The sequence below is a fragment of the Balaenoptera borealis genome, assembly GCF_965194805.1.
Source record: "Balaenoptera borealis genome assembly, contig: HAP1_SCAFFOLD_1978, whole genome shotgun sequence".
In the NCBI taxonomy this organism is placed as follows: Eukaryota; Metazoa; Chordata; class Mammalia; order Artiodactyla; family Balaenopteridae; genus Balaenoptera; species Balaenoptera borealis.
In genome coordinates, this window is record NW_028122284.1 from 1 (window position 1) to 67621 (window position 67621).

Genomic DNA, 67621 nt, shown 5'->3' on the forward strand with positions numbered 1-67621 from the left:
ACATTTTCTCCCATCTCTTGGTGCCTGTTGGCCTGTGCTAATGAAAACCGTCCTAAACTTCCTTACGCTCGACTCTGTGCCTCCCTGTAGAGCCCAGTACTCTCCATCCTCTCTCCCTATTCTCTCTTTTCAACTAGTCGAAATCCTAGTGGAGGGAGACCATTAGAGATGAAACATCTTGGTATATATTGCTAGTTTTCTATGTCCCCTGGCTTTTCTGTGTTTCTGTTGAAACACTCTTGAGAAGTGTCTGATTTCGTTTTCTACATGGGTACCCTTTAAGGCTCAATACTGGAAAAGAAGGGGATCAGAGTGATCAACCCAATGTGGTATCCTAACGTAACAGTTAAGGAAAGCAACAGGCTTTGTGAGACAGCCAGTGATTTGTCCAAAGTCACACAGATAGTAAACGTCAAAGTCAAAAGTGAAATTAGGTCTCCAGACTTGTAGTTCAATACTTTCCCTCATTATTCCATGCTATTTTGAATCTCCTACTCAATTTAGGGGCAAAAGAAATCGAACGCAAAACTTTCCAAAGTTTCTTTTCTTACCTGACATGGTCAGAGAAGAGGAAGCATCCACTGCAGGTACAAGGGATGAGGAGACAACACTAGAGGATGTCTGAGTGGCTGCAGCTGAACGGCGCACGTGTCCAGTACAGAGGTCACTGGTTACTGGTCCAAACAGCTCCACGGAAACCCCAAGGCTCTACCAAGTGGTAGTAGGTTTGGGAGGAGAGTGATGTCACAAAGCAGGCAGTTGAAAGGTATGAGAGAGCCAATAGGGAGGTCCGATCCCCAACAGGAAGGCGGGCTTGGGTGAAGAGAGTGTAGGAGAGCTAAAACAACACCTGAGTTTCTGAGCTTTGGGGAGGAGGAAATCCTAGAAGACAGATTTACCTCCCCCAGGCTCTTCCATTAGGGAAATCATTGCCACATTTCTTACAGACGTTCATTAATACACTGAACTAAGAGTTACTTATATTCTACAGAGTATTCTATTTTATGTATCATATACTTAGAGCTATATAGATCTTCTTTAATTAATAATCCTTAGGAAGGAAAGAGCCATCTAGTTTGAACTATTACAGTTGTTCTGAAATCATATGTGTCTAATGAGTGAACTGATAGCAGCTTTTAAGGAGCCAAAGTAGGGATTAAGAAGCTCTCTTTGTAACTTGGTTCAAGAGTAAGGTGAAGTTTCTTGAGTGTACCTTGTGGAGAATGTTGTGGTCCAAGGCTCTTCTCTTTTAGTTTCTTCTCCTTGACTCCTACCTTCCTTGGGCTGGGCTAGGCTGGGGGCCAGGTTGGACTTGCGACTTAACATTTCTCTTCCGCTTTCTCTTTTTTTTTTTTCTTCCATTATGGGCATTGCTTCGAGGACAAGCCTTGATCTTGCATTGGACGTTACTTCCTGTCAACTTCCAGCAGCAGGAGTCTTCTTTTCAGTGCTTGATGCTTCACGAAATAGACTCTGCCCGTTGGCAGCAAATACCAGAGAGCTAGGAGACAGAGCTGGTTGCAGACCTTTCCTCTTCCAGCCTTTGGTTGCAATTGTTTGGCCCATAATTTGCTAGCTCTAGTTCCTTGGGCCACACAGGTATCCTGCCATCTCCAGCTCTTGTTATATGTGAGAGACATTCTGAACACTGTCCCTTTTTCTTTGCACAGAAGTATATACAGTGTGGCAGTTACTGTAATCTCCTCCGCCTTGCAAACAGCCACTCTAGAATCTTGGACCTCTAGGACTCTCTGTCTTGCATGCTTGGGGGCAAGGCCAAGCAAAATGAAGAGGAGAATAATTAGAGAAAGAGGAGGACGTTGGTGGAGAATTGGGAGCAGGTAAGGTGAAAGGGCACAGGAGAAAAGAGATGCATGTAGACTTTTTGGTTTCTGTGGGAAACAGGTTGACACACTTGGGCCTCATTTGGTATTAACAGAACAGAGAGTTAAAGATCTAAGTAGCTAGATAGTGTGCAGCAACTGCCATGAAGTCTGTACACTGAAGAGAACAGTCTCACATCTAGTTTTCATTTTGTTTTATGTCATAGTACCTTATTTATAGCATTCACTGGTGTGTTTGTAGAATACAGATGTTTTCAAATGCTCTGGTTTTGTCTACATGGTTATCTCCTTGTCCTGTTTGTAAGGAATCCAACATTGTAAGACATATTGCATGTTTTTCTCTTGACGATTGTTGACCTTGAAGCGTCATGAACTAACTTGAGCTGTTGGATTCTGTGGAGAAACGTTCAAAAGGGTCTGTGAAAAAGGCACTGTGGTGAGTCGCATTATGCACCCGAGCGTAAGGAGCAAGATATCTGCCACCAGCCCAGCTTGGCCTGGATTGCCTCTGTTTTAGTTCCCCTGGTTAGTGCTTTTCTCCCTAACCACTCTTGTGACTGTGATAATGTGAGTAAGGGCGGAGTTGCTAATGATCTATGTGTGAGGTAAGCTGGTTTGAGGGAGGAAATCTATGGACCTAGTCATTTTCCTTGGTGGTAAGCTTTCAGGGGTGCAGAGATGGATCTTCCTGGGGCCTTTTCTGGTCCCAGGAAGATATCGCATAGATGGGACCTCCCAAGACACACATTGAATCTTTAGGCCTGTTTTTCCTATTATGAGGTACGAACGAGTTTCTTCACTGATGGGGATGATGCTTATCTGAGAAGAAATTGTGAAAGGTGGTGTAGTGTAGAGGTGTGGCTTAAGCTTTTAAGTTTTCCTCCAGGTTTTTCCCCTAAGCTTCCTACTTCGGACGGCCTACTTACATGATACTAGTAGGTGATGTCCGGCTAACAACTTCCTAAATATACCTGCAAGCCAGATCAGTGTCTCTTTTCTCTGTATTCCCATGGAAATCAAGAGTCCCGCCGAATTTTCCATCGAAACAGTTGATTTGTGTTGTCTCTAGGAATTCTAAAGGGCGTACCGTTGCTTCCTAACCGGTGTCATTTGGGAGATCCGCCTCTGTACGTTCAAATGATTAATTTTGAGACTTTGCTCATGTGTGCAGTAAACCCTTGAATTCCCTAAGACCTTCCTTTCCTCCATCTCCTACCCCATTAAGCCCGCTTCAGTTCATCTCCTGAATTTCTTTGGAATCTGTCAGCCAGCTCTTCCTCAACTTCCTAATACTGAACTTGCCTGTCTGTTGCGATTAGGTCCTAACTGGTGTCCATATATCTTGTTTCCTTCCAATCCACTCTTCACACAAGAAACCTTCAAAGCAAGTTGGAACGTTGCTCATAAACATCGCTCACAAGCATTGTTTTGAGAATAGAAAACACACTGTTGGCCTTTAAGACTCTGCGTGGTCTAGAATCCTCTCTGCTTCTCTAGCCCCATCTTGTGCCACTTTTGCCCTCACTTTCTATGCTTCAGATACACTGAATTAACCTTAGTTCTCACTCATCTGACAGAAGTCAGTTCAGATACTATTTTTCACTGTGATTCCTAGCATTAAGGAATTTGATTATCAGGTTTTGTATGAGGACTATTTCATCAGGGGTACAGAAGTTCTGGCCATCTCTGGTTTTGGATATCCCTTATTTGTTGAGACCTTTGCGTTGTTTGGTTGCCTTTTGTCTGTTTTCCAGATGGGAAAACAGGAACAAGGGAAGTATAGGTTATTACTAGGTGGGGTTGAACAAGTGGAGCAGCAAACTGCAAAGCAGAAAGAAGAGGGACGTACTATAGAGGGATATGACTTCCATTCTCAAGGCGCCTGCATCCTGTGCAGGGAGACAGCCTAACATAAAATGTGCCTAACAACAAATATATTGACTTCTTACTAAAAATCTCCAGTTCATAGAACCGAGGGGTTTGTACCTTCTCCTTTAAAAGTGATAGTCCTGGGACTTCCCCGGTGGTCCCGTGGTGAAGACTCTGCGCTTCCAACGCAGCAGGCGTGGGTTCAATCCCTGGTTGGGGAGCTAAGATCCCACATGCTGCGCAGCCAAAGAAATTTTTTTCGAACGTTATACTCCTGTATTGTTGGCTTTAGTGGTTTAGATTTTGTTGTACTGTTAAGAAGATTTCAGTTTATTTACCGGGAACAAACAACACATAATGTAAAAATAGTTTCCCAGAAACGATTTCCATCATTCTCTTCCTCCCTTTCTCCCGCAGACTGGTGTTTCACCTTGACAAGTTCTCTGTCATTCCATAGGAAAGCTGTCTGGCTTGGAGGTTGCAATCCCAGGGAATTTTTCATCAGCGGGGAAGTCTCCATCACTACAGAGGAATCAAGGGAGAAGTCAGTCCCTGGTAAGTGAGATGCTCCCCCTAAACACCAACACAGCAGTCGTGTACCTTTCAAGGGGTTCAGGGGCAAGATGGGCAAGGCATTTCTACTAACTCTTCTTAAGGATCACGGACAGTGCCCTATGCTACGAGGTAAGCGGTGACTGCTGTAGTTCTTACTGGTGATCCTTTCCTGTCACTGATTCTCGGCTTTCTTTGTATTTCATAGGACTGTTGTCAGTCCAATACAAAATGAGTCTTATTTTTAAAAACCTGAAATGTTTTACAGAGCCTAGCATTCTCATATAGGGTCCTTTCCATTCTCCCCACTTTCCCGAGAGGCCAAGAACACGTCACACCATGAACTAGGAGAGGGGGTAGAGCCCTTTGTGATGAAATACATCAACAAAGACAGAGCCTTAGCCTGCTTGCTCTCTGGACAGGATCTCGGACCACAAGGTCTTCAATCCTGGTATAAATGAAGGAAGTGAGGACAGTTCAACTGGCACTCTCATAACAAGAGTTCGGAAACACCTTCCGAAGAGACTATAGCAGTAGATGAGGGAAGGGAGTGCTACAGTGTGGCAGTACAGGGGGAACGATCGGCTACAGCAGTGAAAAGTGTGGTACCGATTGGTGTGCTCTCGGGGTTCTTGTACATGTAGCATAGATGACCTCTACGGTGGCCCTCCCACCTTCCCACCTGCATTAGGTGTTCTTTTTTTTTGTAATTTATGTTTATGTATTTATTTACTGTTTGAACTTATTTATTCTACGTATTTATGTTTTTGGCTGCACTGGGTCTCTCATTGCTGTGCACGGGCTTTCTCTAGTTGGCGGCTAGCGGGGGCTACTCTCGGTTGCGGTGTGCGGGCATCTCATCGCGGTGGCTTCTCTTGTTGCGGAGCATGGGCTGTAGGCACGTGGGCTTCGGTAGTTGAGGCTCACGGGCTCTAGAATGCAGGCTCCGTCGTCGTGGCACATGCGCTTAGTTGCTGCACGGCATGTGGGATCTTCGCAGACCAGGGCTCGAACCCGTGTCCCCTGCATTGGCAGGCGCCACCAGGGAAGCCCTAGGTGTTCTCATATAGAGTCTAAAAACAGAGAGCACTGAGAGAAGGTAGTGGTTATTAAAGGCTCAGGATCTAAATTCTACCTGTCTCTACACCCCTTCCCAGCTGTCGATTTGACCCCATTTTTGAATGCTGACCTCATTGTTCAACTTTTCTCTGCCGTCTGTATACTCACCTTGAAAACTTGTTTCTGTGATGCGTTGAGCAGACACAGGGTGGCAGACTGCAGAGGTGGAAGCTGGTGGTCGGATATTTGTGGGCTGAATCTCCTTCAGTCCCATTCCCATTTCTGGTTGCCCAGAGGCCCTACTTCCTGTGTGTGACGCCGAGCCGTAGGATTGCGGGCAGGAGCCAAGTTCTCCATACAGTAAAGACCCCAGTGTGCCTTGGTTACAGTAATATACCTGGCTTCCTTCCTGGCAGGGAAGTGACAGGCGGCTATGCCCCTGCTTTGTTCGTGGGCCTCCTGATCCAGCAGTTCCCTTGGCTCTGCCCCTGTCGTCAGCTGCCCCTAGGATAACTCTGAGCCCTAGCCACTTCTCTGGTAGATTTCCCTATTCCCCCACTACAGTCACACCTGAATAAGGCAACTCAGACCTTTCAGAGATGTGTCCTGAACCTCTTGTTTTCTGAAATACCTATCTGGTGGTTGTGAGACTTAAGGCCAGCGTCCCCGAGAGACTTTTTCTATTTCTCCTAGTAAACCTAGACTCATCTTCTGTCACCTTCAACTCTACTCCAATTGTGTTCTTTCAACCCAGACCTCTGACCCTGCTTTTTACTTCTGCCGTTTCATCCTCGCTCCTGCTTCCTTTCCTAAATCCATACGTCTCTTTTGGCCTTCCTAGCCCTGGGCCAAGTTCCTTCCTCTTTGCTCAGTTTTTACCCCTTTCCTTCATTCTCCCATCCAACTTTCAGTCCTTCCTTTCTCACGCCCCAGTTAGCAGCATCTGAAAATTCGAAAGGTTTGTTACTCGTCTATTAATTGTATTCCATTTACTTATTCAGTTCTATACCTGTCTTACCTGTGTATGGAAGAACAGCTGGTAGCCAAGGTGGCACCAAGAATCCTAGCAGCTCTCACTTGACGTATCCGTAGTAGTCGGCAATTTCCATTTCGTTTTCCCTCTCGGTGAAAAATTGCAGCTTGCCCGAAGAGGTGTATCTGGCAGCATTCTCCCGTTGTTGTTGAGCCCGCCTCTTCATGGCCTCTCGCTCTGGCCTCTGCTCTTGTTCGATGGGCTTTGACATGACTGGCTCAGGCACGTTGGGTTCCCTCCATGGAACTCGTTGCTTGCTGAAGTCTTGGAGTAGAAAGTGGGTTTGGAGCTTGGGTGGGGACTGGCGCTTATTCACAGCAGGGGGAACAGGCTCCCGCTGGAGAGGAGCGCCAGATGAAGTTTTGGAGGGTGCAGGCCTAGGAGCAGCAGACTGAGGGACACGAGGCTGGGTATGGTTGGGCCAAGCCGGTTGGGTTGGGTTGGTCACAGTTGGCTGAGCTGGTTTGGCGGGGCCTGGCAAAGAGGCAGGAGCTGGCTGGGATGAATTGGCTGCAGCAGGTTGAGCTGAGTCAGTAGAACCAGGCTGGGCACGGTAAGCCCCAGCAGGCCGATGTGAGGCCAGAGACTGTGGCCTCCGAGGAGCGGGTCGAGCTTGAGGCTTGTCCCAGGCAGAAAAAGGCAGAGGTATCAACTTGACCTTCCCAGGAGGAGGCCGCTCATACTGGGCTGGAGACGGACACTCTGTTTCAGCACTGCTGTCTGGTTTCTGGGCTTGGACTTGCGTTTTCTCAGGACCCTTCCCCTCACGTGGGGTATGCCGCCATGGCTGGATAGCTGGGGGTGGCTGGGGGTCTTTGGGGTTGCTTGACTTTCCCAAGAGCCGACAGGAAGAGCGCCCAGTTTTCGTCTCATTCTTCTTCCCCAGCGCATGAAGAACCTTCACAGACTCCAGCATGCGCACGCCAAGGGAGGTTCGAGGCTTTTGAAAGCTCTGTTGGAGAAGCTCAGTTTGGTGTTCCTTTCGCTTCGTGTGGGGGATTGCTGGCTTCTCTTCTGCCTTGACTTTGTTCCCTGACTGCTTGTTCTCCTCAGCCTTGTTTCTCCCTCTGGTCCTTTTGGTCTTTTCCTGCCCGTGGCTCTTAGTTTTGCTGATCTTTCTGGATGCAGCTTTCTGAGGTTTGCCTTGAGAGTGCTTGGCCGTGTTCACAGGAGCCCTGTCACTGACTGCAGCGTGGCATATAACCACTTCTCCCCCTAACAGGCACTCTGGATTCTTTGGCTGGATTTTGGCCTTGGGAGCGCCACTGATAGGCTCAGAGGCTTTCTGTTTGTTCTTCCTGGGTTGATCAGAGGGAACCTTTATGACACTTGGCTTTTCCTGCACCTGATTCACCTTAATGGCTCTGGTGTCTTTAGCTTTGATCACGTTGGGACCTTGGGATTGATCAAGATCTTTCAAAGGATTAAAGAGCTGGGGAAGGTGAATATCCTCCGCCAGTGTAGTAATGTCTGCAAGACCACTGCTAGGTTCAATCCCATTTTCAAGTGTCCCTAGGTCCTGACGACTCCGGCTGTTCTCTCCCAGATCAGCATTTTCAGAACCAGGCTGCTCCTCTTGGCTGAGGGGATCGGTGCAGGCCAGCGGCTGGTGAATATCAGGGATTCCTAAAGGGAGTAGTGGAGGATCTTGGTTCTCTGTTGGGATCTGGTAGGCATCCAGAGGCTTTGAAAGCTTGGTTTTGATATCATCCACGTGCTTACTCTCTATTTGTCCCTGGCTTGGAGCTGGAGGCAGGGCCAGGAGACGCCTGGCACTCTGGACTGGAGCTGTCACTGAAATGTCCCCAAGTTCAGATGGTGGGTTACTCTCAAGTATGTGGCTGTTTCTGCTACTGCAGGACTTGGGGAGTTCTTGACTTTGTGTCACACAAAACGTCTGGCTTGGAGGTTGCAATCCCAGGGAATTTTTCATCACCAGGGGGGAGGTCTCCATCCCTACAAAGGGATCAAGGGAGAAGTCAGTCCCTGGTAAGTGAGATGCTCCCCCTAAACACCAACACAGCAGTCGTGTACCTTTCAAGGGGTTCAGGGGCAAGATGGGCAAGGCATTTCTACTAACTCTTCTTAAGGATCACGGACAGTGCCCTATGCTACGAGGTAAGCGGTGACTGTTGTAATTCTTACTGGTGAGCCTTTCCTGTCGCTGATTCTCGGCTCGCTTTGTATTTCATAGGACTGTTATAAGTCCAATACAAAATGAGTCTTATTTTTAAAAACCTGAAATGTTTTACAAAGCCTAGCATTCTCATATAGGGTCCTTTCCATTCTCCCCACTTTCCCGAGAGGCCAAGAACACGTCACACCATGAACTAGGAGAGGGGGTAGAGCCCTTGCTGATGAAATACATCAACAAAGACAGAGTCTTAGCCTGCTTGCTCTCTGGACAGGATCTCGGACCACAAGGTCTTCAATCCTGGTATAAATGAAGGAAGTGAGGACAGTTCAACTGGCACTCTCATAACAAGAGTTCTGAAACACCTTCCGAAGAGACTATAGCAGTAGATGAGGGAAGGGAGTGCTACAGTGTGGCAGTACAGGGGGAACGATCGGCTACAGCAGTGAAAAGTGTGGTACCGATTGGTGTGCTCTCGGGGTTCTTGTACATGTAGCATAGATGACCTCTACAGTGGCCCTCCCACCTTCCCACCTGCATTAGGTGTTCTTTTTTTTGTAATTTATGTTTATGTATTTATTTACTGTTTGAACTTATTTATTCTACGTATTTATTTTTTTGGCTGCACTGGGTCTCTCATTGCTGTGCACGGGCTTTCTCTAGTTGGCGGCTAGCGGGGGCTACTCTTGGTTGCGGTGTGCGGGCTTCTCATCGCGGTGGCTTCTCTTTGTTGCGGAGCATGGGCTGTAGGCACGTGGGCTTCGGTAGTTGAGGCTCACGGGCTCTAGAATGCAGGCTCCGTCGTTGTGGCACATGCGCTTAGTTGCTGCACGGCATGTGGGATCTTCGCAGACCAGGGCTCGAACCCGTGTCCCCCGCATTGCATTGGCAGGCGGATTCTTAACCACGGCGCCACCAGGGAAGCCCTAGGTGTTCTCATAGAGAGTCTAAAAACAGAGGGCACTGAGCGAAGGTAGTGGTTATTAAAGGCTCAGGATCTAAATTCTACCTGCCTCTACACCCCTTCCCAGCTGTCGATTTGACCCCATTTTTGAGTGCCGACCTCATTCTTCAACTTTCTCTGGCGTTTGTTATACTCACCTTGAAAACTTGTTTCTGTGATGCGTTGAGCAGACACAGGGTGGCAGACTGCAGAGGTGGAAGCTGGTGGTCGGATATTTGTGGGCTGAATCTCCTTCGGTCCCATTCCCATTTCTGGTTGCCCAGAGGCCCGACTTCCTGTGTATGACGCCGAGCCGTAGGATTGCGGGCAGGAGCCAAGTTCTCCATACAGTAAAGACCCCAGTGTGCCTTGGTTATAGTAATATACCTGGCTTCCTTCCTGGCAGGGAAGTGGCAGGCGGCTCTGCCCCTGATTTGGAATCTGAGATGGTGTTCCCTGAGCAAGGCTGGCAGAAAGCGATGGATGTAGAGGGACCATGTTCTTGGCGTCTGAAGTTTTATCATACTGGGCTGCCAGAAACATGGAGGAGGCAGCTGTGTGGCGGTCAGTGAGTGCCAGAGTAAAGTCTCCGAGTGAAGAAGAATTCTTTTCAGTGCTTGCTGTGATGTCCCACTCAAGAACACCTGGATAGGAAGCAGCTGAAGTGGAGATCTGGCTGTGGTCAGTAACTCCAGATAACATAGTCGTGCTAGAATGTTGGTAAAGGTAGGCACTACCCATGAGTGTCTGGAAAGGGGTACCGGTAGCCGATGCCGAACTGACGGCAGGGGCAGAGACTCTGGAGAAGTTGCAGACACTTCGTGTTAGGGAAGTTGCATTGCTCACCACAGGAGGAGAATGCTGCAGAGAATTTAGAGTTCCAAGTAGAGATGGATGTTGGAAATTTTCTGTAAGAACAAGAGGGTCATGAAAAACTCAGGGAGGTTGAGAAATTCTCACTACGTTTGAGGAACGGCATCATCTGAAGGTTCTTGCTATCAGGACACCTCTACTATCACTACTTCCTGAGAAACCCAAAATCAGACAGTTAATGATGGCTGTAAGGACTGAGCAGTTTTCCACTCTTCTCTATTCACTGCCTGTGCTCCCATCTTGGGCACAGACGGGCAGAAGAGCCAAGTGGTGTGGTTCAGAGATTGTTCTCTAGGCTGGAAGCAACCTTCTCCCTGCCCTGTCTTTCCCTTCAGCCTGCACTCGTATTGACTTCTATGCTATTTCCTAGACTGGAAGCATTTTAGAACTAGGAGGCCCTTAGAGAACTTCGATGTTCTCAGTCTCATTTCGTGAGTAAGGAAACTGAGGCTCAGAGAGGTCGGGTTGACTTGTTCAAGTTCTCTCATTATGTTAGTATCATTACCAGGTTTCAGAACCTAAGTATCCTGACTTCCTTGCCAGGACTCCACTCTGAGCATGATACTGCCAGAAAGCAGGAGAAATAGAACTTATAATATAGGCATTTTTTTTGTCCATTAGAAAACAGTACGGCTGTTACCATTGTCGTCTTCGGTGTCTCCCTTTGCTTGTGCAGTTCCCACGCTATTACCTAGAGGTGACGTACAGCTCAGTCCAACTGGTGAATTGAAAGAGTCATTTTTGCCCTCTTCAAGCCCGGTTTCTCATCCTACCTCAAAATGATTACCCGAAAGTGGATTTCTTAAGTGCTTTTGGAAAGGGAAAAGTTATCTGATTACTTCAGATTCCTCACCTGTAAAGTGGTTATAACACCACCACCAATAATAATAGCAGTAATAATTAATAGATGAATAAGCTGATCTGTTGCGTATGATTTATATGGAGGAAGATACAATAAGTTCTAGAAAGACAAAGAAAAATCATGACAAGCATATTACGTTAACGAAAAAGAAATCCATAGATATTAATGAAAACTGGGGTATGTGGCAAGTATCGAAGCCTAATGAATTTACTAACAAATGGCATTCTGTACCATCCATGCAATATTATGAAAGTGAATTTTGCCCACTCTATTTTAGTGAATACTATTAACCAGAAAACACGATGGAGGTGATAGAGGTGAATGAATTCCTAGCCAATGCATACAGACAGAGAAGGTATGTCAGTAAAAAATGCATAACAAGCAACAGAATGCAATAAATGTGCATGTATAGGTAGCCACAACACATATAGACAAGTATTTCAATGAAAACCGGTACGAAGCAGACAGCAAAATAATAAGTGTAAAAGAGTTTCATTATTGTGCTCCTTCATATTTTTACCCAGCAAGTAAGAGGTATTAAGCCTAGGAGAAATATATATTTCAATGAATATAGCTTATATAATAAGCAGAAAGGAAGCTTAAAATGTATCAGGAAGGTTTTTGGATTTATCCTAGAACTTAGATTAGAATCATCTTCAGCATCCAAGAAGATGGCATCCCAAAACCTCAAAAAACCATCATGCCTAGAATCCAATTAAAAAAGATTTTCGAATGTAAGAAAATCCACAGGACTCCACAATATGGTTTTCGATAAACGTGGATGTTTGTTTGTTTTGTTTCTTTGGCCGCGCCGCGTGGCCCTGGCCGTGAAAGCACCGAGTCCTAAGCACTGGACCGCCAGGGAATTCCCTAAGTGGGGGGGGGAATTAGAGATGTGGGGCTTGACTTTTTCTTCTTCTTCTTCGGTAGCTAAGCTCTACAAGCGAACGATGGCTGTTGATCAATGTGCTCTCTGTGTTAGGAAGGAAATAACTGTAAAAATGAAAAGCAGCCTTGCCTTAGAACCTACATATCACACCAAGGAAAATAGTCCTTCTGATTCAATTTAGAAGATATCACTTAAAATGTTGAATTGGTGAAATGTCTACCTAGTTTAAAAATTAGAAAGAATAAAACACTGAAAAGCAGCCCCCTAGATAACCACTGTGGTTGCTTGTTTATAGGAGGCATCATTTCTAAAACGTATTTCTAAAATGTTTATATTCAAAACTGTCAAGTGGCCAACTGTATTCAGAGAGGCAATAAAAGAAAGAAAACGGAGTATGACTTTTCTGATAAGCTGCCTTTCCTGGTGATCCCCTGTTCTGGCCTTACTTTCCTTCTTAGTCTGTTAATGTAAGGGTTTGCTACCATCAACTTGGTTTTGCCCTGCTCTGAGCAGGTTTCCCTCTGTGCTGTTTCTGCTTTAATTGAAAATCTTTGGTTCCCATCAGCATTCCATTGCAAACTCCGTTTTTCTTGAGAGCTCCTCTATGCTTTCCCTCTTCATTCTTACATTTTCTCCCATCTCTTGGTGCCTGTTGGCCTGTGCTAATGAAAACCATCCTAAACTTCCTTACGCTCGACTCTGTGCCTCCCTGTAGAGCCCAGTACTCTCCATCCTCTCTCCCTATTCTCTCTTTTCAACTAGTCGAAATCCTAGTGGAGGGAGACCATTAGAGATGAAACATCTTGGTATATATTGCTAGTTTTCTATGTCCCCTGGCTTTTCTATGTTTCTGTTGAAACACTCTTGAGAAGTGTCTGATTTCGTTTTCTACATGGGTACCCTTTAAGGCTCAATACTGGAAAAGAAGGGGATCAGAGTGATCAACCCAACGTGGTATCCTAACGTAACAGTTAAGGAAAGCAACAGGCTTTGTGAGACAGCCAGTGATTTGTCCAAAGTCACACAGATAGTAAACGTCAAAGTCAAAACTGAAATTAGGTCTCCAGACGTGTAGTTCAATACTTTCCCTCATTATTCCATGCTATTTTGAATCTCCTACTTACTCAATTTAGGGGCAAAAGAAATCGAACGCAAAACTTTCCAAAGTTTCTTTTCTTACCTGACATGGTCAGAGAAGAGGAAGCATCCACTGCAGGTACAAGGGATGAGGAGACAACACTAGAGGATGTCCGAGTGGCTGCAGCTGAACGGCGCACGTGTCCAGTACAGAGGTCACTGGTTACTGGTCCAAACAGCTCCACGGAAACCCCAAGGCTCTACCAAGTGGTAGTAGGTTTGGGAGGAGAGTGATGTCACAAAGCAGGCAGTTGAAAGGTATGAGAGAGCCAATAGGGAGGTCCGATCCCCAACAGGAAGGCGGGCTTGGGTGAAGAGAGTGTAGGAGAGCTAAAACAACACCTGAGTTTCTGAGCTTTGGGGAGGAGGAAATCCTAGAAGACAGATTTACCTCCCCCAGGCTCTTCCATTAGGGAAATCATTGCCACATTTCTTACAGACGTTCATTAATACACTGAACTAAGAGTTACTTATATTCTACAGAGTATTCTATTTTATGTATCATATACTTAGAGCTATATAGATCTTCTTTAATTAATAATCCTTAGGAAGGAAAGAGCCATCTAGTTTGAACTATTACAGTTGTTCTGAAATCATATGTGTCTAATGAGTGAACTGATAGCAGCTTTTAAGGAGCCAAAGTAGGGATTAAGAAGCTCTTTTTGTAACTTGGTTCAAGAGTAGGGTGAAGTTTGTTGAGTGTACCTTGTGGAGAATGTTGTGGTCCAAGGCTCTTCTCTTTTAGTTTCTTCTCCTTGACTCCTACCTTCCTTGGGCTGGGCTAGGCTGGGGGCCAGGTTGGACTTGCGACTTAACGTTTCTCTTCCGCTTTCTCTTTTTTTTTTTTCTTCCATTATGGGCATTGCTTCGAGGACAAGCCTTGATCTTGCATTGGACGTTACTTCCTGTCACCTTCCAGCAGCAGGAGTCTTCTTTTCAGTGCTTGATGCTTCACGAAATAGACTCTGCCCGTTGGCAGCAAATACCAGAGAGCTAGGAGACAGAGCTGGTTGCAGACCTTTCCTCTTCCAGCCTTTGGTTGCAATTGTTTGGCCCATAATTTGCTAGCTCTAGTTCCTTGGGCCACACAGGTATCCTGCCATCTCCAGCTCTTGTTATATGTGAGAGACATTCTGAACACTGTCCCTTTTTCTTTGCACAGAAGTATATACAGTGTGGCAGTTACTGTAATCTCCTCCGCCTTGCAAACAGCCACTCTAGAATCTTGGACCTCTAGGACTCTCTGTCTTGCATGCTTGGGGGCAAGGCCAAGCAAAATGAAGAGGAGAATAATTAGAGAAAGAGGAGGACGTTGGTGGAGAATTGGGAGCAGGTAAGGTGAAAGGGCACAGGAGAAAAGAGATGCATGTAGACTTTTTGGTTTCTGTGGGAAACAGGTTGACACACTTGGGCCTCCTTTGGTATTAACAGAACAGAGAGTTAAAGATCTAAGTAGCTAGATAGTGTGCAGCAACTGCCATGAAGTCTGTACACTGAAGAGAACAGTCTCACATCTAGTTTTCATTTTGTTTTATGTCATAGTACCTTATTTATAGCATTCACTGGTGTGTTTGTAGAATACAGATGTTTTCAAATGCTCTGGTTTTGTCTACATGGTTATCTCCTTGTCCTGTTTGTAAGGAATCCAACATTGTAAGACATATTGCATGTTTTTCTCTTGACGATTGTTGACCTTGAAGCGTCATGAACTAACTTGAGCTGTTGGATTCTGTGGAGAAACGTTCAAAAGGGTCTGTGAAAAAGGCACTGTGGTGAGTCGCATTATGCACCCGAGCGTAAGGAGCAGATATCTGCCACTAGCCCAGCTTGGCCTGGATTGCCTCTGTTTTAGTTCCCCTGGTTAGTGCTTTTCTCCCTAACCACTCTTGTGACTGTGATAATGTGAGTAAGGGCGGAGTTGCTAATGATCTATGTGTGAGGTAAGCTGGTTTGAGGGAGGAAATCTATGGACCTAGTCATTTTCCTTGGTGGTAAGCTTTCAGGGGTGCAGAGATGGATCTTCCTGGGGCCTTTTCTGGTCCCAGGAAGATATCGCATAGATGGGACCTCCCAAGACACACATTGAATCTTTAGGCCTGTTTTTCCTATTATGAGGTACGAACGAGTTTCTTCACTGATGGGGATGATGCTTATCTGAGAAGAAATTGTGAAAGGTGGTGTAGTGTAGAGGTGTGGCTTAAGCTTTTAAGTTTTCCTCCAGGTTTTTCCCCTAAGCTTCCTACTTCGGACGGCCTACTTACATGATACTAGTAGGTGATGTCCGGCTAACAGCTTCCTAAATATACCTGCAAGCCAGATCAGTGTCTCTTTTCTCTGTATTCCCATGGAAATCAAGAGTCCCGCCGAATTTTCCATCGAAACAGTTGATTTGTGTTGTCTCTAGGAATTCTAAAGGGCGTACCGTTGCTTCCTAACCGGTGTCATTTGGGAGATCCGCCTCTGTACGTTCAAATGATTAATTTTGAGACTTTGCTCATGTGTGCAGTAAACCCTTGAATTCCCTAAGACCTTCCTTTCCTCCATCTCCTACCCCATTAAGCCCGCTTCAGTTCATCTCCTGAATTTCTTTGGAATCTGTCAGCCAGCTCTTCCTCAACTTCCTAATACTGAACTTGCCTGTCTGTTGCGATTAGGTCCTAACTGGTGTCCATATATCTTGTTTCCTTCCAATCCACTCTTCACACAAGAAACCTTCAAAGCAAGTTGGAACGTTGCTCATAAACATCGCTCACAAGCATTGTTTTGAGAATAGAAAACACACTGTTGGCCTTTAAGACTCTGCGTGGTCTAGAATCCTCTCTGCTTCTCTAGCCCCATCTTGTGCCACTTTTGCCCTCACTTTCTATGCTTCAGATACACTGAATTAACCTTAGTTCTCACTCATCTGACAGAAGTCAGTTCAGATACTATTTTTCACTGTGATTCCTAGCATTAAGGAATTTGATTATCAGGTTTTGTATGAGGACTATTTCATCAGGGGTACAGAAGTTCTGGCCATCTCTGGTTTTGGATATCCCTTATTTGTTGAGACCTTTGCGTTGTTTGGTTGCCTTTTGTCTGTTTTCCAGATGGGAAAACAGGAACAAGGGAAGTATAGGTTATTACTAGGTGGGGTTGAACAAGTGGAGCAGCAAACTGCAAAGCAGAAAGAAGAGGGACGTACTATAGAGGGATATGACTTCCATTCTCAAGGCGCCTGCATCCTGTGCAGGGAGACAGCCTAACATAAAATGTGCCTAACAACAAATATATTGACTTCTTACTAAAAATCTCCAGTTCATAGAACCGAGGGGTTTGTACCTTCTCCTTTAAAAGTGATAGTCCTGGGACTTCCCCGGTGGTCCCGTGGTGAAGACTCTGCGCTTCCAATGCAGCAGGCGTGGGTTCAATCCCTGGTTGGGGAGCTAAGATCCCACATGCTGCGCAGCCAAAGAAATTTTTTTCGAACGTTATACTCCTGTATTGTTGGCTTTAGTGGTTTAGATTTTGTTGTACTGTTAAGAAGATTTCAGTTTATTTACCGGGAACAAACAACACATAATGTAAAAATAGTTTCCCAGAAACGATTTCCATCATTCTCTTCCTCCCTTTCTCCCGCAGACTGGTGTTTCACCTTGACAAGTTCTCTGTCATTCCATAGGAAAGCTGTCTGGCTTGGAGGTTGCAATCCCAGGGAATTTTTCATCAGCGGGGAAGTCTCCATCACTACAGAGGAATCAAGGGAGAAGTCAGTCCCTGGTAAGTGAGATGCTCCCCCTAAACACCAACACAGCAGTCGTGTACCTTTCAAGGGGTTCAGGGGCAAGATGGGCAAGGCATTTCTACTAACTCTTCTTAAGGATCACGGACAGTGCCCTATGCTACGAGGTAAGCGGTGACTGCTGTAGTTCTTACTGGTGATCCTTTCCTGTCACTGATTCTCGGCTTTCTTTGTATTTCATAGGACTGTTGTCAGTCCAATACAAAATGAGTCTTATTTTTAAAAACCTGAAATGTTTTACAGAGCCTAGCATTCTCATATAGGGTCCTTTCCATTCTCCCCACTTTCCCGAGAGGCCAAGAACACTTCACACCATGAACTAGGAGAGGGGGTAGAGCCCTTTCTGATGAAATACATCAACAAAGACAGAGCCTTAGCCTGCTTGCTCTCTGGACAGGATCTCGGACCACAAGGTCTTCAATCCTGGTATAAATGAAGGAAGTGAGGACAGTTCAACTGGCACTCTCATAACAAGAGTTCGGAAACACCTTCCGAAGAGACTATAGCAGTAGATGAGGGAAGGGAGTGCTACAGTGTGGCAGTACAGGGGGAACGATCGGCTACAGCAGTGAAAAGTGTGGTACCGATTGGTGTGCTCTCGGGGTTCTTGTACATGTAGCATAGATGACCTCTACGGTGGCCCTCCCACCTTCCCACCTGCATTAGGTGTTCTTTTTTTTGTAATTTATGTTTATGTATTTATTTATTGTTTGAACTTATTTATTCTACGTATTTATTTTTTTGGCTGCACTGCGTCTCTCATTGCTGTGCACGGGCTTTCTCTAGTTGGCGGCTAGCGGGGTCTACTCTTGGTTGTGGTGTGCGGGCTTCTCCTCGCGGTGGCGTCTCTTGTTGCGGAGCATGCGCTCTAGGCGCGTGGGCTTCGGTAGTTGCGGCTCACGGGCTCTAGGATGCAGGGTCAGTCGTTGTGGCACATGGGCTTAGTTGCTCCACGGCATGTGGGATCTTCCCAGACCAGGGCTCGAACCCGTGTCCCCCGCATTGCATTGGCAGGCGGATTCTTAACCACGGCGCCACCAGGGAAGCCCTAGGTGTTCTTACATAGAGTCTAAAAACAGAGAGCACTGAGAGAAGGTAGTGGTTATTAAAGGCTCAGGATCTAAATTCTACCTGTCTCTACACCCCTTCCCAGCTGTCGATTTGACCCCATTTTTGAATGCCGACCTCATTCTTCAACTTTCTCTGCCGTTTGTGTACTCACCTTGAAAACTTGTTTCTGTGATGCGTTGAGCAGACACAGGGTGGCAGATTGCAGAGGTGGAAGCTGGTGGTCGGATATTTGTGGGCTGAATCTCCTTCAGTCCCATTCCCATTTCTGGTTGCACAGAGGCCCTACTTCCTGTGTATGACACAGAGCCATAGGATTGCGGGCAGGAGCCAAGTTCTCCATACAGTAAAGACCCCAGTGTGCCTTGGTTATAGTAATATACCTGGCTTCCTTCCTGGTAGGTAAGTGACAGGTGGCTCTGCCCCTGATTTGGAATCTGAGATGGTGTTCCCTGAGCAAGGCTGGCAGAAAGCGATGGATGTAGAGGGACCATGTTCTTGGCGTCTGAAGTTTTATCATACTGGGCTGCCAGAAACATGGAGGAAGCAGCTGTATGCCGGTCAGTGAGTGCCAGAGTAAAGTCTCCGAGTGAAGAAGAATTCTTTTCAGTGCTTGCTGTGATGTCCCACTCAAGAACACCTGGATAGGAAGCAGCTGAAGTGGAGATCTGGCTGTGGTCAGTAACTCCAGATAACATAGTCGTGCTAGAATGTTGGTAAAGGTAGGCACTACCCATGAGTGTCTGGAAAGGGGTACCAGTAGCCGATGCCGAACTGACGGCAGGGGCAGAGACTCTGGAGAAGTTGCAGACGCTTCGTGTTAGGGAAGTTGCATTGCTACAACAGATTTTTAAGCAACAGAGCAATCCAGCCAAGTTTATATTTTAGAGAGAGAACATCTTCCATGTGGAGGATCAGTTGAAATAGAAGAGATTGTTAGAATTGTAGGGCGGTAGTATTCCAGGCAGGAGATGACGAATGCCAGACACCACCTAGTCACAGACATAGCTTTTGCAGAGATCAGCTACATGTTGTTGTTTTTTATTTACTCTCTCATATAATTTTTTTTAAGTCCTGGACCACAAAATACTGTGGCATCGTTGGAAAAATCTGAGACTCGATTCTAGTCTTTTTTCTGTTTGCCTGCTCTGCAGCTTGGGCTTACGTTCTCAAGCCTTACTTTTTCATTGTGAAATAAGAACGGTGCTACTTAACCCGAGAACTCCCCAGGCACATAGACCCGTGGCGTGTGAGGAGCAGTGAAGGAGAGAAGGAATGGAAGTGCTTTGGGGACCCCAAGAGCCCTTCAGAAACCGTTTGTTCTTTTTAATATTGAGCATTAAAAGTGAAGGCATTCCATTTGTTTCACTCAAAAACAAATTCTGTTCTTCTGATAGCCTGTTTTTTTTTTCCACTCCCTTTTTCTATAGTCAGATCAGTTCCTGATGGGCATTCTCCAGTCCACACTATTGCATCTGATTGGAGGCTATGCAAAATTTCCCAGAGACAATGAATTTTGACTGTATAGTAGTTAATTCTTTATAGTACGTTCCTGCAAAAACACTCTTTTCTTCAGAGTTTTTCCTTTTCAGGATAGTGGTAGTGTTGTGGTAACTAATAAAGGCTACTCTTCAGAAAATTGTATAACTCGTTTTTAGTGTATCTACTTCGCTTACTTAATTCCATATTCCCTGTTTTCTAGACAGACTTCTTGGTGTCCACTGTACCCATGGTTTCAACAGGACTGGCTACCTCATGTGCAGGTGAGTTGCCAACCCCAAGAGGCAGAGCATGTTTAAATTGTTCTGTTTACAATAGTAATGTAAGCTAATGTAAGCTGAATGCAAAAAATGCAGTCAGAGAAGTGTATGAAGTGGAAGGCAATTTTGCCCCCTACTCAGATGTTACCACCAGTAATAATTTAGCACATATTTTTTCAGACGTAAAAAATGCAGATATAAGCATATACAATGGTCCCTTGGTATCTGCAGGGGGATTGGTTTTAGGACTCCCCATGGATCCGAAAATCCTCGGATGCTCAAGTCCCGTATGTAAAATGGTGTAGTACAGTCGGGCTTCCATATCTGCAGGTTATGGAACCGTTGGATATACAGAACTGACTGTACCTGTGATTTAATGGTATAGTGTTTTAGACATTCTGGTTTATAATTTAATATATGGAGGACATCTTCGTCTGACAATATTTGGAGACCTCATTCTTATTTATTTATTATTCTTTTTTTTCCTCCAAATTTGCTTTATGTAGTTGGATATAAATAAATGAGCACAAACTTAAGCAAGATACATGTAACAATTTAATAGAACCTGATACTCTTAATTCTTTCAGTGTTTCTCCAACTCATCATGGGGCTCGTAAGAAAAGTAACCAACATGGATACTACTACAGTTGAATGTCAAATCTTTAAGTGCTTAGGACATACTAAATCCTTGTATAATGCACTTATGAGGAACCCTTCAAGAGACTTGTGTTTTGTATGTAGCAAAAAGTGTTAAGAGTCAAATATTCAACTCAGTATAAAATAATAAGAAACACTTCTGATTTGTTAGGTTGAGATTGCTTCTCCTTTTACTAATGAATGATTGTTTTAGCTGTAATATCACTGAGCTGAACAAATATGTCACCTTGGAGTACATAAGGAAAAATAAACACATGCTAAATGGGTAAAACATTACAACTACATCTTTACTAGACCATCTCTACTAACGCTTCAGAAACTTAGAGATTTAGAGTGTTCTTACGTTAATTGCAAGAAAAATAGAAAGAGAGAAATTCCTTCTTTTTTGAGATCACAGCTGTGAAGTCGTGATTATACAAATTCTTCATTTGTGTGCAAAACATGAAACACATTTCTCTTAATTCTCCCTGCTTAGAATTGTCAGTCAACTAGCAGGACTTTCCTTCCAAGAAACAAGAGACTGAGATGTGTTTTATATAACTTCAATAACCTCAGCACTACAGTAAGAAGACATGCAGTATCCTTTTGCTGTGCTTCAAGACAACAGGGAAGGAGGTCACAGGAAAGAAGAAATCAAAATGGTTACAACTGAGAAACTTTTCTCAGTGTAACCATGGTGCCACTTTCATTTTTACATAAGCATGGTGGCATAATTCAAGCTCAATACATCAGAATTCTTAATATTTAAAATTTACCTTGACTTTTAATTATCACCATGTTAACAACCAAAATAATTTGACGAAACTCATAAGAAAGGGTAATGTTAATAAACCCCACTTTACTAGAGTTAGTTTCTGGACACATTAGCTCATTTTTTTTATAGAAGAGGGACAGTGAATCTCAGTTGGCTTACAAGCTAGGAGATCACTTTGAATTCTGCATTTCTTAACTGCAAACAGATATAGCACTTGTAACAGGTTATAACTGGTTTTCAGCTGGTTTTCAAGCACAGAGCCAGCCCCAACAGTAATAGTACACTATTGAAAAAGACCTAAGGCAATGAATTCCATTTCCAGTGGAAAGAAAGAATCGTATGGTCTTGGACAAACAATTCTGATGGTTTACTTAACAGTCACTTAGTAGTTCTTCCTTGCTCATAGAGCTTTATGACTTTTTTGAGGAGTGAAGCATTCAGCTTGAGTGGATAAATCCTTGTTAGGCTAAGACAATCATTATCATATCCCTCTTTGCCATGAATTGTCTTACGAATGGTCATATCAGTCTGTTTTGGCAAATGAGTAATTAAGGGAAGGCTGTTATTGTGCTTATGAGAATGATATTTTTCTCTGAGAAAAGATAAATAGGCATTAGGAAAATGACCATTTGGGCTCTTTTTCTGCTTCCTCCTTGTTTTGTGAGAATATGATATTTGGTTTTACAGCAGCCATCTTGTGACCCTGAGATGATCATATGCCAATAATGACAAATGGTAGATTAGAAAGAACCAGCAAAGACAGAAAACAGCAACATCAATAGTAACAACAATCACAGCAAAAGAACAATGGGACCTTAACTTGTGGAGTTCCTATAAAGTAAAAAATATAAGTGCTCTATGTTTATTCTAAAACAAAAAAAGAACTATGCAAACCAGCTTAAAACTCCTTTTTTTGTGCCAGTGTTCTAAAATGTGGCTTTTCATAAAACCTTGACCCAAATGCCAGCAACTTCAGAAAAGAATTTGGGTAGGGGGAAGAAGAAAGTTATCTCACTTAGGAAAAACAACCACTATCTTTATCCTAATCTTTGGCACACAGTTGAAACATATATAGCTGCTGTAACACTTTACACAATTCCTATGTACTGGAGGAATAACAAGATCTAAATAACAATTATATTTTTCAACACTGGGTGAAGGCTTTACATAAAAATACCATCCTCCTTTTTCCCCCTAAATTTCTAAAATATCACGTGCTTTTCCCCAACATCTGCAGCCGTTCAGGAATTTTTAGGAAACTTTCATGCATGATCTTAATTCCTAATCCCTGGCTCTTTGGGCTCAACCACAAAAGATCAAAACCACCAAAAATGATGGTTCACTTGAAGTCAGGTGAGAGACACTGGCTCAGTTAGTCTCGTAGGACAAAAGCAGTGCTGCATCAACTGTCTCCATGCAGGAGGGGCACGTGAAGGATCTCATCAGCCAGTCATCTGTACAGCCCAGGTGATCTGCATACACAGCAGAAATCAAATTGGGTTCTCATAAACAAAGTGCATCATACAGATCACACACTCCCCGATCTTTTTTTTAAATATTTGTTTTATTTTATTTATTCATTTATTTGGTTGCGCCGGGTCTTAATTGCAGTCGGTGGGCTCCTTAGTTGTGGCATGCAAACTCTTAGTTGCGGCATGCATGTGGGATCTAGTTCCCTGACCGGGGAACGAACCCGGGCCCCCTGCGTTGGGAGTGTGGAGTCTTTAGCCGCTGCACCACCAGGGAAGTCCCCCGGATCCTTTTTTCTGATCCATTTCTTCCAGGGTCATAAACTCCTTCAGGCTGATGCTGTATGAGGCCTATTCTTTGAGCTATCCTAATTTGCTCCTCTCAGCTGAGGTGCTAGGCGAGTCTGACTAGGTGTTGGATGAGAGACCAAAACTGGAACTTGATCCAGATATGGCAGCAGCAGCTCCTGATCCAGCTCCGTCCCCTTGCCAAAGCTAGCCCAGTCGGATTGAGACTTGTGAGGCAGGGAGATGTCATCCGAAGTGGGGGACTTAAGGCAGTTCCCCATCTTCCGGGGCTTGAGTGTGTGATCTGTGTGCTGTTTTGACAGTCTCCCAACCTCATTCTTTTTTTTTTTTTTTTTTTTTTTTAATTAGTTTATTTATTTATTTATTTTTGAATTTAAAAAATTTATTTATTTTTTATACAGCAGGTTCTTATTAGTTATCTATTTTATACATATTAGTGTATATATGTCAATCCCAATCTCCCAATTCATCTCACCACCACCGACCCCCGCCCTGCCCCGCTTTCCCCCCTTGATGTCCATACGTTTGTTCTCTACATCTGTGTCTCTATTTCTGCCTTGCAAACCGGTTCTTCTGTACCACTTTTCTAGATTCCACATATATGCATTAATATATAATATTTGTTTTTCTCTTTCTGACTGACTTCACTCTGTATGACAGTCTCGAGGTCCATCCACGTCTCTACAAATGACCCAAGTTCGTTCTTTTTTATCGCTGAGTAATATTCCATTGTATATGCGTACCACATCTTCTTTGTCCGTGCACCTGTCGATGGGCGTTTAGGTTGCTTCCGTGACCTAGCTATTGTGAATAGTGCTGCAGTGAACATTGGGGTGCATATGTCTTTTTGAATTATGGTTTTCTCTGGGTATATGCCCAGTAGTGGGATTACTGGGTCATATGGTAATTCTATTTTTAGTTTTTAAGGAACCTGCATACTGTTCTCCATAGTGGCTGTATCAGTTTACATTCCCACCAGCAGTGCAAGAGGGTTCCCTTTCCTCACATCCTCTCCAGCATTTGCTGTTTGTAGATTTTCTGATGATGCCCATTCTAAGCGGTGTGAGGTGATACCTCATTGTAGTTTTGATTTGCATTTCTTTAATAATTAGTGATGTTGAGCAGCTTTTCGTGTGCTTCTTGGCCATCTGTATGTCTTCTTTGGAGAAATGTCTATTTAGGTCTTCAGCCCATTTTTTGATTGGGTTGTTTGTGTTTTTAATAGTGAGCTGCATGACCTATTGATATATTTTGGAGATTAATCCTTTGTTGATCGGTTTATTTTTTTTTTTAAGGCTGCATTGTTCCTTTGCTTACTGATGAACATGTACAAGTCAGAAGTTTTTGATATTATAAAACATCAAAGTAATGAACATTCCTGTGTGAACATCTTTGAATATATATGCTTTGTCTCAGTTAACTTCACTCAGAATGGGACTTCTGCATCAAGGAGTTTATGCCCTTATGCTTTTTGTGGGTGTTGCTACACTGTACCAATGTATGGTTGTTCATGCAGGAAATACGTATTGAGCATCTGTTATGTTTAAGCACTGTGCTGGGTGCTAGCAAAAAGACTTGAGAAATTTTGTGAGTGAGGAGACTTGACCTGCCTGCCCTTTGTGAATTCTAGCAGTCCAGAGAGGGAATAGCTATTCAAGAATCACACTCTGCATGTAGAATTACAACTCTGACAGGTGCCAAGGAGAGGGACATGGTACCATGAGAGCATATTTTAGGGAGGATTTGATCTCATCATGGAGATTAGAGAAGGTTTAGGGATGTTTCAGCTGATATCTGAAGGATGAGTAGGTATTAACCAGATAGGGACGTTGGGGAGAGATTTCTGAGCATAAGGAATAGCAAAAGACCCTCTAAGAGGAAAGCATATGCTGTGTTGGAGGAACTGGCCAGGAAGGTGGGGCCGTTGGGGGAGCATGTCATTATAATGGAGCTGCAAGTGTGGGTAGGAGCTCGATCGTGCAGGCTTATGTTTAAGGTTTCAGACTTGAAGAGTAATAGAAAACCATTGAACTATTTTTGTTGAAGGTGAGTGTGTGGAACATACCCAATTGCATTTTCAACCTATCGTTTTGCTACCGAGTGGAGAATACACTGCAGGGAGAAAGAGTGGAAGCGAGGAAGCAAGTTAGGAGACTTGTGTAGAAATTGGGCATAATGGTGGCTTGGACCAGGGTATGGTGGTCATTTTGGTGGAAAGATGTGGACAGATTCTAGAGGTATGTAGGCAGTATCATTGTCAGCACTGGTGGTGGGTTGAGGATGAGGGTGAGGGAGAAATAGCTGTCAGTGATGGTGATTCCTAAGTTTCTGGCTCCTGTGGTTGGTTAGATAGGGTTTTTTAGATATGATGTTAATATTTGTCCTAATTTGTCTTTTGTTATTTGTTGGTTCTTGATGAATACTCTTGTCATATTAAGTCTCCTGTTTTTAGTGTACAAAGCATTTTGACCGAAACTGACCGTTGTATGTTATCAGATAACTTTTTAACATCTGCCAGTTTGGTCCTGTATTTTATTCTCTTTCATTTATTGATTAAATTGTTGTATTAATGTAAATAACTATATTAATAGATTTTCTAAAGTTGCGTTATCCTTGCATCCTTGGTCCTTGGAATAAAGCCTGTTTTTTTTTTTTTTTTTTTTTTTTTTTTGGCTGTGTTGGGTCTTTGTTTCTATGCGAGCGCTTTCCCTAGTTGCGGCAAGCGGGGGCCACTGTTCATCGCGGTGGGCGGGCCTCTCACTATCGCGGCCTCTCTTGTTGCAGAGCACGGGCTCCAGACGCGCAGGCTCAGTAGTTGTGGCTCACGGACCCAGTCGCTCCGGGGCATGTGCGATCTTCCCAGACCAGAGCTCGAATCCGTGTCCCGTGCATTGGCAGGCAGATTCTCAACACTGCGCCACCAGGGAAACTCCGGAATAAAGCCTTTTTGTAGTCATGGTATATATCATGCTTTAATAATTATTGATTAGATATGCTGATATTTTCTTAGGATTTTTCTATCTGTATTTGTAAAGCACAATTGGACCTTTTTTTGCAAAAACTTGATTTTCTTTCCTTTTTATTTACAAATGACTCGAATTTTGTTGTTTTGTAGATATTTGATTGATGTAGAAGGCATGTGGCCAGATGATGCAATTGAATGTAAGTATAAGGGTTGTCACTACTTTTCCCTTGTTATAAAATTTGAAGGGAGAAATGTAAGGGAATTTCTCAAATTTTGGAAAAATAGAAAAGTCTGTAATTCATTTGTTCTGACATACGATAACCTTTTACCAAAAGTTTATAAAGGGATGTATCTGGAAATAGCAAGATATAATAGCCTGAATAATTAGTCAGTGGATTTCAGCATTTTTTTTTTCTTTTTAAAATTTATTTAATTAATTAATTTACTTTTGATATTATATCCACTGCCCCACCAAGGAAGTCCCTTTTTCTTCCTTCCTTCTTTCCTTCCTCCCTTCCTTCCTTCCTTCCTTTAAAGCTCCAAGTCATTTAAAATACATGACTTCTTACTAAAAATCTCCAGTTCATAGAACCAAGGGGTTTATAACTTCTCCTTTAAAAGTGATATTCCTGGGACTTCCCTGGTGGTCCCGTGGTGAAGACTCTGCGCTTCCAATGCAGCAGGCGTGGGTTCAACCCCTGGTTGGGGAGCTAAGATCCCACATGCTGCGCAGCCAAAGAACTTTTTTTCAAAAGTTATATTCCTGTATTATTGACTTTAGTGGTTTAGATTTTTTTTTTAATGTTTAGAAGATTTCAGTTTCTTTACCAGGAACAAACAAAACGTAATGTAAAACTAGTTTTGCAGAAACGATTTCCATCATTCTCTTCTTCCCTTTCTCCTGCAGACTGGTGTTTTATCTTTACAAGTTCTCCGTCATTCCATAAGAAAGCTGCTCGTCTTCTGGTTTCATAAGAGATGGTGAACAGTGGTAAAATATCCAGTTGACCGAAATTTCTAGAGTACACTTCAGGGAGCGAATGATGGGGTGGAATGTTGGGGCAGAGTGAGAGATACAGATTCTGGTGAGACTGAGAGTCATGCACAAAAATTACTGGGCTGTGGTGAAGGGAGAACAAAACTAAATCAGGTTCCTGCTGGTGGACAGGAAGCCAAGATGAAGAAGAATGGTGCGTAGCTAGGCAGTGTAATTAGGCCCCTAAGTGCTGTGTCTCCTGATAGTAATTATGAACAGAAACCAAATAATAGTTACTAATAACATGGAGGTGACCAATCCTTGAGAGCTGAGGGCAGAGAGAAGGAAAGATGGCATTATGCCTTGTCTCTGGTGCCTTGAGTTTCCCAGGCTGGTTTGTGACCAATCTTGGGTGAAATCATAACTAAGTCATTTCTGCTAAGGTGATCAGCTTTCGTGGGGTCCTTTCTCTGCACTCTGTCCAATGGTAAAGCCCACTGGTTTATGCCTCCTGGAAAACAGTTATTCCAAAGCAGTATAAGTGAAGCATTGATGAAACAGCCATGAAGAACATGTTTCCACATGGCCTCGCACCACCTTTTCAAAGTGCTGTAAAACTTTTTTCATCCAAAAATCAGTAACAGAAAAGGATTGGGATCAAATCCCGTACAGAGGTAGTGTAAGAAAAAAGAGAATAAGGAGCAGAATAGCATGTCTTCAGACAATAAAATCAAGTTGGAAAAGACAGGTCCACAAAACAGATCAAAACTGTAACCTATTATTTCAAAGTGGGCTAAAAGATGTTAGGAAAAACAATGCGAAAGATGAAAGAACATGGATCGAGGAGGGAATGGGAAGTTATTGTTTAGTGGCTATAGAGTCTCTGTTTGGGATGGTGGAAAAGTTCTGGAAATGGTAAATGCTGATAAATGCCACCTATGGGTGTTTGGTTTTAGTTGATCTTCTTCCATGAAAGGGTTTGGAGAGATTCAGAAGCTATGCTGCTGCCTCCATCTTTCTGATGTCCTGCTCAATCTTTTGACATAATTATTTTGAATTTGCACAGTGGTGATGGTTGCACAGCATTGTGAATGTATTTAATGTCACTGAATTGTATACTTGAAAATGGTTGAAATAATAAATTTTGTTTTATGTATATTTTACCATAATAAAAAAAAGATGAAAGAACAGCATAAACCAGAATTAGGTAAGATGATAGAACTCAAGACAGAATTCAAAATAAAAGAAAAAAGTTTCAGAAATGAGGACTAAATTTAAAATAATACAAGAGTGGGGACTTCCCTGGTTGTCCAGTGGTTAAGAATCCACCTTGCAGTGCAGGGGATGCAGGTTCGGTCCCTGGTTGGGGAACTGAGATCCCACATGCTGCAGGGCAACTAAGCCCGCACGCCGCAACTACTGAGCCCACGTGCTCTGGAGCCCACGCGCCACAACTGGAGAGCCCACGAGCCGCAAGGAAGAGCCCACGCACTGCAACAAAGAGCCCACGTGCTGCAACTAATACCCGACACCTCCAAAAATAAATAAGTTAATTAATTAAATAAATTAAATAAAATAATACGAGTGAATGAACATAATGGATAATGCCTTAAGAGAAACAAACAAGAAGAGGAAAAAATTTTTTTAAATCAAAAAGAAGATAAAAAGAATTTTAGAGAAATGGCAAACATAACAGATAGGCAAGAAAGAGTCAGGACAGCTCTGAAAAGAGAAATATAAATACGTATAAGGGGCTTTCCTGGTGGTGCAGTGGTTAAAAATCCTCCTGCCAATGCAGGGGATATGGGTTCGATCCCTGGCCCAGGAAGATCCCACATGCCATGGAGAAGCTAAGCCCGTGAGACACAACTACTGAGCCTGTGTGCCACAACTACTGAAGCCCACGCGCCTAGAGCCCGTGCTCGGCAACACGAGGAGCCACCGCAATGAGAAGCCCGCTTGCCGCAACTAGAGAAAGCCTGCGCACAGCAACAAAGACCCAAAGCAGCCAAAAATAAATAAATAAATACATTAAAATATATATATACGTATAAGAATCTGTTATACCATAAAAGTGACATTTCAAATCAGTGGGACAGATTAGTCAATAAGTTGTGATACATAATTGTTGGGGTATAAATATTTCTCTGGAAGGATCCACAGCACGGCCAAAGCAGATGTCTCTGAGGAGGGAAATGTGTGGCTGGGGAACGTGGGGAAAAGGGTCACTTTTCATTGAATACCCTTGTGTACCTTTTCTAGTGTTCTGTCATGTGAATCTATTACCTCTGAAGTTTGCCTGAGTTCAAACCCCAGTTCCCCCAATTGCTAGCTCTTAATCTAGGGCAAACTCTTCACACTCTCCAAGCCTCTTAATCTGTGAAGTAAGGTCAGTAACTCAGCCTGGTGCTGCCTGGCACAGAATAAACTCTCAAAAAATGGACATTATTAGTGAAAAAAACCCAAATGCCCATCAGTGGATGAATGGATTTTTTTAAATGTGGTGGATATGTGAAATATTATACAGCCATAAAAAGGAATGAAGTACTAACACATGCTACAACATGGACGAACTTGAAAACATTATGCTAAGTGAAAGAAGCCAGAGACAGCGGTCACATTTGTATTATTTCATGAAATGTCCAGAAAAGGCAAAACCATAGCAACAGAAAGCAAATTAATGGTTGCCAGGGCTGAAGGAAGAGGGGATGAAGAGTGCCTGCTGATGCTTAAGGGGGCTTCTTTTTGGGGTGATGAAAACGTGATGGGTTAGATGCCGGTGATGGTTGCATAGGCTTGTGGATGTACTAAATGACACTGAATTTGCAGTTTCAGAAGGTGAATTTTATGGCATGTGAATGACATCTCAAAAAAATAATTTTGAAAATGAAAATTGCCCATTTTCCCATAGTCACTATCCACTGTCTCCATCTCTCCCTTCTCCCCACTGCATTCCTTTTCACGCCCAGCCCTGCCGCTCTCTCCCATCGTCACTCCCTCGAGCTGCCCCACGAGGCCTCCCAGGGAGCCTCTGAACCCCTGGGCGCCTGCGTCCTGTGGCTGTTGGAGCTGCTGCCCAGTGCGCGTGCCCCCACCACTCTCACCCGTGAGAGTGGACGCTTCCGTCGGATTTTTTCTCATGCGTTTCAGTAGATGGTGATGTTTACAAAAGGCGGCACGTGCCCTGCTCAATGGAGGAAGCCCCTCAAGTTAATATTTAGGCGCGTGCAGAAGTTTGATCTCGTCCACCAGTAACCTCAGGATGCTGTGCTCTGAAAGCCAGGTTGGCCGCCTACGGGCATCTGCAAATACAGAGGACTTCAGAGGCATTTGGGCCTCAAATTGAGTCCTTGTACCTCCACATGGGATGTGACCTCAGCCCTTTGCTGCACCTCTGTAAGTGAAGTGGCACAGGAATACCGGCCTTGCCTGTCTTTGCCAAGGTTAACTGAAGAGCGCATTCGCTCCCCTCGTGCTTAGGTGTTGAGTACATCGTGATTTACATACCAGGCCCTATTCGTGGGCCTCCTGATGCAGCAGTTCCCTTGGCTCTGCCCCTGTCGTCAGCTGCCCCTAGGATAACTCTGAGCCCTAGCCACTTCTCTGGTAGATTTCCCTATTCCCCCACTATAGTCACACCTGAATAAGGCAACTCAGACCTTTCAGAGATGTGTCCTGAACCTCTTGTTTTCTGAAATACCTATCTGGTGGTTGTGAGACTTAAGGCCAGCGTCCCCGAGAGACTTTTTCTATTTCTCCTAGTAAACCTAGACTCATCTTCTGTCACCTTCAACTCTACTCCAATTGTGTTCTTTCAACCCAGACCTCTGACCCTGCTTTTTACTTCTGCCATTTCATCCTCACTCCTGCTTCCTTTCCTAAATCCATACGTCTCTTTTGGCCTTCCTAGCCCTGGGCCAAGTTCCTTCCTCTTTGCTCAGTTTTTACCCCTTTCCTTCATTCTCCCATCCAACTTTCAGTCCTTCCTTTCTCACGCCCCAGTTAGCAGCATCTCAAAATTCTTAAGGTTTATTACTCATCTATTAATTGTATTCCATTTACTTATTCAGTTCTATACCTATCTTACCTATGTATGGAAGAACAGCTGGTAGCCAAGGTGGCACCAAGAATCCTAGCAGCTCTCACTTGACGTATCCGTAGTAGACAGCAATTTCCATTTCTTTTTCCCTCTCAGTGAAAAATTGCAGCTTCCCCGAAGAGGTGTATCTGGCAGCATTCTCACGTTGTTGAGCCCGCCTCTTCATGGCCTCTCGCTCTGGCCTCTGCTCTTGTTCGATGGGCTTTGACATGACTGGCTCAGGCACGTTGGGTTCCCTCCATGGAACTCGTTGCTTGCTGAAGTCTTGGCATAGAAGTTGGGTTTGGAGCTTGGATGGGGACTGGCGCTTAGTCACAGCAGGGGGAACAGGCTTCCCGCTGGAGAGAAGCGCCAGATGAAGTTTTGTAGGGTGCAGGCCTAAGAGCAGCAGACTGAGGGGACACGAGGCTGGGTATGGTTGGTCCAAGCCGGTTGGGTTGGGTTGGTCACAGTTGGCTGAGCTGGTTTGGCGGGACCTGGCAGAGAGGCAGGAACTGGCTGGGATGAATTGACTGCAGCAGGTTGAGCTGAGTCAGTAGAACCAGGCTGGGCACGGTAAGCCCCAGCAGGCCGATGTGAGGCCAGAGACTGTGGCCTCCGAGGAGCGGGTCGAGCTTGAGGCTTGTCCCAGGCAGAAAAAGGCAGAGGTATCAACTTGACCTTCCCAGGAGGAGGCCGCTCATACTGGGATGAGGATAGACACTCTGTTTCAGCACTGCTGACTGGTTTCTGGGCTTCGACTTGAGTTTTCTCAGCACTCTTACCCTCATGTGGGGTATGCCGCCATGGCCGGATGGCTGGGGGTCTTTGGGGTTGCTTGAATTTCCCAAGAGCCGACAGGAAGAGAGCCCAGTTTTCTTATCATCCTTCTTCCCCAGCGCATGAAGAACCTTCACAGACTCCAGCATGCGCATGCCTAGGGAGGTTCGAGGCTTTTTAAAGCTCAGTTTGGTGTTTTTTTCGCTTCGTCTCGGGAATTGTTGGCTTCTCTTCTGCCTTGACTTTGTTCCCTGACTGCTTGTTCTCTTCAGCCTTGTTTCTTCCTCTGGTCCTTTTGGTCTTTTCCTGCCCGTGGCTCTTAGTTTTGCTGATCTTTCTGGATGCAGCTTTCTGAGGTTTGCCTTGAGAGTGCTTGGCCGTGTTCACAGGAGCCCTGTCACTGACTGCAGCGTGGCATATAACCACTTCTCCCCCTAACAGGCACTCTGGATTCTTTGGCTGGATTTTGGCCTTGGGAGCGCCACTGATAGGCTCAGAGGCTTTCTGTTTGTTCTTCCTGGGTTGATCAGAGGGAACCTTTATGACACTTGGCTTTTCCTGCACCTGATTCACCTTAAAGGCTCTGGCATCTTTGGCTTTGATCCCGTTGGGACCTTGGGATTGATCAAGATCTTTCAAAGAACTAAAGAGCTGGGGAAGGTGAATATCCTCCGCCAGTGTAGTAATGTCTGCAAGACCACTGCTGGATTCGATCCCATTTTCGAGTGTCCCTAGGTCCTCACGACTCAGGCTGTTCTTTCCCAGATCAGCATTTTCAGAACCAGGCTGCTCCTCTTGGCTGAGGGGATCGGTGCAGGCCAGCGGCTGGTGAATATCAGGGATTCCTAAAGGGAGTAGTGGAGGATCTTGGTTTTCTTTTGGGATGTGTTAGGCATCCAGAATCTTTGAAAGCTTGGTTTTAATATCATCCACGTTCTTACTCTCTATTTGTCCCTGGCTTGGAGCTGGAGGCAGGGCCAGGAGACGCCTGGCACTCTGGACTGGAGCTGTCACTGAAATGTCCCCAAGTTCAGATGCTGGGTTACTCTCAAATATGTGACTGTTTCTGCTACTGCAGGACTTGGGGAGTTCTTGAGTTTGTGTCACACAAAATGTCTGGCTTGGAGGTTGCAATCCCAGGGAATTTTTCATCACCAGGGATGTCTCCGTCACTACAAAGGAATCAAGGTAAAAGTCCAGTCCCTGGTAAGTGAGATGCTCCCGCTAAACTCCAACACAGCAATCATGTACCGTTCAAGGTACATGATTGCTGTGTTGGTGTTTAGGGGCAGGATGGGCGAGGCATTTCTAGTAACTCTTCTTAAGGATCATGGACAATGCCCTGTGCTACGAGATAAGCGGTGACTGTTGTAGTTCTTACTGGTGATCATTTCATGTCACTGATTCTTGGCTTTCTTTGTATTTCATAGGATTGTTATAAGTCCAATACAAAATGAGTCTTATTTTTAAAAAACTAAAGTGTTTTACAAAGCCTAGCATTCTCATGTAGAGTCTTTCCAATTCTCCCCACTTTCCTGAGAGGCTAAGAACACTTCACACCATGAACTAGGAGAGGGGGTAGAGCCCTTGCTGATGAAATACATCAACAAAGACAGAGTCTTAGCCTGCTTGCTCTCTGGACAGGATCTCGGACCACAAGGTCTTCAATCCTGGTATAAATGAAGGAAGTGAGGACAGTTCAACTGGTACTCTCATAACAAGAGTTCTGAAACACCTTCCAAAGAGACTGTAGCAGTAGATCAGGGAAGGGAATGCTACAGTGTGGTAGTACAGGGGGAATGATCGGCTACAGCAGTGAAAAATGTGGTACCTATTGGTGTGCTCTCGGGGTTCTTGTACATGTAGCATAGATGACCTTTACAGTGTCCCTCCCACCTTCCCACCTGCATTAGGTGTTCTGTTTTTTTTTTTTAATTTGTTTATTTATTTTTTGAACTTATTTATTTTATGTATTAATTTTTTTGGCTGCACTGGGTCTTCATTGCTGTGCACGGGCTTTCTCTAGTTGCGGCTAGCGGGGGCTACTCTTGGTTGCGGTGTGCGGGTTTCTCATCGCAGTGGCTTCTCTTGTTGCGGAGTATGGGCTCTAGGCGCATGGGCTTCAGTAGTTGTGGCTCCCGGGCTCTAGAATGCAGGCTCAGTAGCTGTGGCACATGCGCTTAGTCGCTCCACTGCATCTGGGATCTTCCCTGACCAGGCCTCGAACCCGTGTCCCCTGCCTTGGCAGGCGGATTCTTAACCACGGCGCCACCAGGGAAGCCCTAGGTGTTCTCATATAGAGTCTAAAAACAGAGAGCACTGAGCGAAGGTAGTGCTTATTAAAGGCTCAGGATCTAAATTCTACCTGTCTGTACACCACTTCCCAGCTGTAGATTTGACCCCATTTTTGAATGCTGACCTCATTCTTCAACTTTCTTGCTGTTTGTGGGGCTTGCACTTTGGCATTTTCTTAAAAGCTAAACATAAACTTACCATATGACCCAGCAATTCCAGTCCTGCGTATATATGCAAAAGAAATGAAAACCTATGTCCACAGAAAAACTTTTACAAAAATGTTCATAGCAGCATGATTCACGTTATCCGGAAAAAAAAAAAAAAAATGAAACAATCCAAATGTCCAACAACTGGCAACTGGATAAACAAAATGTGGTAGAGCCATACAATGGAATACTAACCAGCAATAAAAAGGAGTACTGGTACACACTATAACAAGGATGAATCTTGAAAACATCATGCTAAGAAGCTAGATGCAAAGACTAGATATTATATAATTCTATTTACATGAAATGTGCAGAAAAGGAAAAAGGCAGATTGGAGGTTGTCTGGGGCTGGGAATGTGGATTGATTGCAAACAGGTATAAGGGACTTTTCTGGGTAACAGAAGTGTTCTAAAACTGGATTGTGGTGATGATTGCACAGCTCTGTAAATTTACTAAAAATAATTGAATTGTATACTTAAAATGGATGTATTTTATGGTATGTAAATTAAACTTCTATAAAGTGTTTTAAAAATCTCTGTAAAGATATGCCAGAACAAGTCACACTGAGTAGCTCTGGAAAGGAAAGATGGGTGCCTGGGAAACGGGAGAGGGAAGACACTGTATCAAATACTCCTTTCTATATTTTTAATTTTGTACCATGTATTGTCAGTTTAAGAAATGAGAATAAACAAAACAAAAACTTACAAGGAAGAGTGTGGCAATAAAGGTTTAATGGCTTTGGTGAGTTCAATAGGAGTAAAACATATGTTAGGCCATAGAAATGTTCTAGCTTACAGAAAGGAAGATGATAAATCCTCTGTCACCATCTGAAGCACAACATGCTTAGTTCAAAGGGACATGCTTAAAAACAGGATGTCAACAAATAGACCCAGAAGCTGTCAACTTAGGAAAGGGGAGTAGAAAGGATGACCTGTGAGAAACGGTTCAAAGAGTGAAGACCTGAGGGAAAATACTTCAGGGAAGGAAGTGGGGACCTGAGAGGTAGAAGATTAGGTCTCTTTTGTGCCTTCAGAGAGCAGAACTGGAAGCAGAGCCAGGAAATCTAGTACAGGCAGATTTTGGATCTTTTTAAGTTTTAAAACCTTTGCCAGCTGGAGCCTTAGACAAATGGAACAAGTTGCCAATGAGCGGCAAGTGAGTGGTGGAGCTGTTGAAGCAGAGGCTGGAGCACCCTGTGGAGCAGAGGCAGCGGAAGTGTTGACGGTCCCTTCCGAGAACGAGTCTGAGAACCTCTGGCACTTCCAGAGGACATGGTATGCACCGCTGGGTGTAAAGCACACACGTTTACATCTGATTAAATGAGGGAGGAGCCTTGGTGTGTGTGTTTCTGCTTCTAGTTTCAATCTTTCTGATTAAGTTCATTCCTGCCTATAAAACGGTAAACATTTAAAAATAGAAAATAGTCTAAAAATAAATTCTTTCTCAACAAAATGTATCTAGTTAGCCCTCTAGGATGGTGAAAATCAAAAGGACAGACGCCAACAAGTGTTTTCAAGGATGTGGAGAAATGGGAACCTTCATACATTGCTGCTAGGAATGCAAAATGGTAACAATACTTTGCATAACAGTCTGGTAGTTCCCCAAATGGTTAAATATAGAGTTAACTGTATTATCCAGAGTATATCCATTCATCGGCATATGCCCAAAAGAAATGTAAAATACGTCCACACAAAAACTTGTACATGGATGTTCACAGCAGCTTTGTTAATAGTAGCCAAGCAGTGGAAGAAATGCAAATGTCCAGTAACTGATGAATAGATAAGTGAAATATGTGCATTCATACAGTGGAATATGATTTGGCCATAAAAAGGAATGAATACATGCTACAGTGTAGATGAACTCTGAAAATATTAAGTGAAAGAAGCCAGTCACAAAAGATCACATGTTGTATGATTCCATTTACATGAAATGTCCAGAATAATGAAATCTATAGAGACAGAAAGCAGATTAGTAACCACAGCCGGGGCAGGGGCTGGGGCAGGGGTGGGAGATTGGGAGAAATGAGTGACTGCTAATGTACATAGGGTGTTTATGGTAGGTGTTGAAAATGTCTTAAAATTAAACTGGGGTGACGGTTGCACAGCTCGGTGAATACACTGAAACACACTTAACTGTACGCTTTAAATAGGTGACTTTTATGGTATGTTAAGGATCTCAAGAAAGCTATAACAATGTGTTTATTCATGTACGCAAACTAAAATACATGTCGATTATGAAGCCTTATTTGGAGAAAAAAGCTTCTCGGGCTCTCTGTTCTTACATCTTCTGTTACTGAATCAGGGGTACAAGAACAATGGAAGGTGACCAACAGCGTCATTTCCATTTAACAGTGGACAGTCCCAACAAAAATGTGGGCGCTGGGTATTGTACGTTTGGTGCAGTGCTACACACACTACGGCTAGCACTAAGTGCAAACCGTCAGAACCGTGCCGTCACGCTAATTTGACTTCCACAGATTCAATCAATAACCACAATTCACAGGTCTGCACTGTGTGTGACAATTTGTGCTGAGGACCCACCATGGGATAGAACATAGAACTGTTGCTGAATTCATTTACAGATGCCGTCGGTAAACCACAACAATCCACTTTCCTTAGTCCGTGGGAGAGTCTCAGGCATTTCCTCTAATGATCTCATCATCCCTTAGCGCCTGGATGTGAATCAACCCACTCTGTTCTCTGCAACTGGGCTTACGCATAAAGATTGAAGTGACTACAAGTCAACTCACATTATCAGCTACCATGATTTAAGCTTTCTGTTGCAGAGAGTCTTGAAAGGAGATACACACTGGCTGGCTTCTTCTGTTATAATTTCTATTATTGTGAGAGTAAACTCACCTGTTAATGCCTTATTACAACTGGGGAAAAAGTAACTGCCACCATCTCAGAGATGTTTCAGGCTTTTTGTAGTACTTTTTAGTTTAATTAAAATCTAGGTGAAATTCATTCCCGTGTTCATTGATCAGACAAACCATCATAGAGACCCAGGGGGGGAAAAAGAAAAGCTTTTCAATTAAATAATGACTTTTTAGGTGGAAACTGAACTTAGGAAAACATCTCTAATATAGGAAAAAGGCTGTATTTTCTTACATCACCTTATACAGCTATTCTTCATGTATGAAGATTGTTATTGCTGACCTTCTGCCGGCAAGGTGCCTGCTGAAAGATGCTTTTCTTTCAGAAAAATGGGTTTATGCTCATTTATTTATAACCACTAAAGTTTAGGACCAGAGATACACATTGATAAGACAGAGTCAAAATTAGAAATACAGTCGATGGCACCAAAAGACAGTCTTTTCTTGTGAAAAGTTTTTAGATATGCACCGTTCAAACTGGCAACTGGCGTTTCAGTACGAAAACGTACTAGCTCGTCTGCCCCCAAAATAACATTTTGACGTAGATTTAATTCTGAAAGGCAAGATTAGAACTTCTAAAAGCAGGAACTAAGGTGATAACTGTCTAGTAGTCACCATCAGAAAATCAGAACTGGTCAATTACTTCTGCAAGTATGGTAGATGATAACTCTAATATATCCTCCCCCTCAAATCAAAAATGCATTGCGCCTGCAGAATGGTCCTCAGAAAATTTCTTTTCATACATGAATGAGTAAAGATTGCAGAGACATAACGAATCTGAATAATGCCAAAATTCCAGGCCATGAGACTGTAGAGTTAAAATGTAATGGAAGTACTTGTCATTAGAACCGAGGTCAAGAAACTAACAGGATGGTAAGGTTCCCAGATAGTGGCTGGGTTTGGGGTAGAAAAGAAAGAAAATCAAGAGCTAAAGCCCTCAATATACAGGAAAAACTGGAAGGTTAGCAAATGATCATTAAAATCTTGTAGAGGGTGGTAGAGCTAGATGACTTAAGTCCCAAAGGATTTTCTATCAGGTTTGAAAAATTATGGTCTGGAAGTGACCCTCTCACTCTCTGCTTCTCTGCATTCTCTGAAATCTTTCCTCTTAGCTTTAGTATTTGTGAGGATTATGATCACCTTTTTTACATGGATGGCTCTAAAATCTTTATTCCACTCATGACATACTCATGAGGTCATACGTAGCTATGTTTTTAGATAGTTTCACTTGGATGTTTTGATCTAACTTCAACTTTAATCAATAAAACTCCTTCATATTTCAGTCAGAATTAGTTTCCTCTTCCAATCTCTCCATTTTGATAAGGTGTTTGCATAGTATTTTAGTTGCTTTGGGTAGAAATTTCAAAAGAACCACGGCTATTAATTACCAAGTCCAAGTGATGAGAGTCCAGCTTAGTTTCTTCTCATAAATTAATTGATGAATATCACTTTCTTATTTAAAAATCTCTGCTGACAATTAGCTAAACATTTGGCAATAAAATTATATCTAGACACACAAAATAAATTCCATGTGGATTAAGTGTTTAAATGCATTGCCCTCCACCCTAAATAAGTATTAAAAAAAAAAAAAAAAAAGGAGAATACTTTTTTATAATCTTGTGGTTGGGGACATCTTTCTTAGCATGGAAAAAAGAAATAAAGAAGTTGAGTACACAACAATGCTATTACACTATTAATACAATATCAATAATGCTCAAGAATTAATAAGAAAAATTCTTCAGAGAAAAATGGGCAAAGGATATAAGCAGCTAATTCTCAAAACAAGAAATGTAAAGAGCAATCTCTGAAACCTAATATTTAAAAAATGCAATTTAAAGCAATGAGTTTTTTCACACATTAGATTAGCAAATATTAAAAAGACTGATACTACCCATAGTTGGCAAAGGAATGAAGAAACACATCCTCTCATACTTTTGGTGGGCACATATATTTGTACAAAATTCCCGGAGGGCACATAGTTAGAGGTGGGGAGGTCTACAGATTACTGACAGTCTTTTAAATTTCTATTATTAATGATCTACTTAGGATTTAAAACTTCTTGGTCAACTCTGTTAATTTATATTTTCTTAGAAAATCACCCATCTAATTTCGGTTTTAAAATATATCAGCCTAGGGCTTCCCTGGTGGCGCAGTGGTTGAGAATCTGCCTGCCAATGCAGGGGACACGGGTTCGAGCCCTGGTCTGGGAGGATCCCACATGCCGCGGAGCAACTAGGCCCGTGAGCCACAACTACTGAGCCTGCGCGTCTGGAGCCTGTGCCCCGCAACAAGAGAGGCCGCGACAGTGAAAACCCCGCGCACCGCGATGAAGAGTGGCCCCCGCTTGCCACAACTAGAGAAAGCCCTCGCGTAGAAACGAAGACCCAACACAGCCAAAAAAATAAAATAAATAAATAAATAAAATCCAGCCATTCATATTAAAAAAAAAAAAAAAAAGGAAAAAAATATATATATATCAGCTTAAAGTTGCATACAGTAATCTTTTTAAAAAAAACACTTCTTTGACTGTGGTTATACCCTTCCATACTATTAGTGTTGATCCTTTTCTCATGGTCAGAATAACCAGAGATTTGGTCTATTTTTTTTTTGAAAGAACCAGATCTTGGTTATATCGATCAATTCTGGGGACTGATTTATAGAATGCTTATTTCAATTGTTTCCTAGTTGAGTTTGTTGAACTAAAATATCATTGAAGGCTATACATTTTCCTCTCAATATAGATTTAGTCACATCCCGTAAGTTTTGGATATGTGCTTTTACTGTCATTAATGAAAAAAATTCTATAATCTCAATTTTTAGTTCTCCTGTAGCCCAAAAGCTTAGACTGTTTTAAAATGTTTATTTAAGGAAAAAGTTATAGTTGTTAAATTCCAACCTTATTGTACTGTGGTTAGAGAATATAAGCTTAGTTAGAAATGTTCTACTTTGCGGATTTATCAACATTTTGCCTAAATGTACAGTTAATTTTTGTAAATATTCCGTGGGCATTTGGAACAACTGTGGCTGCTGTGTTTTGGGAATAAAGTTTTCTATAGATACTTTAAATCAAACTTCTTAATATTGCTATTAAAATCTTCCATATCTTTTATCTGTTATATGTCAAAATCTGATAAAAACAATGAAAATATCCCATTCTTGTACTTTTGTCACGTTGTATATTGTAATTATGTCTGGATGAACATATGAATGCACTCTGGTTGAAAGCACAGCAGTAATTTTGGAAGTCTCTGAAAGACTCTTTCTTCCCTTGGAAATTACAGAGTGGAGATAGGGTAGATTCTCAAGACAAGTAACATTTAATTAGAAATGACCCCAAAACGCTACCTTTCCATGGTATAGAAACTTGTATTTCTAATCCGGAAAAACTATAAATTATTGGCAGAAAGGTGGAAGTATAGGAATTTTCATGCATTGCAGGTAGGAATATAGACTGGAAATTAATTTGGTACTAATGTAGAAAATTAAGTATACATATAGCTTATGATCCAAGATTTCCACTTCTGGGTCTGTGCAACAAAGGTAGTCTCACAAGGTCCATAAGGCAATATGGACAAGGATGTGCACTGCTGGTGTTTTGCCTTGTTGGGAATTGACGGCGACCTGGGTGTCCATTACAGGGCAAGTGCATAGGTAGATTGGTAGATGCACTCCATGGAGTACTATGCAGTGATCAGAAACCTGAATTAGACGTGTGTATAGCAATGTGATGAATCTTAAAAATACAAGCTTAGTGAAAATAACAAAAGTAATGACATACCTTTTATATACATTGAAAATACATGACAACACAGAATACATATTTTGTAAGAACTCTTGTAAGCCAAAAGATATTTACATAACAAGGCCAGTTCCGACGGGAGGACAGGAATGAGGATGGGATATGGGAATGAAATTTTAAAAAGAGAGGCCATGAACCTAGGAGTATACTTAACTCAACTCTTGGCAGCTGAAGTTAAAAAAATTTTTTTAACTTTATCTTGGCATAGAAACTGCGTACTAATTCTATGCTTTCGCTCTGCTTCTAGAAGGATTTGTTATGACTAGATTGGAGGTTCAAACAGGTACTTTAGGCAGAAACTAGAACACAATGAAAAGCTTGAGAATTCTCTCTTCCAGCTCATAACTAACGTTTTATGTTTGATCAGTCTGGCTGAGGTCACTTTTTAATTAATGTCACAAAGAAATTTTTATGGTTTCATAGTAGAAAAGATGTGCTTCTTGTTTAAAAAAAAACATGAAAAATTTTTTTTAAAAAAAGTATAATCCCATAATCTTAAAATAATCTGCTAATATTTAATTTTGATCCAGTCGTATAAATACATGTAAATATTATATCTTGCTTTTTACCTCTTAGCATATAATGAAATGTATCCTTGGGTTCCAAGATACTGCTTTGGACTGTTGTTTCTCTCCATATATGTGTGATTGTGAAGAGTGATACGAAATTAGCCTGTTTTATAAAAATGTAAGAAACACTGGTAAACATTTAATTAAATATTACTAAAGCTCTCATTTTATTCTCTCATGGAGGTCTCTTTGTTTGGTAGTTAGTTTGTGTTGTTCATTTGCCCCACTGCTGAAAACGTGGGCAACTGGAAATAATGAGAGGTCAAAAATACAGAGAAATTATTCATCTTCAGCTTTTTCTCTGTAAACAAAAACTGTTAAATATGGCTTCTTTTGTACTGACAGTAGTAAACTATCCCTTTTCTTTGATCCCAGTATACACCCAGACATTGAGAGAAAAAGATGGGAAAGGGAGGGGGAAAGAAAGAAAAAACAAGAAGGAGAGAGAGAAAGAGCACAGAGACAAACACAGCAAGAACATGAGAGAAGGAGAGGAGAAAAGGAGTAAGCAGAAGAACAAGAGAGCTACACAGCAGAGACAGTGAGACAAGAGACAGCATGGGGTGGGGTGGAGGAGAGCACAAGTGCACAGAATGCGGGTGCACAGAGGCAGAGAGAAAGAACACAGAAGCAGACAGGGTGCAAAGACACTGTAATAAGAGAAAAGCATGAACTATAGAGCCTGGGGACAGCCTGCATAGACACAGCAGAGAGAGGCACAGAAAGAATGAGTCAAAGAAAGAGTAGGTGTAATCAAAGGAAGAAGGGAAGAACAAGCAGGCAGTTGCACTTATTCCCTTATATTCACTCTTAACCCCTCAAATGTACATGTCCTGGGTACACATGTTCAGGGGGAAAAAAGCATTAGCATATCTAAGGAAACCTGGGTTAAAGATAAGATAGGCAGTTCCAAAAAGAAGAAATACGGTCGATCAACACACAAAAGAAACTAAAAACTCCATGTGATTAAAGAAACGTGGATCAGGATAGATACCATATTTCTGGCCAATGTGGCAAGTATTAACAAGGATGCTGTTGGCAGGTATTGACCAAAATATTATTGCACATTACTGGTGAACAAATAATTGAATCAACATTTCAGAAGGACAATTTAGTAGTGTGGCTTAAACATTTTTAATGTGCCTACTTGGTAACCCAGAAATTCCATGTTTAGAAATGTTTCTCAAGGAAATTGAAAAATTCAGAAAGATGTAACAAGACTACCCATCGAAGTGCAGATTATGATAAAGAAAAATTCCAAAAAAACTTAAATATCTGTCATTAGGAACTAACTAAATATTATATTTATACAATGGAACCCATAAAGCTATTAACAATGACTACATAAATCTTTTTTTACTGCATAGAAAGATGTCTATGATATACTAAGTGCAGAGCTTCAAAACAATACATATATTGTATTCATACATATACATAGTATGTATTCATACATACGTATTCATACATATACATAGTATGATTTCATTTTTTTGGACTGTTGTTTCTCTCCATATATGAACATGATTTTGAAGACTGGTATGAAATCGGCCTGTTTTATAAAAGTGTAAGAAACACTGGTAAACATTTAATTAAACATTAATAAAGCTCTCATTTTATGCTCTCATGGAGTTCTTCATTTGATATTTAGCTTCATTAGATTGCAGACCTAATAAAATAGATCCAAGATAGGCAGTAGGTATGTGAATCATAAAATATAAACCTGGAAGCTTATCTGTAATGTTAATCACGACTATTTCAGGATGGTGAGAATTATGGGTGATTTCCAAGGTCTTTATATTTTATATATTATCTAAACTCTTTATATTTAGTTACCTTTTTACTTTTATACTCAAAAGTAATAAAATATCTTTTTTGACCAAAGTATTTAGTAATAAAGAGAAGAGAGAGATGTAAAGTGGTAGAAGCATCAACCACAGGCAAGCCCTCCACTCCCCAGTCTATGATAAGGAGAGACATAAGCATGGTTCTAGCTGAGAGGAAGGAGCCTACAGAAAAGGAAGAAATGGAATATAAAAGAGAGAGCGAAAACAAAACTGAGAAAACAGATAATGGATTTTAGAAAATATGACAGCACAGAGACCTTAATGAACCTTTTCTTTCATAACTGAAAGACACAAACAAAAAACATCAAAAAGTAAAAAAATAGGGCTTCTCTGGTGGCACAGCGGTTGAGAATCCGCCTGCCAAGGCAGGGGACATGGGTTCGAGCCCTGGTCAGGGAAGATCCCACATGCCGTGGAGCAACTAAGCCCGTGTGCCACAGCTACTGAGCCCATGTGCCACAACTACTGAAGCCCACATGCCTAGAGTCCGTGCTCCACAACAAGAGAAGCCACCACAATGAGAAGCCTGCGCACCACAACGAAGAGTAACCCCCACTCGCCACAACCAGAGAAAGCCCGTGCACAAAGCCCCAAACGCAGCCAAAATAACTAACTACATAAATAAACAAATTTATTAAAAAAGTAAAAAAATATTCAGAATCTAGGGAACAGACTCAACTCACACCACAAAATCCCAGAAATAATGTCTAAAGAAACAACTGGGAATAAATATAAGGAGCCACCACAAAGCTCTTCCTACACAAAGGACCATACAGCAGAAGGGTAAAAGGTGAGTCAACAATTCAAAATATCCCACTGGTATCTCAGAAAGGGGACTGAGGTAATAAGTGGCCCAGGAGAAAGATAAATGTCCCAATTGGAGACACGTTCCCTGTGAAAAAATAGCTCCTTATGTCCTTGCCAGAATGGTTCACTGTATGCCTACTCTGGCCAGGAAGAAGTCAGAAAAAGGGATGGGAAATAACCTTTTAAGTCTAAATGTCTTAGTTTTATTACTAAGATTTGCTAGAAAAAAATAAGGCCTCAGCCATATCACTGCCCACACGACAATGCTATGAAAGCAGCTGCCAGGTGACTTTACAGTAGTGTAATAGCAAAACCCCAAGGGCATGTCCTATAGAACAAGATACTTTCCTCACCTCCACACTTGATAAGGTGGCCATCAATTTATGAGTTTCAAAACAATGGCAGAGAAAAATGTCACCTACTGTAGCTGTCCAGAGTCCTAGAATCAATTACTATCTTTCTGCCTTTCCCAAACTCTGAGGGGCAAAAGAAATACAAGCCATACACAATGAGCCTTCAAGTTCATGTCCTAGGAAGGGGACTCAAGCAGTATCTTGTAAATAGGTAATAAGGTCATCAAATGTGATCAAATAAATGGTTGTGATCAAATAAATGGCTTCCACAGAACTGTTTTGAGACAAAGGTCATCTGAAAACAAAAGAGAAGGATTTATGAAAATATTCTATAGCATTAAAGTGGAAGAAAGGGGGCTTCTCTGGTGGCGCAGTGGTTAAGAATCCGCCTACCAATGCAGGGGACACGGGTTCGAGCCCTGGTCTGGGAAGGTCCCATATGCCGCGGAGCAAGAAAGCCAGGGTGCCAGAATTACTGAGCCTGTGCTCTAGAGCCTGCGAGCCACAACTACTGAGCTCACGCGCCACAACTACTGAAGCCTGTGTGCCTAGAGCCCGTGCGCCACAACAAGAGGAGCCACGGCAATGAGAAGCTCCCGCACCACAATGAAGAGTAGCCCTCGCTCACCACAACTAGAGAAAGCCTGGGCGCAGCAATGAAGGCCCAATGCAGCCAAAAATAAATAAATAAAATAAATAAATGTATAAAGAAACAAGTGGAAGAAAGGAAGGAAAAAAAGAAGGGAAAGAGAAAGAATTTATTTTGCCAGAAGGTTTACCCATTTTAGTCAATAAAGAATTTGTACTCTCACTCTAGAGAAAATTTAAAAAGAACATGGACTTAATGAAATGGATCCAAGATAAGCTAGGACAATACAGGGAGACTAAAAGGTAGTTGACAAATTAACACACTTCATCCAAAAATTAATGAATGTCTGCCATGTGTTGGAAAACCAAGGACAGGTACCAAAGGAAAAAAACTGACAGAAATGAAGGGAGACATAGACAATTCAATAGTAATAGCTGGAGACTGCAATAGTACACTTTCAAAATGGATAGAAAAACTCGACAGACCAATAAGGAAATAGAAGGCTTGAACAACACTATAATCCAACTAGACCTAAAGACATATACATAATACTCCAACCAACAGAAGCAGAATACACATTCTTCTGAGGGAACATAATAATGTTCTCCAGGAGAGACCATGTGCTAGGCCATAAAACAAGTCACAATATATTTACAAACTATACAAAGTATGTTTTCTGACCACAATGGAATGAAACTAGAAATCAATAAGGAAATTTGGGAAATTCAAAAATATAGAGAAATTAAATGACACACTCTTAACTACCAATGTTCAAAGAAGAAATCACAAGGGCAATTAGAAAATACTTTGAGATGAATGAAAACGAAAGCAAAACATCCCAAAACCTTTGGGATGCAGTGAAGGCAGAGCTTACAGATATTTGTATCTGTAAATGTCCATATTAAAAGAAGAAAGATTTCGAAACTATAACCTCACCTTCAACCTTAAGAAACCAGAAAAAGAAGACCAAATAAAACCCAAAGCAGGCAAAATGAAGGAAATTATATAGATTAGAATGAAAATAAATGAATCAGAGAATCAAAAAAAGAGAAAAATCAAAGAAATCAAAAGTTGGTTCTTGGAAAAGGTCAACAAAAATGGACAAATCTTTAGCTAGAATTCACCAAAAGCAAAAAGGGGAAAACTCAAATCATTTACATTAAGAATGAACCAGGGGATGTTACTACCAATCACACAGAAATTAAAAAGGATCATAAGGGAATATTATGAACAATCACATGTCAACAAATTAGGTAACCCAGATGAAATAGACAAATTCCTAGAAAAACAACCTAGCAAAACTGACTCAAGCAAAAATAGAAAATCTGAACAAACCTATAATAAGGACAGAGGCTGAGTCAGTAATCAGAAAACACCCCCCAAAGAAAAGCCCAGGCCCAAACTGGTGAATTCTAAAAAACATTTAAAGTAGAATTAACAACAACCATTCACAAACTCAAAAAACAACATCATCATCAAAACAAAATGAGAAGAAGGATTACTTCCCAATTCTTTCTATAAGGAGATTATTACCCTGATAAAAAAGGCAAAGATACAGTAAAACTACAGACCAATACCCCTTATGAATATAGAAGGAAAATCCTCAACAAAATACTAGCAAACTGAATCCAGCAACACAGAAGAGGGATTATACATTAAAACCAAGAGGAATTTATCCCAGGAAGGCAAAGTTGGTTCAATATATGATTATCAATCAACGTAACACACCATCTTCATAAAGAAAACATAGGATCATTTCATTATACGTAGAAAAAGCATATGGCAAAACCCAAAACCCTTCCATAATAAAAACACTCAACAAAACAGGAATAGAAGTTCCTCAACCTGATAAACGGCATTTATAAAAAAAACTCACAGCTAACATCATGCTTAATGACCAGAAAGATTTCTCCTTAAAATCAGGAACAAGACAAGGATACTCATTCTTAACACTTCTATTCAACACAGTACTGGAGGTTCTAGCAAGGGCAACTAGGCAAGAAAAAGAGATAAATGACATGATATCGGAAAGAAGAAGGAAAACTATCTCTCTTTGCAAATGACACAATATTTTATATAGAAAACACTAAGGAACACACAAACACAAATTACTCAAACTTATAAGCAAGTTCAGCAAAGTTGCAGGAACCAAAATACATACAAAAACCAGTAATATTCCTGTACCACAAGGAAAATTCCCAAAATGAACTTAAGAAACCAATACTAGTTACACTGGTATCAAAAAGAATGAAATACTCAGGGATACTTTTTTTTTTTTAAACATCTTTATTGAAGTATAATTGCCTTACAATGGTGTGTTAGCTTCTGCTTTATAACAAAGTGAATCAGTTATACATATACAATATGTTCCCATTTCTCTTCCCTCTTGCATCTCCCTCCCTCCCACCCTCCCCATCCCACCCCTCTAGGTGGTCACAAAGCACCGAGCTGATCTCCCTGTGCTATGCGGCTGCTTCCCACTAGTTATCTATTTTACATTTGGTAGTGTATATATGTCCATGACACTCTCTTACCCTGTCACATCTCACCCCACCCCCTCCCCATATCCTCAAGTCCATTCTCTAGTAGGTCTGTGTCTTTATTCCCGTCTTGCCACTAGGTTCTTCGTGGCCTTTTTTTTTTTTTTTTCCTTAGATTCCGTATATATGTGTTAGCATACTGTATTTGTTTTTCTCTTTCTGACTTACTTCACTCTGTATGACAGACTCTAACTCCATCCACCTCATTACAAATATCTCCATTTCATTTCTTTTTATGGCTGAGTAATATTCCATTGTATATATGTGCCACATCTTCTTTATCCATTCATCTGTCGATGGACATTTAGGTTGCTTCCATGTCCTGGCTATTGTAAATAGAGCTGCAATGAACATTTTGGTACATGACTCTTTTTGACCTATGGTTTTCTCAGGGTATATGCCCAGGAGTGGGATTGCTGGGTCGTATGGTAGTTCTATTTGTAGTTTTTTAAGGAACCTCCATACTGTTCTCCGTAGTGGCTGTATCAATTTACATTCCCACCAACAGTGCAAGAGTGTTCCCTTTCCTCCACACCCTCTCCAGCATTTATTGTTTCTAGATTTTTTGATGATGGCCATTCTGACCGGTGTGAGATGATATCTCATTGTAGTTTTGATTTGCATTTCTCTAATGATTAATGATGTTGAGCATTCTTTCATGTGTCTGTAGGCCATCTGTATATCTTCTTTGGAGAAATGTCTATTTAGGTCTTCTGCCCATTTTTGGATTGGGTTGTTTGTTTTTTTGTTATTGAGCTGCATGAGCTGCTTGTAAATCTTGGAGATTAATCCTTTGTCAGTTGCTTCATTTGCAAATATTTTCTCCCATTCTGAGGGTTGTCTTTTGGTCTTGTTTATGGTTTCCTTTGCTGTGCAAAAGCTTTTAAGTTTCATTAGGTCCCATTTGTTTATTTGTGTTCTTATTTCCATTTCTCTGGGAGCTGGGTCAAAAAGAATCTTGCTGTGATGTATGTCATAGAGTGTTCTGCCTATGTTTTCCTCTAAGAGTTTGATAGTGTCTGGCCTTACACTTAGGTCTTTAATCCATTTTGAGTTTATTTTTGTGCATGGTGTCAGGGAGTGTTCTAATTTCATACTTTTACATGTACCTGTCCAATTTTCCCAGCACCACTTATTGAAGAGGCTGTCTTTTCTCCACTGTATATGCTTGCCTCCTTTATCAAAGATAAGGTGACCATATGTGTGTGGGTTTATCTCTGGGCTTTCTATCCTGTTCCATTGATCTATATTTCTGTTTTTGTGCCAGTACCAAACTGTCTTGATTCCTGTAGCTTTGTAATATAGTCTGAAGTCAGGGAGCCCGATTCCTCCAGCTCCATTTTTCGTTCTCAAGATTGCTTTGGCTATTCGGGGTCTTTTGTGTCTCCATAGAAATTGTGAAATTTTTGGTTCTAGTTCTGTGAAAAATGCCAGTGGTAGTTTGATAGGGATTGCATTGAATCTGTAGATTTCTTTGGGTAGTAGAGTCATTTTCACAATGTTGATTCTTCCAATCCAGGAACATGGTATATCTCTCCATCTATTTGTATCATCTTTAATTTCTTTCATCAGTGTCTTATAATTTTCTGCATACAGGTCTTTTGTCTCCTTAGGTAGGTTTATTCCTAGATATTTTATTCTTTTTGCTGCAATGGTAAACGGGAGTGTTTTCTTAATTTCACTTTCAGATTTTTCGTCATTAGTGTATAGAAATGCAAGAGATTTCTGTGCATTAATTTTGTATCCTGCTACTTTACCAAATTCATTGATTAGCTCTAGGAGTTTTCTGGTAGCATCTTTAGGATTCTCTATGTATAGTATCATGTCATCTGCAAATAGTGACAGCTTTACTTCTTCTTTTCTGATTTGGATTCCTTTTATTTCTTTGTCTTCTCTGATTGCTGTGGCTAACACTTCCAAAACTATGTTGAATAATAGTGGTGAGAGTGGGCAACCTTGTCTTGTTCCTGATCTTAGTGGAAATGGTTTCAGTTTTTCACCATTGAGGACAATGTTGGCTGTGGGTTTGTCATATATGGCCTTTATTATGTTGAGGAAGGTTCCCTCTATGCCTACTTTCTGCAGGGCTTTTATCATAAATGGGTGTTGAATTTTGTCGAAAGCTTTCTCTGCATCTATTGAGATGATCATATGGTTTTTCTCCTTCAGTTTGTTAATATGGTGTATCACATTGATTGATTTGCGTATGTTGAAGAATCCTTGCATTCCTGGGATAAACCCCACTTGATCATGGTGTATGATCCTTTTAATGTGCTGTTGGATTCTGTTTGCTAGTATTTTGTTGAGGATTTTTGCATCTATGTTCATCAGTGATATTGGCCTGTAGTTTTCTTTCTTTGTGACATCTTTGTCTGGTTTTGGTATCAGGGTGATGGTGGCCTCGTAGAATGAGTTGGGGAGTGTTCCTCCCTCTGCAATATTTTGGAAGAGTTTGAGAAGGATAGGTGTTAGCTCTTCTCTAAATGTTTGATAGAATTCGCCTGTGAAGCCATCTGGTCCTGGGCTTTTGTTTGTTGGAAGGTTTTTAATCACAGTTTCAATTTCAGTGCTTGTGATTGGTCTGTTCATATTTTCTATTTCTTCCTGGTTCAGTCTCGGCAGTTTGTGCATTTCTAAGAATCTGTCCATTTCTTCCAGGTTGTCCATTTTATTGGCATAGAGTTGCTTGTAGTAATCTCTCATGATCGTTTGTATCTCTGCAGTGTCAGTGGTTACTTCTCCTTTTTCATTTCTAATTCTATTGATTTGAGTCTTCTCCCTTTTTCTCTTGATGAGTCTGGCTAATGGTTTATCAATTTTGTTTATCTTCTCGAAGAACCAGCTTTTAGTTTCATTGATTTTTGCTATTGTTTCCTTCATTTCTTTTTCATTTATTTCTGACCTAATCTTTATGATTTCTTTCCTTCTGCTGGCTTTGGGGTTTTTTTGTTCTTCTTTCTCTAATTGCTTTAGGTGCAAGGTTAGGTTGTTTATTCGAGATGTTTCCTGTTTCTTGAGGTAGGCTTGTATTGCTATAAACTTCCCTCTTAGCACTGCTTTTGCTGCGTCCCATAGGTTTTGGGTCGTCGTGTCTCCATTGTCATTTGTTTCTAGGTATTTTTTGATTTCCCCTTTGATTTCTTCAGTGATCACTTCGTTATTAAGTAGTGTATTGTGTAGCCTCCATGTGTTTGTATTATTTACAGATCTTTTCCTGTAATTGATATCTAGTCTCATAGCGTTGTGGTCGGAAAAGATACTTGATACGATTTCAATTTTCTTAAATTTACCAAGGCTTGATTTGTGACCCAAGATATGATCTATCCTGGAGAATGTTCCATGAGCACTTGAGAAAAATGTGTATTCTGTTGTTTTTGGGTGGAATGTCCTATAAATATCAATTAAGTCCATCTTGTTTAATGTATCATTTAAAGCTTGTGTTTCCTTATTTATTTTCATTTTGGATGATCTGTCCATTGGTGAAAGTGGGGTGTTAAAGTCCCCTACTATGATTGTGTTGCTGTCGATTTCCCCTTTTATGGCTGTTAGTATTTGCCTTCTGTATTGAGGTGCTCCTATGTTGGGTGCATAAATATTTACAATTGTTATACCTTCCTCTTGGATCGATCCCTTGATCATTATATAGTGTCCTTCTTTGTCTCTTGTAATAGTCTTTATTTTAAAGTCTATTTTGTCTGATATGAGAATTGCTACTCCAGCTTTCTTTTGATTTCCATTTGCATGGAATATCTTTTTCCATCCCCTCACTTTCAGTCTGTATGTGTCTCTAGGTCTGAAGTGGGTCTCTTGTAGACAGCATATATATGGGTCTTGTTTTTGTATCCATTCAGCCAGCCTGTGTCTTTTGGTGGGAGCATTTAATCCATTTACATTCAAGGTAATTATCGATATGTATGTTCCTAGTCCCATTTTCGTAACTGTTTTGGGTTTGTTATTGTAGGTGTTATCCTTCTCTTGTGTTTCTTGCCTAGAGAAGTTCCTTTAGCATTTGTTGTAAAGCTGGTTTGGTGGTGCTGAACTCTCTCAGCTTTTGCTTGTCTGTAAAGGTTTTCATTTCTCCATCACATCTGAATGAGATCCCTGCTGGGTAGAGTAATCTTGGTTGTAGGTTTTTCTCCTTCATCACTTTAAGTATATCCTGCCACTCCCTTCTGGCTTGCAGAGTTTCTGCTGAAAGATCAGATGTTAACCTTATGGGGATTCCCTTGTGTGTTATTTGTTGTTTTTCCCTTGCTGCTTTTAATATGTTTTCCTTATATTTAATTTTTGACAGTTTGATTAATATGTGTCTTGGCGTGTTTCTCCTTGGGTTTATCCTGTATGGGACTCTCTGTGCTTCCAGGACTTGATTAACTATTTCCTTTCCCATATTAGGGAAGTTTTCAACTATAATCTCTTCAAATATTTTCTCAGTCCCTTTCTTTTTCTCTTCTTCTTCTGGGACCCCTATAATTCGAATGTTGGTGCGTTTAATGTTGTCCCAGAGGTCTCTGAGACTTTCCTCAGTTCTTTTCATTCTTTTTTCTTTATCCTGCTCTGCAGTAGTTATTTCCACCATTTTATCTTCCAGGTCACTTATCCGTTCTTCTGCCTCAGTTATTCTGCTATTGATCCCATCTAGAGTATTTTTAATTTCATTTATTGTGTTTTTCATCGTTGCTTGGTTCCTCTTTAGTTCTTCTACGTCCTTGTTAAATGTTTCTTGCATTTTGTCTATACTATTTCCCAGATTTTGGATCATCCTTACTATCATTATTCTGAATTCTTTTTCAGGTAGACTACCTATTTCCTCTTCATTTGTTAAGTCTGGTGTGTTTTGACCCTGCTCCTTCATCTGCTGTGTGTTTTTCTGTCGTCTCATTTTGCTTATCTTACTGTGTTTGGGGTCTCCTTTTCACAGGCTGCAGGTTCGTAGTTCCCGTTGTTTTTGGTATCTGTCCCCAGTGGCTAAGGTTGGTTCAGTGGGTTGTGTAGGCTTCCTGGTGGGGGGGACTAGTGCCTGAGTTCTGGTGGATGAGGCTGGATCTTGTCTTTCTGGTGGGCACGTCCACGTCTGGTGGTGTATTTTGGGGTGTCTGAGGCCTTATTATGATTTTAGGCAGCCTCTCTGCTAATGGATGGGGCTGTGTTCCTGTCTTGCTAGTTGTTTGGCATAGGGTGTTCAGCACTGTAGCTTGCTGGTCATTGAGTGATGCTGGGTCTTGATGTTGAGATGGAGATCTCTGAGAGATTTTTGCCGTTTGGTATTACGTGGAGCTGGGAGGTCTCTTGTGGACCAGTGTCCTGAAGTTGGCTCTCCCACCTCAGAGGTACAGCCCTGATGCCTGGCTGGAGCACCAAGAGCCTTTCGTCCACACGGCTCAGAGTAAAAGGGAGAAAAAATAGAAAGAAAGAAAGAAAGAAAGAAAGAAAGAGGCTATAATATAGTGAAGTAAAAGAAAGCTATTATAAAGCAAAGCTATACAGACAAAATCTCACCCAGAAGCATATACATATACACTCACAAAAAAAGGAAAAGGGGAAAAATTAATATATCCTGCTCCCAAAGTCCACCTCCTGAATTTGGGATGATTCGTTGTCTATTCAGGTATTCAACAGATGCAGGCACATCAAGTTGTTTGTGGAGTTTTAATCCGCTGCTTCTGAGGCTGCTGGGAGAGATTTCCCCTTCTCTTCTCTGTTCGCACAGCTCCTGGGGATCAGCTTTGGATTTGGACCCGCCTCTGCGTGTAGGTCGCCTGAGGGCGTCTGTTCCCCGCCCAGACAGGACGGGGTTAAAGGAGCAGCTGCTTCGGGGGCTCTGGCTCACCCAGGCCGCGGGGAGGGAGGGGTACAGAGGAGGCGGGGCGAGCCTGCGGCGGCAGAGGCCGGCGTGACGTGGCACCAGCCTGAGGCGCGCCGTGCGTTCCCCCCGGCGAAGTTGTCCCTGGATCACGGGACCCTGGCAGTGGTGGGCTGCACAGGCTCCTGGGAGGGGCGGTGTGGAGAGTGACCTGTGCTCGCACACAGGATTTTTGGAGGCGGCAGCAGCAGCCCCAGCGTCTCACGCCCGTCTCTGGGGTCCGCGCTGATAGCCGCGGCTCGCGCCAATCTCTGGAGTTCGTTTAGGCGGCGCTCTGAATTCCCTCTCCTTGCGCGCCGCGAAACAAAGAGGCAAGAAAAAGTCTCTTGCCTCTTCGGCAGCTGCAGACTTTTTCCCGGTCTCCCTCCCAGCCAGCTGTGGTGCGCTAACCCCTTCAGGCTGTGTTCACGCCGCCAACCCCAGTCCTCTCCCTGCGATCCGACCGAAGCCCGAGCCTCAACTCCCAGCCCCGCCCGCCCCGGCGGGTGAGCCGACAAGCCTCTCGGGCTGCTGAGTGCTGGTCGGCACTGATCCTCCGTGCGGGAATCTCTCCGCTTTGCCCTCTGCACCCCTGTGGCTGCGCTCTCCTCCGTGGCTCCGAAGCTTCCCCCCTCTGCCACCCGCAGTCTCTGCCCGCGAAGGGGCTTCCTAGTGCGTGGAAATCTTTCCTCCTTCACAGCTCCCTCCCACTGGTGCAGGTGCCGTCCCTATTCTTTTGTCTCTGTTATTTCTTTTTTCTTTTGCCCTACCCAAGTACGGGGGGAGTTTCTTGCCTTTTGGGAGGTCTGACGTTTTCTGCCAGCATTCAGTGGGTGTTCTGTAGGAGCAGTTCCACGTGTAGATGTATTTCTACTGTATCTGTGGGAAGGAAGGTGATCTCCGCGTCTTACTCTTCCGCCATCTTCTCTTCTCCCCCCTCAGGGATACTTTTAACAACAGAAGTGCCAAACTACAAAGAAGTGGAACCCACAAACATCGTTGAAGAAATTAAAGATGACCTAAATAAATGGAAAAACACCCCAGTTCATGGATTAGAAGATTTTATATCGTTATGACAGCAGTACTCCCTAAATTTTTCTACAGTTTCAATGCAATCCCTACCCAAGATTCAAGTTGTCTTTTTTTTTTTCTTTTTGGCAGAAATTATTGACAAGCTGATCTGAATATTCCTATGACCTAAGAATAGATAAAACAATCTTGAAAAAGAAAAAACAAAGTTGGAGGAGTCACACTAATTAGACAGTGTGGTAGTGGCATAAAGAGTGACATATAGATCAATAAAATAGGGTTTATAGTCTAGAATAAACCCTTACATTTATAATCAATCGCTTTTTTTTTTCATTTTTTAAGTTTATTTTTATTTTTCTGATTTTTTTTTTTCTTATGATCAATTGATTTTTGCCAAGGGTGCCCAGACAATTCAATGGAAGAAAGAATAGTCTTTGCAACAAATGGTACTACGACACTGGCTATCCACAGGCAAAAGAATAAAACTGTACTACCTCAATGCCACATAACAAAAGTTAACTAAAAAATGATCATAGAACTAAAAGTAAGAACTACAATTATAAAACTTTTAGAAGAAAATAAAGAGTAAATATTTTGTAACCTTGGGTTAGACAATAGTTTTAGATATGACATGAAAAGCACAAGTGACAAAAGAAGAAACAGACAAATTGTACTTTGTCAAAATTAAAACTTTTGTACCACAAGTAAAGTCATCAAGAAAGTGAAAAGGATGGCACAGAATGAAAGAACATGTTTGCAAAACATATCCTAATAAGGGACTTGTATTCAGAATAGACAAAGAAACAGAACTCAGTAATAAAATGACAAATAAGCCAATTTTAAAATGGGCAAAGGATTGGAATAGACATTTCTCTAAAGGTAAACAAATGGCCAATAAGCATATGAAAAGATGCTCAACATCTTAGTCATTAGCGAAATGCAAATTAAAATCATTAAAAAGTGAGATACCTCTTCACACCCATTAAGATAGTTATTATCAAAAGACAGACAACAAGTGTTGATGAGGATGTAGACAAACTGAAATATGATCCAGGTGGGAATATAAAATGGTGCAGCCACTTTGGAAAACACTTTGGCAGTTACTCAGAAGCTTAAACAGAGTTACCATATGATCCAGCAATTCTACGCCTAGGTATATACGTAAGAAAATTGAAGGAACATGTCCACACAAAAACCTGTGCATTAATGTTTACAGCAGCATTTTTCATAATGGCCAAAAAAGCAGAAACAATCCACATGTCCAACAACTCATGAATAAACATGTTGTATATGTATTTGAAATACTGTTTGTTACTGTTCATAACAAACAACAAGTACTGATTCCTGCTACAAAATGGATGAACCTTGAAAATATTAAGTAAAAGAAGCCAGACACAAAAGGCCACATATTGCATGATTTGCTTATAGAAAATGTGCCCAATGGGCAAATCCATAGATACAGAAAGTAGATTAATGGTTGAAGGCTAGGAAATGACTGTGAAGGGGCACAGGGTTTCTTTTTGGTATGACAAAAAGTTCTGGAATTAGTGGTGACAGTTGTATAACCTCCTCTGAATATATTAAAAACCACTGAATTGTATACTTTACAAGAATGAATTGTAAGGTATGTAAATTTTATTTTTAAAAAATCAATAGAGATTGACCAACGCTGAGACATACCCTGGGAAAGTAAGAAAACTTAAATTTTAAAAACCCAACAACAATCCAGGATCCAATAGGGAAAAAATATTAGGGTTGCCTCTGGCACAGAAATATTAATTGTATGTGCCCAGAAAGGGGGAGCAAATCTGACTGAGTTTTGAATTAAAGATTATTATTCAAAAGTTTTATACCCAAACAAGTTGTTATTCCTATACAAAGGTTACAGAATGATAATCTCAAATTTATAAGAACTGAAGAGATGCTCACTCCTGAACAACTGTTGAAAAATCTAGCTAAATAATAAAATTATTTAAATTAATAAACTCACAAACAGTTACACTGAAAAGACTGATGATATTGACCCCCTTTAAAAAACACATAAAATGGTGATTTTGCTTATAACATGGAAGAAAAATGCTATACTTCTTAAAAATAAAGCTAATCAATACAGTAGTAATACTACCATAATGAACTGAGACAACATTCACAAAATTAACGAATATTGTTATGTTGGGGGAAGTGTGTGTAGGTGGAGAGTGGGGAGAAGTAGGGCAAGTGCAACCAGTTTCTTAATTTTTTATATAATGGAGTCAATAGATACTATTTCATATCTGAGTGGTACATTGAGACAGTGGCTTAAGCATATTTGTTAATTACATGGCTGCTAAGTTAGCAAAAAAAAACAACTCAAAGAAAATCATATAGCAATAAAAAAAATGGAAAACAATAAGAAATCATTAAAAATGATAAGAAACCCTGAAGAACCAAAACAACTTTGAAAGAGAACAACAAAGTTGGAGGATTCACACTTCCTGATTTCAAAACAGTAATACAATAACACTGTGGTACTGGCATAAAGATAAATAGATCAATGGACTAGAATAGAGAGCCCAGAAATAAACCTTTGTGCCACATGGTCAAATGATCTCTGACCCTTGACAAGGGGCCAAGACCATTCAACAGGAAAAGAGCAGTCTCCTTAACAAATGGTGCTGGGAAAACTGGATATGCACATGCTCTTAAAAAGAATGAAATGGGGAAAAAAAAAAAAGAATGAAGTTGGAGCCTTATCTTACATCGTATACAAAAATTACCTCAAAATGGATTAAAGACCTAAAACCATAACATTCTTGGAAGAACACACAGGGGAAAAGCTTCATGGCATTGGACTTGGTAATGACTTCTTAGATATGACACCAAAAGCACAGGCAGCAAAAGTAAAACTCGACAATTGGGACTACATCAATATTAAAAATTTCTGGGCATCAAAGGACACAATCAACAAAGGTGAGAAGGCAACCCACTGATTGGGAGAAAAATTTATAAATCATATATCTGATAAGAGGTTAATACTCAGAATATGTAAAGAACTACTACAACTCAATGACCAAAAAATAACGCGATTCAAGAATGGGCAAAGTACTTGAATAGACATTTCTCCAAAGATGATATACAAATGGCCAAGAAGTATATAAAAAGATGCTCAATATAATCATGAAAGAAATGCAAGTCAAAAACATATCACTTCATACACACTAGGATGCCACTATAAAAAAAAAAACAGAAAATAACAAGTGTTGACAAAGATGTGGAAAAAGTGGAACCATTGTGTGCTGTTGGTGGGACTGTAAAATGGGCAGCTGCTGTGGAAAACAGTAGGGTGGTTCCTCAAATAATTAAAAATAGAACTACCATATAATCCAGCCATTCCACTTCTGGATATGTAACCCCCAAAATTGAAAGTAGGATCTTGAATGGATATTTGTACACTCATGTTCATAGCAGCATTATTCACAATGGTCTAAAGGTGGAAGCAACACAAGTATCTATTAACGGATGGATGAATGAATGAACAAACAAAATGTGGTATATACATACAACGCAGTATCATTCAGTCTTAAAAAAAAGACAATCCTGTCAGATAGTACAACACTGATGATCCTTGAGGACATTATGCTAAGTGAAGTAAACTTGTTACTTAAGGACAAATACTGTATTCCAATTACGTGAGGTACCTAGAGTAGTCAAATTCTTAGAATGGTGGTTGCCAGGGGCTTGAGCATAAGGTGGAATGGGGAGTTGCTATTTGAGTCAATGTAGAAATTCAGTTTTGCAAGATGAAAAGAGTTCTAGAGATGGGTGACGGTGATGTCTGCACAACAATATGAATGTATTTAATACCATTAAACTACACCATGCACAAAAACAAATTCAAAATGGATTAAAGACTTAAATGTAAGAACTGAAACCACAACCAAAAAAAGAGACAAAACTTCTTGAAGAAAACACAGGCACTAAGCTCTTTGACACTGATCTTAATAATTTTTTTTTGCATATGTCTCCTCAGGCAAGGGAAACAAAACCAAAAATAAACAAATGGGACTACATCAAACTAAAGAGCTTTTCCACAGTGAAGGGAACTATCATCTACTGAATGGGAGAAGATATCTGCAAGCAATCTATCTGATAAGGGGTTAATACCCAGAATATACAAAGAACTCATACAACTCAACATCAAAAACCCAAACAACCTGATTTTTAAAAATGGGCAAAGGATCTGAATAGACATTTTTGCAAAGAAGACATACAGATGGCCAAGAGGCACATGAAAAGATGCTCAACATCATTAATCATCAGGGAAATGAAAATCAAAACCACAATGAAATATCACCTCCCACTTGTCAGAATGGCTATTAGCAAAATACAACAAGTACTGGCAAGGATGAAGAGAAAAGGGAACACTCGTGCACTGTTGGTGGGAATGTAAATTGGTGCAGCCACTATGGAAAACAGTTTGGAGGCTCCTCACAAAATTAAAAACAGAACTATCACATGATCCAACAATTAACATATGGGTATTTTTCTGAAGAAAACAAAAACACTCATTCGAAAAGGTATATACACCCCTATGGTCACTGCAGCATTATTTACAATAGCCAAGATATGGAAGCAACCTAAATGCCCATGGATAAAGAAAATGTGGTGTATATATTTATGAAATGGAATATTGCTCAGCCATAAAAAGAATGAAATCTTGCCATTTGCAACAACATGGATGGACCTAGAGGGTATTATGCTAAGTGAAATCTAAAAACCAAAACAAACAAACATAACAAAACAGAAACAGAGTTATAGATAGAAAACAAACAGGTGGTTGTCAGAGGGGAGGTGGTGAAGGGAGGAAAGAAATAAGTGAGGGAGATTAAGAAGTCCAAACTTCCATTTGTAAAACAAATGAGTCTCGGGTATTAAGTGTACAGTGTGGGGAATACAGTCAATAACTATGTAATATCTTTGCATAGTGGCATATCGTAACTAGACTTACCGTGGTGTTTGAAATGTATAGAAATATCAAATCACTATTTTGTGCACAGGAACTAACAGAATGTTGTAGATTAATTATACTTCAGAAACAAGATAACAAACTCATAGAAAGAGATCAGATTTGTGGTTAACAGAGGCAACGGGTGGGGGGAGGGAGTGGGAATTGGTTGAGGGCAGTCAAACTTCCAGTTATAAGGTAAACAACTCTTAAGGATGTAATGTACAACATGATAAATAAAACTAACACTGCTGTATATTATAGATGAAAGTGGTTAAGAGAGTAAATCCTAAGAGTTCTCATCACAAGGAAAATATTTTTTTCTATGTCTTTAATTTGGTATCTGTATGAGATGATAGATGTTCACTAAACTTACTGTGATAATCATTTCATGATGTATGTAAGTCAAATCATTATGCTGTACTCAAACAAACAGTGCTGTATGTCAATTAAATCGATAAAACTGGAAGAAAAATAAATAAACTAGAATTACAAAGAAAAAATGGTTAAGATGATAAATTTTGTTATGCATATATTACCACAATTAAAAATAATAAAGAAAAAGAAAGAAAACACGAGAATCAAATACTTAGGAATGAATTTAGACAAGAAGGTATAACACTTGTACATTGGCAACTACAAGACCTTACTGGAAGAAATTAAAGACCTAAATAAATTGAAAAACATCCTGTGTTCATCGGCTGGAAGACAATGTTGTTAAGATGGCAATAAACCCCAAAGCAAGCTACATATTAAATGCAATTAACATAAGATTCCCAACAACCTTTTCAGCAGAAATGAAAAAAAGCTGATCCTAAAATTCATATGGAGACACAAGGGCCCTGATTGGCCAAAACAGTCTTTAAAAAGAACAAAGTTGGAAGACTCATACTTCTCAATTTTAAAACTTACAACAAAGCTCCAGTAACCAGATCAGTGCAGTAATGGCATACAGATCGGCATATAGATCAATGGAACAGAACTGAGAGCCTAGAAATAAACCCTCACATCTATGGTCAACTGATTTTTGACAAGGGTGCCAAGACCATTCAATGGAGAAAGAACAGTCTCAACAGCTGATTTTGGGACAATTCCATGTGGAAAGAATGTTTGACCCCTACCTCATACCATATAAATAAATTAACTCAATATACATCCAAGATGCAAATGAAAGAACTAAAAGTATAAAATTCTTGAAAGAAAATATACGGACAAATCTTCATGACTTTGGATTTGGCAATGGTTTCTTAAATATGACACCAAAAGCACAGGCAACAAAAGAAAAAATAGGTACACTGGGGCTTCACTGAAAGTAAACTGCTGTGCTTCACAAAACAGTCGTAAGTGAGTGAAAACACAACCCAGAGAGTGGAAGCAAATATTTGCAAATTACACATCTGATAAGATTCCACAATCCAGAATATATGAAGAACTCTTACAACTCAAAAACAAAAAGGCCAAACAACTTAATTAAAAAGTGGGCAGGGACTTCCCTGGTGGCTCAGTGGTTAAGAATCCACCTGACAACGCAGGGTTCATGCCCTGGTCCAGGAAGATCCCACATGCCACGGAGCAACTAAGCCCAGGCGCCACACTACTGAGCCTGCACTCTAGAGCCCACGAGCCACAAGTACTGAGCCAGCAAGCCACAACTACTGAAGCCCACGCACCTAGGGCCCGTGCTTTGCAACGAGAGACGCCACCGCAATGAGAAGCCCACACGCCACAACGAAGAGTAGCCCCCGCTCGCCACAACTAGAGAAAGCCTATGCACAGCAACGAAGACCAAATGCAGCCAAAAATTAATTAATTAATTAATTAATTAAATTTTTAAAATGGCCAACAAGCACATAAAAAGATACTTAACATCATTAGTCATTATGCAAAGGGAAAGGCAAAACAAACCACAATCAAAATGACAATGAGTGTGAGATACCACTTTGTACCTACTGGGATGGCAAAAAAAAAAAAAAAAAAGTAAACAAAGAGTGTTGGTGAATGTGGAGAAATTGGAACCCTTAGAAATTGCTGCTGGGAATGTAAAATGGTGTGGCCACTGTGAAAAACAGTTTGATGGTTCCTAAATAAGCTTAAAATAAAACTACCAAATGACCCAGCATTTTCAACTCTTACATGTATACCCAAAAGAACTGTATGTAGCTGTTCAAATAAAAACTTGTACACAAATGTGCATATCAGGTCTATTCACAATAGCCAAAAGGTAGAAACAACCTAAATGTTCATGAATGGATGAACACATAGACAAAATGTGTCTAAACATATAATGAAATATTATTCAGCCATAAAAAGCAATGAAGTACTGACAGATGCTGGGACATGGATAAATCTCAGAAAGATTATTCTAGAGTCAAAGAAGACTGACACAAAGGCCACATATGATATGATTCCAATTAAATGAAATAACCAGAATAGGCAAGGTCACAGAGGCAAAAAGTAGATTAGTGATTGACAGGGGCTGGTAGGAAGGGGGAATAGAGAGTAACTGCTTAATGGGTATGAGGTTTCCACTAGGGTGATGAAAAAGCTCTGGAACTAGATAGTGGTGATAGTTGTAAGACACTGTGAATATACTCAGCGCCACTGAACTGCATACTTTAAAATGATAAAACTGTAAACTTTGTTACGTATATGTATTCTAGTACACACACCAAAAACCCCTCTATCTGCATCCTTTCCCCCTACCTCCTCTATGGAACAAAAAGCCTCAATCTGTGTCTGTCCCAATTTTTGGCTTACTTTAAAAAAGAGTCTGATTGTACTATTTATATGTGTAATTACTGTCATTTAATACCTACCAAAAACTCAATTGAGAAATAATATTTATGGTTAAATGTCTGAATGTTTTGTGCCTTCTTTCAGCTAAACTAGTGGTCTCCAAATTGTTTTGATCATGGGGTCCCACTGATAAAATATTTTTGAGTACAAACTACTAAAGTAGATACTTATTTATAAATTATATATTATTGCTGTACTCATGCCCTGTAAAACATATACAAAAATATAAATTTTAAAAGGTTCATACTCCAATGAACCATTTTGCAAGTATCCCTATTTGGAGAGCACCTCTCCAAATCAATTTTATCTTGGGTTAAAGTAATGGTCTGCATTTACTGACCCCTTGAAATCTGCCTTTATGGAATTCCCTAAACTAAGGCCCTATTAGCCTTACATGATTGTTGTTACTGAGAATGTACTGTAAGGACGCCGTTGAGGATTTTGTTACACCACAACGCCTTCTTTATGAGGACAGACGAGAGAAATTTAAGAAGTCTCAGTACCAGAAATATCTGTAATGCTTTTGAAAATTTCGCTTGCTTTTATATTCGAGTTATGTAAGTGATCACAAAATTCTAGCAACACTAATTGCTAGAAAACATAAAGCAAAATTTGTGGCTCATTTTTAGCAACCACATCCACAAGGTATCAACTTGCCTTCCCGTCACTCTTAATTCTTCATGTATTTATTTTTCAAATCATGTTGTAGCTCACCCCTCCCTGGCTTCAGTCTAATTTTCCATCATTCCAATTCTTCATTTACTTAAAAAACAATCATATCATATTACTTATATATGTATGTGTGTGTGTGTGTGTGTGTGCGCGCGCTTAAAAGCACCTCAAAATTTCTTAAAAGACAGGAAGGAATGAATAAACAAAAACCAACAGGCAAAAAAACCAGGCAATATTGTTCAGAATGGAGGTCATTCTAAACTTGAAGCTCCCCTGTACCAAAGGTATAGACTTTGCAGATTTTGAAGCATTTAGCAGCAAAGCCTTTCATCCAAAGGGTAATTCGTAAATGAGTGTTGATGAAAAGCATGACGACTCAAACAGCACTGTACTACACTTTCTCACTCTTTTCCAGCTGGTAAGAAATGTTATAGTGAGGAAAGGGCAATTGGCTATTTTTCACCTGTGTGCAAAGCTTAACTAAAAAGTCCATGAAAAATGCAGTCACATTGCCAGATGGAATTTGTAGCCATGTACCTGGATGTGTTTCCTTCTGGTGTGCTCTGAAGTAATTTGGGGGTAACCTGTATTCAATGGTTTCTTGTTTTTCTCGCTCCGCTTCTCAAGGTATCTCCTCTGATGGTCGGTGATGCTGCTGTCTAGTTTAATTCGCCTGGGTGACAAACAAACTCTTTCATGGCCAAAAGCATGGCTCAGTCAGTCGGGCAGTATCAATGGTGGAAATAGAGCTGCCCCTCTCATGCAGAGTCACTTCCTTATCTGTTTGGGTCAATATATCTGATTCCACAGAAGTGGTGGTGGAAAGGATGTTGGCGGCAGTATCTGTGAGCAGCTCACTCTCCTCTGAGTGTCTAGAATCTGAAGAAGTGTTATTTATATAATGAAAACCTGGCTGTTTTCTCAGAATATATTTATCAAATTTAATCTGTTCAATTGTAATCTGATTGGCCCTCCCAGCTTGATGAGTAGAAAGAACCTTGTTTTTTTTTTAAGATCGCCTGTGTTTTTACGGCATTTCTCCAGGCTTTTATACCGTTTGTTTTTCTGAAGCTTGTTGTTCTGCTGTTGCTGTCTACCACTCCATTCCTTAACATCTTGTTCCCCCTTGCTATCATCCTGTGTACTTTCTGAGGGCTGGAGAGAATGTGTGATGGGACGCTGAAGAAGTTTAGCCAAACGATCAAGTCGCTCCACCAAGGAAAGTTCCTTCTTGGCACTGAACTCAGGAGGTTTCTGTTGCCTCTGTCGCTCCTGATACCTGTTCCAGAGTTCATTTAAACTCACAGTGTGCTGAGTTGTTAACTCTGGGGTGGCCTTATGATCCCTTTTTAGGTCATTAACTTGTTTGTCATATTTTGGAAAATCTCTAGCCTGACTTTTAGTAGTATGCTGTACTTCTTTGTTTTCCAAGCTTACATTGATACTGAGGCTCTCTATTCTGGTATAATCTGACTTTGTCTTTGCCACATTTTGATAAGAGGAAGGAAGACAAGTGTGTTCTCTTTGTTTGTCTGGATGATGCTGAAAGGAATCTTTCCAAGAATGCCTCATGAAAACTCTTCTTCCTAAGGATTCATGGCAAAAATCTTGATCACTTGGTAGGTGCACTGGATGATGAAAGTAAAACTTAGCTGACCTGAAGACAGAATGGGTGGTATTTTCAAATTCTGAATGACATCTGGACTCTGAAAAGGTGAAAAAAAAAAAAAAAAAAGATTTTGAAGGACTTTCAAAATATTTGCATTCCCTTTAGAAATAGTATTCACATTTAATTCTTTAGATACAAAACAAAGACTGAAGGAAAGAATGGTCTATATAAAGATTCAGAAAATTCACTGCCTGGACAAAGGATTCATGCCTTGTGCCTAGTGGCTAGATTGGCATGGTAATAGTTTAAGAGACTCAGGATCAAAAGACCCAGATTCTGGGCTGGATTCTGCCACAGACTGGCTGTATGACCTTGAGGAGGGCATTTAGGTTCTTGGGATTGTAACAGCAGCTGCTATGTATTACTGCTTGCTATGTGTGGGCTATTATGATATATGCTCTATATCTGTTTTTTCCCCTCTTATCAAACTGAGAGAGAGGTATTATTAATCTCATTTTCAGCTAAGAAACCTGAGACTTTATTTTTATCATCAGTAATTAAATGGATGGAATTTTTAAAACTCCAACTCTTTGTATGTTTTAGAGCCTTGAAAAATTCTTTTTTCTGAACCATCTTCACACCCCCTCCATTTTTTTTATTGTGGTAAAATACACCTACTATAATTTACCATCTTCCATCTTCACATTTTGACAGTCATTCTATATCAAAATAGGCATTTTAAGATGTAGAACATCTTAACAACTATAAACCATAATTGCAAACGTTAATTCAGTTTCCATACACATTTTTAGAGTTCTAAGTCATGGAAGAAACAGACATACATATGAAACACAGTATCACTTGTAACTATGGGATCCATTTTACCTTCTCTATAGATTATTGGTAATCAGAATTTTCACAAAATACTCTGGGAATCCCTAAGACAATTTCCCGAAAATATAGTGGGATACATGGAGTCTGCTTTTATATCTAAAGGATAAAAAGACTCTCAAACCTCCCAATGAACAAAAGTCCAGGACCAGGTGGCTTCACTGCTGAATTCTACCGAATACTTAAGGAAGGATTAATATGAAAGATTCTCAAACTCTTCCAATAAGCAGAACAGGAGAGAACACTTCCAAACTTATTTTATAAGGCCCACATTACCCTGTTATCCAGACGTTACCTAGATACCCAGTGTAGATACACTACAAAAAAATTACAAGCCAATATCCCTGATGAACATAGATGCAAAAAGAAACCAAACAAAACATTAGCACACCAAATTCAATAATATATTAAAAGGATTATACACTATGATCAAGTGGGATTTATTCCAGGAATGCAAGGATGATTCAACATCTTACAAATCAATCAATGTGGTACATGACACTAACCAAATAAAGGACAAAAATCATATAGTCAATAGATGTAGAAAAAGCATTTGAGAAAACTCAAAATCCATTCATGATAAAAACTCTCACCAAAGTAGGTATACAGGAAACATAGCTCACGACCATTTCTGACAAGACCATAGCTAACATACTCAATGTTGAAAAATGGAAAGCATTTCCTCTAAGATCAGGAACAAGACAAGGATATCCACCGGCATCACGTTTATTGAACACAGTATTGGAAGTTCTAGCCAGAGCAATTAGGCAAGAAAAAGAAACAAAAGGCACCCAAATCAGAAGAGAAGCAAAATTGTCACTATGTGAAAATGACATGGTTTTAGATATAGAAAACCCTAAAGACGCCACCAAAAAAACTGTTACAACTAAAACATTCAGTAAAGTTGCAGTATACAAAATTATTTAACAGACAAAGATCTGTTGCATTTCTATACATTAATAATAAACTGCCAGAAAAACAAATTAAAACAATCCTGTTCATAATTGCATCAAAAGAATAAAATACCTAGGAATAAATTTAACCAAGGAGGTGAAAGACCTGTATACTGAAAACATTGATGAAAAAAGCTGAAAAAGACATGAACAAATGGGAAAATATTCTGTGTTCACAGATTGGAAGAATTAATATTGTTAAAATGTCCATACTACTCAAAACAATCTACAGATTCAATGCAATCCCTATCAAAATTCCAATGGCATTTTTCACAAAAATTGAACAATCCTAAAATTTGTATGTAACCACAAAAGACTCCAAATAGCCAAAGCAATCTTTAAAAAGTAGAAGAAAACTGTAGGCATCACACTTCCTGATTTCAAACTATATTACAAAGCTACAGTAATCAAAATGGTATAGTACTGACATAAAAACAGACATGTAGATCAATGGAAAAGAATAGAGAGACCAGAAATAAACTCACACATATAAGGTCAATTACCTTATGACAAAGCAGCCAAGAATATACAATGGGGAAAGGATAGTCTCTTCAATAAATGGTACTGGGAAAACTCGATAGCCACATGCAAAAGAATGAAACTGAAGCGTTATCTTACACCATACACAAAAATCAATTCTAAATGGATTGAAGATTTAAATGTAAGGTCTGAAACCATAAAATTCCTAGAAGAAAACATAGGCAGTAAGAGCTTTGACACTGGTGTTAGCAATAATTTTTTGAATTTGACGCCCAAAGCAAAGACAACAAAAGCGAAAGTAAATAGTAGGAGTACATCCAACTGAAAGGCTTCTGCACAGCAAAAGAAACCATCAGACTACTGAATGGAAGAAGATATTTGCAAATGACATATCTGACAAGGGGTTAACATCCAAAATAGACAAAGAATTCAACTCAAATAAAAACAAACAAACAAACAACCCAATTAAAAAATGAGGGCACAGGATCTTAATAGACATTTTTGTGAAGAAGACATACGAATGGCTAACAAATACAGGAAAAGATGCTCAGCACCAATAATCATCAGGGAAATGTAAACCAAAACCACAATGAGATATCACCTCACACCTGTTAGAATGGCTATCATCAAAAAGACAAGAAATAACAAGCATTAGTGAGGTTATGGAGCTAAAGGTTCCTTTTTCTGTGCACTGTT

The 67621-nt window shown here is 41.0% G+C and overlaps 1 long non-coding RNA gene and 2 pseudogenes across 10 annotated transcripts; 1 reads left to right on the forward strand and 2 right to left on the reverse strand.

Annotated features, from left to right (window-relative positions):
* The first annotated feature begins 4253 nt into the window (after positions 1 to 4253).
* LOC309622279 lies at positions 4254 to 28090 on the forward strand. 8 transcript variants are annotated; one of them, XR_014240663.1, is made up of 6 exons: positions 4254 to 4268; positions 16817 to 16954; positions 19747 to 19807; positions 25778 to 25951; positions 26109 to 26155; positions 26866 to 28090. It is a non-coding gene; the product is annotated as an uncharacterized lncRNA (long non-coding RNA). The 8 variants fall into 8 exon arrangements; XR_014240668.1 differs by lacking the exons at positions 4254 to 4268; positions 16817 to 16954 and adding exons at positions 18834 to 19566; positions 20937 to 21278; XR_014240664.1 differs by lacking the exons at positions 4254 to 4268; positions 16817 to 16954 and adding an exon at positions 20937 to 21278 and having other exon boundaries at positions 18834 to 19807.
* LOC309622277 (uncharacterized protein C2orf78 pseudogene) lies at positions 6398 to 13359 on the reverse strand (annotated as a pseudogene). Its single transcript has 3 exons — positions 13239 to 13359; positions 9593 to 10342; positions 6398 to 8313 (listed from the first exon to the last, which is right to left on the reverse strand). The product of its transcript is annotated as an uncharacterized protein C2orf78 pseudogene (transcript).
* LOC309622278 (RING finger protein 11 pseudogene) lies at positions 21297 to 24178 on the reverse strand (annotated as a pseudogene). The gene has a single exon. The product of its transcript is annotated as an RING finger protein 11 pseudogene (transcript).
* Positions 28091 to 67621: the final 39531 nt, after the last annotated feature.